This window comes from Cryptomeria japonica, chromosome 11 (assembly GCF_030272615.1).
Source record: "Cryptomeria japonica chromosome 11, Sugi_1.0, whole genome shotgun sequence".
NCBI lineage: Eukaryota > Viridiplantae > Streptophyta > Pinopsida > Cupressales > Cupressaceae > Cryptomeria > Cryptomeria japonica.
Genome location: NC_081415.1, coordinates 12,706,890 through 12,778,978, shown reverse-complemented (window position 1 = coordinate 12,778,978; position 72,089 = coordinate 12,706,890).

Here is a 72,089-nt window from a genome sequence, read left to right as displayed (position 1 = left end):
AAAATACACACAAACTCAAAACACACTCCCACACCTGGGCTACACTGCACCACACATTGGTGATGTCTTTTCAAGGGTGGTAGTGGACCAAGTACCCTGAGGAGACTGCAAGTATGGTAAAACAAATAGCCACCTCATGGCAAACCAAATACATCAAGTATAACATAATCAACCCCTTATTACTTATGCCCCCCAAGGCATTCATGCCTTATTTCCCTCCTTATGACCCCCAATGCATAAACAAGCCATGCAACAAGGGTCACATAAATTCCCTTGTGATCGCTCTCATAATGAGAGTCTCTCACTTGAGGGCTATCACATCTACCACCCACAAGATCCTCCTCTCTCCCAAGAGTAAGAGGTCTTGATGACTCTCAAAAATACATATAATGCATAAACACAAAATGCCAAATAAATTTCCAAGAGAACATGCACGGAAACTAGTCTCTTACACAACCATTACTTTCAAAAACACAATGCAATAAGAAATTCATTATAAGAAAGATACAACTAACTGTAATCTACCCAAAGGTATTCTAGTTTTTTTGTTGAGGATGAGTAGCCCAATTCCATGGTTCTACTCTTTGTACCATTAGCCAAAATTCTCAAACCAAATTCTATCTATTTATTTACAAAATTCTTTTGTCTCCAAAAATGGAGAGTGGGTGATAACTCCCAAAATCTCTCTTTCTTGCTTAAGAAGACACTAGTGTGAGTTCTCACAAGTTTCTAAAACTGAAAATGAAAGTAAAGTAAAATGGGAAAAGGGAACCTTCATTCAAAAAGGAAAGTTAACCACTTAGCTCAAGCCTTCTAATTTCCATTTTCCCACAACTTAGAAAACCTACTTTTTAGGGTGTCTAAAAGGTCACATGGGAGTAGAAACTTGCCTAAAATTACCCCTAACCCTTAGGTATACCTTATGGGCTTCAGGAAACCCTATTAAACTACCCCTAGGTGTCCATTTAACCCCTTTAAAACCCCTCTAAAGTTAATTTTCGGCTCAAACTTAAGTTGACCATCCCAAAGATTCTTTACCCAAGGCATTTATGGAAATCATGTCAAATTAATTGAAAAGCTATAATTAAACAATTCCCACCAAGAGACAATTTTAAAAATTCAAACATAAATCCACATGTGTCAAGTGACACAAAGAAAATACTTTTACAAATTTATACATGAAATCATGTCTCTTGTGGATTTTACATAAATCAATTAAATAACACTTAACACACATGCATCATTTACTATTACAAATAAAATACAACACAAATGGGGTGTTGTCTCTCCAAATAGACAAACCCTGGTTTTATGAACATACATAGGTGTAGGTTTGGTTCTCTGTAATATGTCCATGGTCACATGAATATCTTTTCCTGCGCCACTCCAATACACATTAGTAATTTTCAATAACCTCGTATAATATTAAACACATGAATCAGAATACACATCAAACACTTCGCATACAATTTACATTTGAACAATTCAACATATCTCATATCCAATTAAATCCACATAAGCAATTATTACAATTCTCATAATTTTGGTCCACACATAAAACATACCTCTTAATTCTATCATCATAATAAAGTCCTGCAAATCCAATAATGACATACATCCTCTCCAATTTATCCTATTCTAGAATCATATAGAGTTTTTTATCATAAAGCATATAAATGAAGCATCAACATTCATCAATGTTATCAAATCACGAAATCATATATGTTCTACATCCAGACATAGCTGACATACGTTAAATCAAGATTATCCAATCAATAGATCTTTTAGGATTTCAAATTCATATTATATCAAAATGTACACCACAAGGTGCAATAACTCTATAACTTGGTTCAATTACCTTTCTCACCAATCTATATGTCTAACATATTCCATTCTATTGAATTATAAAGCATTTATTAATAGGTCAAACATGGTCAACTAAGTTAATCAAAGCTTGGTTTGGGGAAGGCCTTAAATCCTCCTCCCCTAGAGTTCAACTTACTCCTGGAAGTCGCATGAGTAGAATTTTGAAGTAGGGACATAACATTTCCCTCCATTTCCATTAAGTTACTCAAACTCTTACCTTGCCTACTAGAAGGATGAAATACCAAAATCAACTTATTATTGTGATTAACTTACTATCTTCACAAGGTTAAGTTCTTAGTATTTTTATTACATTTCCCTTTGATCTTAGGTAGGTGTTTGCAAAGTTCTATCTTTCAACAACTTACATTATTTCACCATCTAAATCATATCAATAACACACATCAACTCCCACAATCAAGGTTACACATATTGAATTTTCTAGGAGTTCTACTTTGTTTAGGATTTGTTTAAAAGCATGTTTATCCTACTGTATTTTCATCCATGCATGTTACTTAAGAAAATTGACATCACACTTAACCACAATGAATCTACTTATTCTACATTTGAGGCACCTCATTAGGGTGTTAATACACTATTTAAATCGTCCTAGGTGCATAATTTCTTCTAACTTTCTTAGGTGGCAAGGCAAAATCAAATTTAGGTTCTTCAATTCCACCCTTATATAGGGTAGTTTTCTACCACTAGGGATTAAAATGTTTTTATTTCTAGGCACCAAGATTTAAGTTTTATAGGGTACATTATTCGCAATTCCCAAACATTAAGGTACATAACAATCCCATTCTAAGGGAGTGACAAAATTTATTATTACTTATTTTAGACATTATCCACGCAATCATCTCCATTCACATGCTAAATTTACCCATCAACAATCATCATTTTTGCAATTCATTAGGTCTAGGTCACACTATTGTTATACATCTTTCTCTTCCAAATTACTCGCAATTTATCTTACTTAGGAGGATATTCCTTCCATTTTCTTAATTTGATAAAATATATTCTTTGTTAATTCCTTGCGGTATTGTCCCTTGACATGCTATCAGTGGTTCGACGAACATGATAGATATTACACATTTCACATCACTAGGGCTAGTTATATCAACCATCAAAATGACCACTTGACACTTTACAAGATCAAAATACAAGCTACTTCTGCTGACTCCAATAAAAAGAAGAAAAATGCCAGCAATTGAAAAAAATATTAAAACTAGAAACACGGCAAGCGCCATAGTTCATATAAAAGAAACATAAATTTAGTGGTCCTCTCTTCATAAAAAATAAAAAATAAAAAGAAAGTTCTAGCCCTAGTGTCACAATATACTTTTCCAAGAAAAAAAAAAAAAATAATGCTGAATCAAACTTGAAACAAGTTGACCATTCTAACCATGCTATAGGCAGTAACCACATCACATCACCCAAGATCACACGTCCCGAGTATGTTAGGAAGTGATTATTAAACTCTTGAGATTTTAGATTCTTTAAAATCCTTTATCAATTTATGAAATACATTGTTATATGCAAGAGATCACATTCATTTTTTATAAATCATGTTCCATTTTAACCTTCACGTGCTAACTATTTCAAGCAACACTTTTTGATATAATCCACTATCTATTTAGGGTTGTTAACATCCTTAATTATATCTAACAGGTGATTGCACTAACTCTACCATTCTCTGTCCATTCCTCTTGGACTTCCATTAATTATCGTAATATGTTAAGCCCTAACTCAATGTTATGTGGTAGCTTCAAGCATCGGTACTTTCATGTCTTACACGCACGGTTAATAGTTTGGTACAAAATTGACACTTGTTTACTTGGAATCTCTTAGGATTTGTATAATGTAATTATATAATTTTACTAGGGACATCATTTGTTTTCTTAGCACCTTATGTTAGCTCCTTGTATTTTCACCTTTAACATTCACTTGCCTTCATTAAGTAGGAAATTTTGCCAAAGTACTAACACTTAAGGTTAAGAGCCATTTGGGGTGGATTTATTATGAACTAAGGTCAATAATGGTTGACAACAATTTCTACCCACACATTTCAGGACATAATTCAAACAACTCTGAGAGTGAACTTATCCTCTCCTATTTCACTTATGCAATTATAAAATCAAGGGGGTGTGCACTAGAAAGTGACCAACACCCATCCTTTTAATTAAAATTTAGTAAAAGGAAAGTTATCTCGTTCCATATTACTTATTTATATTTACTTACTAGCCAACTTCGGCATATCACAACCTTTGATCTCTTCAATCTAAATCAACCATCTTACCATCCTAATATCCAGTTACCCAATTACGGTATAACATAAGGATGTCAAATCATTACCAATGTCTCAAGACTTCCAAAATTTCCAAGTTCTCCCATAGCTAGCCACCTAGTTCGGCTCCTTATCATTGTTCCCATAAAAGATTATATATTGCCAACTGATCTTTCATTAAAACTTTGGTATTAAAATACTGCTATACTATCTCTCCATAAGCCATTTCCATCCGCATGTTGCTTCATCCATACTTAATGGTTTTCGCATGCTTTCACACTTGAGTGCCAAAATTTGCAAATCTTCTTTGATTGTGCCTAGTAGTTAAATTGTGTTACATACTATCTTGTACCTAGTGACTAACCATGATTGCGTTGCACTTTCCTTCTTAGTTTCTGAATGACATCTAGTTACACATTCCTAGATTATAGGATCCTAATAATTTTACACTTCTTGCACTTCAATGGGGATTTTTTTGTATGATTCCTAAGTCAACTCTACTCTATCTTCCATCATTTACTTTCTTCAAGATTATCTCTTCATAAAGGAACTAGTTGAGGTTTTACTTGCTTATTCCCCAATTATATAACCCCAAATGAACTTAGGGTTTATTGTAAATATGTGTTTTTACCCAAGAAGTTCATGCCTCCTCTCTTCTTATTTAACTCAACTATAGTATTACTAGGGTTTGCTGATCAAGGGGATTGTCATACATCAATTTAGTTCTTACCTGTAGGATAATCCAACTCTATCTCCACTATATTGCTACAATCATTATCTAACAAATGCTCTTAATAAAATTTTTTTATCATGACCACTTTCTTAAGGTACCTAGTCATTTGGATAGGTTAATGCTTCTTTCGAATATTCACAAGAGTACTTCTTAACTCTCCTTCCTTGTTGTCTCCAATGGTGGCCTTGATCTTTTTAACCACCATAATTTCATATAGCTTAAAATTTTATTTTGATCTGCCTTGATTCTTATTTATCTTGTTTATTGTGCCTTTATCTTAGGTCTAACTATCTTGCTTGTCTTGCCATGTCAAGAACATATCTCGATGGATGGCATTCTTTTAGTTTTCATCAAGAGTATTTTATTGAAGAATTAACTCCTCATACTTGATTTGATTAGGGCAATTATTGCACTTAGGTTCCAATTGAATGGTAACCTCATAAGCACAAAAGTACTAACTTTCATTATTAAACACCGAAACTACTTCATATAATAATTGAAATCTTTGTAGCCCTTGGGATTTTATTATGCTATAATCCTTATGACTAATAAGTTCAAATTTTAGGGCTTTTAGTGACCCTTGGAACCCCTTGAATTGATATATGTTGATCTATTGATTTACCAGAATTTTCACTTATGTTTCACTTTGTTATTTCGCAAGTTTTCACCTAGGTGTTATACTTCAAGCCATAGTTTGGTTTCAACTAAGTTATGAATGTAGCCCATGTTCACCAGTGTTTGAACCTAGGGCTCTGATACCAAAATGTCATGCCCAAACTTTTTGGGCAAAACACAGCCAATTTTTTTTTTTTTTTTAAACACTTATTAACATGCAACCATTGTTTAAATAGTTGTGACAACTTAACATGTTGTTTCCTAACAAATTCTTAATTGATATTAAGTACTAATATAACCATTATGATAATTCCTATTATCAAGTGAAACGAATAAATTTTACAAGGGTGATATTAAATTCACTCAAAATCCCTTTCATTTCAGTTGCACTTATTAGCACTTGATTTGATCCATTTTTACCAAATAGACATTAATCAATTTACTTGGTTCATTATCATTTGCTTAATAAATATCAAGTTTCCTCCATCCTATTAATACAACCCTGCTTAATAATTTTATTTAGTCTTGCATCTATAAATTGATTATTAATATGGTTTTAACATAATAATATTAATTAATCGAGCAATTAAAAAAAATTGAAGTGTCAATGTCAAAATGTTAATTGCATTATTTAGTATAGGATTCCATCCAGGTTAAATGAGTTCGCAAGATCTAGATCTTAGACTCATTTTCGAATATATATAATTCTACCATGATATCCTCTTCTAAATAAATTATTATTATCTCACCATTTAAATTGATTACTTAACTTAATCAAATCTCTAAATTAATTGACGACTATAATATTAATCTCCAATAACCGTTAATTGTTTTAAGGAACTAAGCATTTTAGTCCTAGCACTTAGGATTATAAAAGTCTATATTTTATTTTACAATAATTAAAATGTGATTAAACTATTTCGGCAAAAGGGTCAAATAAATCCATAATGAAAATTCCCTATAAAATTTAGCCTGGAATAGCCTAGATTATAGGTGGACTAAATAATCCCATATAGACAAAATAACTTATAAAGTTATTATAAACTCCTAAGGAATTAATCTCCATAAGTATTTACAATTTACAAACATCATATTTTATGTTTATATATTCGGTCATAAAATATGAATGTATAAATAAAATAATTAACCTAAAGTTAAAATTCGTACATTCATACAATCAACTATATATATATATATATATATGTGGGTGAATTCACAAAGCTGGTTCCCACTTTTGCCAATGAAAGAATTTGGTGAAAGTGGGAATTTCGGATTTGACAATGTTCGAGCGAAACAAAAATGTTCGCTCGGACTACCCTTGGGAGTCTGAGCGAACCAAACTGTTCAGTTGGGTTCGATCGAACAGCGGGCGGGTTTGGGGTTCGAGCGAACCCATTAAATATTGATATTTTAATGGGTTCGCTCGAACCCCACATTCACTCGAACCCTTGGCATTTAAGGTTTTTTTTAAAATTTTATAAATATCGAAAATGACAGTTAAAAGGTCATTGTTAAATTTGACTTTTTCTGTCTGGTGGGGGTTGGATCGAACTAGTCGTCAGCATCACGTCATCGAGCCTTGTCTACAGCAGTTAGCATCTTTCTTATTTCAGTTTTCGACCTTTGTTATATCAGGTGCACAAAATAACCCTTTGTTTGGTTTAATAATGTCTTTTTTTATTAAATTTGTAAATAATTTATTTGTTAATTTAATTTTTTAATTAAATAATTATATATAGTTATTGGTTTTGAACATTTTAGAAAAATGTTTGATAATTTATTGTTTTTCATTATTTTAGAAAAATGTTTGATAATTTAATATTTTGATTGAAATGTGTAAATTTGTTTTTAAAATTACATAATTGTATAGATGTATATTTTTTTCAACATTTTAAAAAATTGTTATGAAAAACATAGAAAACTACCCTGTAGTAAATCAGATCTTAGAAAAACATTAGCAAAAAAAGAAAAACGTTAAAAAAATTAATTTAAATAAACATTAGAAAATTTAGATACCAAATTTAAACAAATTAGACAAAATAAATTTCCTCTACAATGTGACCTATTTTCACATCCTATTACACGCACAACATGACCTCTTAAGACCACATATGACACTATACGTTCCCTTAGGAGGTCATAGAGGATCACATATAATATAATAGTGTACATGTATGACATTCCCTTTAGGATCACATCTAGTGTCCTAAGGGGTCATACGTAGTTCTAAGGGGTCACACGTGTTATAACACATGCGGGACCCCTTAGAATCACATATGACCCTTATAAAATTGTAGGGTGAATGACATACCCCTTAGTCCATCAAATAGTGTCTTAACACATGCGTGACCCATTAGAATCACATATGACCCTTTATAAAATCAATCCTAATGTGAACGACATATCCCAAAACCCATCACATAGCGTCTTAAGGGGTCGTATGTGGTCCTAAGGGGTCACGCATGCTTTAACACATGCGTGACCCCTTAGTAGGTCACATAGGACCCCTTATAACATCCTACTATACATATGACATTCCCCTTAGGATCACATAGTGTCATAAGGGGTCATATGTGGTTCTGAGGGGTCATGCATTTGTTATAACATATGCATGACCCCTTAGAATTGCATATGACCCCTTATAAAATCCTAGTGTGAACGACATACCCCTTAGTCCATCACATAGTGTCTTAAGGGGTCCTATGTTGTCCTAAGGGGTCACGCATGCATTAACACATGTGTGACCCCTTAGTAGGTCACATATGACCCCTTATAACATCCTACTGTACATATGACATTCCCCTTAGGATCATATAGTGTCCTAAGGGGTCATATGAGGTTAGACCCACATATGACCCCTTATAAAATCTTATAACCACATATGACCCCTTATAAAATCCTAGTGTGAACGACATACCCTTTAGTTCATCACATAGCGTCTTAAGGGTTGTATGTGGTCCTAGGGGCCATGCATGCATTGACACATACGTGACCCCTTAGTAGGTCACATATGACCCGTAATAACATCCTACTGTACATATGACATTTCCTATGTGTCCTAAGGGGTTGAATATGTGGTCCTAAGGGCTCACGCATGCATTAACACATGCGTGACCCCTTATAGAATCCTAGTGTGAACTACATACCACTTAGTCCATCACATACTATCTTAAGGGGTCGTATGTGGTCCTAAGGGGTCAACATGCATTAACACATGCGTGACCCCTTATAACATCCTACTATACATATGACATTCCCCTTAGGATCATATAGTGTCCTAAGGGGTCATATGTGGTTAGACCCACATATGACCCCTTATAAAATCCTATAACCACATATGACCCCTTATAAAATCCTAGTGTGAACGACATACCCTTTAGTTCATCACATAGCGTCTTAAGGGGTCATATGTGGTCCTAAGGGGCCACGCATGCATTGACACATACGTGACCCCTTAGTAGGTCACATATGACCCCTAATAACATCCTACTGTACATATGACATTCCCCTTAGGATCACATAGTGTCATAAGGGGTCATATGTGGTTCTGAGGGGTCATGCATTTGTTATAACATATGCATGACCCCTTAGAACTGCATATGACCCCTTATAAAATCCTAGTAGTGTGAGCGACATACCCCTTAGTCCATCACATAGTGTCTTAAGGGGTCCTATGTTGTCCTAAGGGGTCACGCATGCATTAACACATGTGTGACCCCTTAGTAGGTCACATATGACCCCTTATAACATCCTACTGTACATATGACATTCCCCTTAGGATCATATAGTGTCCTAAGGGGAATGTCATATGTACAGTAGGATGTTATAAGGGGTCACACATGTGTTAATGCATGCGTGACCCCTTAGGACAACATAGGACCCCTTAAGACACTATGTGATGGACTAAGGGGTATGTCCCTTATAAAATCCTATAACCACATATGACCCCTTATAAAATCCTAGTGTGAATGACATACCCTTTAGTTCATCACATAGCGTCTTAAGGGTCGTATGTGGTCCTAGGGGCCACGCATGCATTGACACATACGTGACCCCTTAGTAGGTCACATATGACCCCTAATAATATCCTACTGTACATATGACATTTCCTATGTGTCCTAAGGGGTTGAATATGTGGGCCTAAGGGCTCATGCATGCATTAACACATGCGTGACCCTTATAGAATCCTAGTGTGAACGACATACCCCTTAGTCCATCACATACTATCTTAAGGGGTCGTATGTGGTCCTAAGGGGTCAAAATGCATTAACACATGTGTGACCCCTTATAACATCCTACTGTACATATGACATTCCCCTTAGGATCATATAGTGTCCTAGGGGGTCATATGTGGTTAGACCCACATATGACCCCTTATAAAATCCTATAACCACATATGACCCCTTATAAAATCCTAGTGTGAATGACATACCCCTTAGTTCATCACATAGTGTCTTAAGGGGTCATATGTGGTCCTAAGGGGCCACGCATGCATTGACACATACGTGACCCCTTAGTAGGTCATATATGACCCCTAATAACATCCTACTGTACATATGACATTCCCCTTAGGATCACATAGTGTCATAAGGGGTCATATGTGGTTCTGAGGGGTCATGCATTTGTTATAACATATGCATGACCCCTTAGAACTGCATATGACCCCTTATAAAATCCTAGTAGTGTGAACGACATACCCCTTAGCCCATCACATAGTGTCGTAAGGGGTCCTATGTTGTCCTAAGGGGTCATGCATGCATTAACACATGTGTGACACCTTAGTAGGTCACATATGACCCCTTATAACATCCTACTGTACATATGACATTCCCCTTAGGATCATATAGTGTCCTAAGGGGTCATATGTGGTTAGACCCACATATGTCCCCTTATAAAATCCTATAACCACATATGACCCCTTATAAAATCCTAGTGTGAACGACATACCCTTTAGTTCATCACATAGCATCTTAAGGGTCGTATGTGGTCCTAGGGGCCACGCATGCATTGACACATACGTGACCCCTTAGTAGGTCACATATGACCCCTAATAACATCCTACTGTACATATGACATTTCCTATGTGTCCTAAGGGGTTGAATATGTGGTCCTAAGGGCTCACGCATGCATTAACACATGCGTGACCCCTTATAGAATCCTAGTGTGAACGACATACCCCTTAGTCCATCACATACTATCTTAAGGGGTCGTATGTGGTCCTAAGGGGTCAACATGCATTAACACATATGTGACCCCTTAGTAGGTCACATATGACCCCTAATAACATCCTACTGTACATATGACATTTCCTATGTGTCCTAAGGGGTTGAATATGTGGTCCTAAGGGCTCACGCATGCATTAACACATGCGTGACCCCTTATAGAATCCTAGTGTGAATGACATACCCCTTAGTCCATCACATACTATCTTAAGGGGTCGTATGTGGTCCTAAGGGGTCAACATGCATTAACACATGCGTGACCCCTTATAACATCCTATTGTACATATGACATTCCCCTTAGGATCATATAGTGTCCTAAGGGGTCATATATGGTTAGACCCACATATGACCCCTTATAAAATCCTAGTGTGAACGACATACCCCTTAGTTCATCACATAGCATCTTAAGGGGTCATATGTGGTCCTAAGGGGCCACACATGCATTGACACATATGTGACCCCTTAGTAGGTCACATATGACCCCTAATAACATCCTACTGTACATATGAAATTTCCTATGTATCCTAAGGGGTTGAATATGTGGTCCTAAGGGCTCACGCATGCATTAACACATGCGTGACCCCTTATAGAATCCTAGTGTGAACGACATACCCCTTAGTCCATCACATACTATCTTAAGGGGTCGTATGTGGTCCTAAGGGGTCAACATGCATTAACACATGTGTGACCCCTTATAACATCCTACTGTACATATGACATTCCCCTTAGGATCATATAGTGTCCTAAGGGGTCATATGTGGTTAGACCCACATATGACCCCTTATAACATCCTACTATACATATGATATTCCCCTTAGGATCATATAGTGTCCTAAGGGGTCATATGTGGTTAGACCCACATATGACCCCTTATAACATCCTACTGTACATATGACATTCCCCGTAGGATAATATAGTGTCCTAACATACATATGACATGTTAGATCTCTCTATTCTTGAGTTTTTTATGTATGTCAAAGATTTAAATATGTACATGTACATTAGATCTCTCTATCTCTCTGAAATATATGTTATCTCTAGATCTGAAATATATGAAGTCTCTCTGTCTCACTGAAATATTTGAAATTTTTACATGTATTTTTTGAAAATGAAAATGATCTCTCTCTCTCTGTCATGAAGATTTATATGTATATAATCTCTCTCTCTCTCTCTCTCTCTCTCATGAAAATGATCTCTCTCTCTCTCTCTCTCATGAAAATGATCTCTCTCTCTCTACTTACGTATTTATTTTAACTTTATGACATGTACCTAGATAGAGATCATCCCAGGATATACCTTCGCAGGCTCCTGATCAGGATCCACCTTTGCAGGCTCCTGATCAGGATCCACCTTCACAGGCTCCTAATCAGGATCCACCTGCGCAGGCTCCACATCAGGAGCCACCACAGCAAGATCCTCCACAGCAGGATCCCCCCTTGCCCGACATTGCTACTATTTTTCATTACAGTGATCGAGAGTTGCATAGGTTGAGGGCCATACTAGATGACCCTCGTACTGATGGCGTGTACAAGAGTACGTGCACATCCATTTTTGATAGTTTGCAGACATTGAGGGACCGCTTAGTATCTCATACCTCATTCTCACCTACGGTTATAGAGGATATATATAGAGAGTTGAGGAGTGAGGTGAGGTGTCCTCATTCTTTTGCTGATGTGGTGGGGGTGGTCTCGAAGGAGACCATCAAGGAGAGATGCTTCCCACAATATCAGGAGAAGAGTAAGGTGAGGGGATATCAGGTTACCAGATGTATTGACCCACAGGTTGCGTCACTGATTTACCCACGATTCTTAGCAGCCCATGGTCATTATCCTAATAACGACCAGATTCCATTATACTTTGCACAGCAGGTATTTGCTGAGGTTCATTGTCAGATGAAACCAAACTACCTTGATATTCTGGGATATTATGGACAGGGGAGGGGCAGGATTGTTGATAGAGATGCATATCGTAGGCGTGATAGAGCTCCACCTAGACACAGGGACCTTGTTGGCCAGAGATTTCCTATAGTAGTCCTAGCCATGGCACCCATAGCAGATCACGTTGTGATTGCTTCTCAGAGAGAAGCAATTGATAGGATTGGACATATTGCATCAGCAACAGCCACCATATCTTCTGACAGGGTGGGCAGATATATGATGAGTCGACCACGTTCGCGATCATCCATAGATCATGCATCTTCTAGTCATGGGGGGGCTTCAGATTCAGATGATCGGTATATTTCTGCTGGCATCCCCTCCCCAAATGAGGTAGCAGCTATAGTCGGAGGTAGTAGACATGTACAGATGTCGCAGTATTTAGTCGAGGACCTACTACATGCTTATAGTTTTATTTCATCTCGACTTGGGATACCATTGGGTGATGTTAGAGAGGAGATTCTCAGAGATGTTCAGGCTACAGCGGCATCAACGCATACCCCGAGACAGTCACAGCATTCTCATCACTCTACGCATGCTCCAGGCACTGACCCACCTACAGATCACTCTGTTGCTACAGAGGAGGAGCTACGAGCTGATGAGCTCCATATCACAGATGAGGGCCGGTTGGATTCATGTGAGGAGATACGAGCTGATTAGGTACATATCACAGATCAGGGTTTGGACTCATTTGAGGATCAGCTGAGAGATTTAAGCCATACTGGATTTATGGACATGCTACTACAGTCAGACACTTCATCCATGATGCCCACTCATCTAGTTAGCCCCTTGCACTCCTCAGTGATACGTACAGCTAGAGAGAGATATGATGGCATGAGTGATGTTATTGATATGATCATGGGACAGGATCAGACTATACAACCTACTCCAGGTGATACACAGGTATGTACATGTACATGTGCGTTTAAAATTTTAGAAGATATGTATACATACATTGCAAATTTGTACTTGATAAATCTATATATATATAGATCTCATGTTTAATTTAAATAATCTAGAGTTCTAAGTTTTAATTTGTAGATCATTTAAATTGATTGTGGACTAATCCTTAAATTGACAGTTAGCTCATGTCACTCCTTCCTTGAGCTCTGAGCATGTGCATAGGAGAGATTCTTTAGATGCTGTTAGTGTACAGGTTAGTTATGGTTTTTGGTATATATATATTTGATGTACATGAACGTCTAGAGAGATATATATATTATATTTAATATTTAAATAAATTCTACTTTTCCAGGACTCCCCCTCAGATGGTCGCTCAGTTCGTAGTCGGCATGATGATCCCTGTTGATTTGCTCCAGACTTTATAGCTCATTTACATTTATCTTTTTATATACTTTCATATTATATATATTCATGCACGTACATGGAGTTTAGACTCTATATTATACTTTATACCTGGTTTATGTTTGACTCTGGATTATACTTTATACTTTATACATGGAGTTTAGACTCTAGATTATACTTTATACCTGGTTTGTGTTTGACTCTAGATTATACTTTATACATGGAGTTTAGACTATAGATTATACATGTTATAAGTTTTATACATGTTTGACTATATTATATTTATACACATGTTTGATTATATTCTAGATTTATGTACATGATGTTTGATTAAATTAGATTTAAATACATGATTGATTAGATTGTATATTTCATGCATGTACAACGACTTGTTTAGACTCTAGATTATACTTTATACCTGGTTTGTGTTTGATCATCTATTATACATGTTTGATTATATTAGATTTATACATGTTTGATTAGATTAGATTTAAATACATGTTTGATTAGATTGTATATTTCATGCATGTACAACGACTTGTTTAGACTCTAGATTATTCTGTATACCTGGTTTGTGTTTGATCATCTATTATACATGTTTGATTATATTAGATTTATACATGTTTGATTAGATTAGATTTAAATACATGTTTGATTTTCAAACAAAAGATTATGTATTCAATTATACATGTTTGATTTTCAAACAAAAGAGTATGTATGAAATGAACAAACTAAACTTAATAGGTCATGTATTGAATAGTTCACATCCAGTACATGTATATTACATAGGTATGTATATTTGTAGGTATGTGAGCTTCTAGGTATGTATATTGTAGTTAAATAGTTCACAACATGTACATGTCCTAATTCCATATTAAATATATCAATTTTACAAATGTACATATTACATTCTAATTTAAATATGCATTTTTTAATTAAATACAAATACAATTACATACAATTAAACACGTGCACATTTAAATACATCCTAATTTGATATAATGTATAAATAAACTTAAAAAAATATTTATCCTAAATAGTTTCAAAACAAGTTACTTGAGATCTAGAATTTATCTTGAACTTGTACATTAAAATTCAATTCATGTGGATTACTAAATGTATATATAGTTCATACCACATCAAGTGGTTCACAACGCTCTTCAATAACACTTAATATTTTGTCATGATCTTCACTATCTAGTCTCCACTTTTGAGTCCGCCCTCAACGTGGAACTGTTTGAAGAATTAGGCCAACAGCAATGACCAAGTGACTATACTGATATACCCTGTTATCAATTTGGTATTCAGTGAAATGAATCCCATGTTGAACAATTTTAACTTGTTTGAAATATGTCCCTTGCACTACAACTGATCCTACATGTACATGTATATAAGAAACGTGAGAAATTAAAAAATTTCACACAAGCGATTTGTATGTATGTACATATTCAAATCAGAACTCAAACCTGTGGGAAATGACATTCCATCACTCATCTCAGATTTTGATAACTTCTTTCTCTCTTCTGTGCAACGCAATAAATAATAACTAACACCTTCTATATTTCCATCTTCTGCTATGACTACAAAAATATCTCCTGCAATTTGACACAAGTTAAATAAATTCTAAGTTATATGTCATTTTTAAGGAAATGTTTACATGTGTACGTCATGTACATACATATCTTTTTTAATCAATCCTGAAAAATGATCGTAATCACCAGAAATCAAAGGAATGTCTTCAAAGTTTTCATCCTCATTTGAATCCTCGTATGTGTCAGAAACATCTAGTGGCACCATTTTCCATTCACTAACATATCCAAGCTCTTGGTTCTTGCAATCAACATAGTTTTTGAAAATGCATTCAGAACAAAAACATGAATAATCTCTAGTGTATAATGTCCATGGGCGATTATCTGTACTCATGACACAATGCAAAGATCTTGTCCTCTCCACACTCTTGCATCCATGCATTGATTTTCTATCCACATCTGTAAAATGTACATGTGTACAAGAATGTACATGTAGATCAAGTTGTTAAATTAAAAAAAAATAGAATAAAATACTAAAAGAGAACACGTACCGGTTATCTCCCAAAACACTCTATATGGAATGGGCTTATATGTTCTTGATGATGATTCCCCAGGATAATTAGGTTGCTCAAAGTGTTTCTTACACCATTCAACAACATCATGTGCATTTTCTATACGTTCTCCTGTGTACTTTATTTGATGCTTTCTTATAGCACGTTTGATACAAGCTCCTGCACCATCATGTTCACCCTTTCCATGACCACTCTCAAAAAAACTCCAAACATGTGGTATTTTGTCATTTCGATGATATCTACATAGTGCATAAAATGGCCTCGAAGATTTGAATTGTGCCGCACATCCATCAGACCAAACAAAATGTTTAACTATTGTTATGCCTCTATCTTTCAAATATTCAAAAAACTTCTTAAAGCAATGTTGTACAAAAAGTGTGTCATGCTCCTTATCATCACTGATATAGAAGTGGTACTCTTTCTTAATGACACGATTTTCAAATGTACTATCAACACCATCTAAATTCATCTATGCATGTCGATAACACACATGCACGAAAATAGTGATTTGCTTTGAAAAATAATACTCTGATTGAATCTCTTTTTGATGCACAAAAGAGTAATTCTCTGCGAAGTCAACTACAGATAAAATAGTTCCAAGTGGGAAAGTTTCTCTTAATCTTTTAAATTGTTCTGCTTGCCACTTGGCAAAAAAACCATGGCATATGTATGGTTTTATCAGCTTACGAAAATTTTCCATAAATGTTCCAATAGGTATTTCCTCTTCTACATAATCTAGTCTTGTAGATTCCTTTCCAAATTTTGTTTCAATTTTTTTGTACTTATAACTCTTGCAATTTACCATCTTCCTCATATCAGTATCTTCATCTCTCAAAGGCAATTTAGCCAAGTCCCCGCATGTTCCACAAATTCCTCTTATGCAATTTATTTGACTGGTTGCATTATCATCTGATTTATCACATAAGATGGATGCTATGAATTGACTTGTTCGTTTAGGAGGAGCATTTTCATAACCATCATTATCTTCTCTAATCTTTCGAAACACCTGATAGTACAAGTCAAATTCGATGTGATAACGACAACAACAAGTTTCGAAAACTTTGTTTAACTTCACATAATATGGCCTTAACCGTTCAAACATGGTTTGTCCAATCTTTATATGAGGGTTTGTTTTAGTAAACAATACATACAATTCATGTTTTGTTGTGTCTATCCAATGTTTTACATGGAGATCATAACGATCAGGACCAATCCTTTGCTTGATAACATCTCTACTATTTGATGAAGGGCGAGTATTATCATTCCAAAAACTTGTCACAAAGTTCCTAACAACATCTTCAATTCTATTAGAATGAGGAGCTCTACACATAATTGCCCAATTCCCTTCTAAGGTAGTATCATCCAAAATCTTTCTCCTTTTAACATATTTAGATATTGTCCTTCTACTAAAACCAAACTCAGATGACAGTGAAGAGATTTGTCTTTTTTGAGGCAATCTTTCATTTACTAAAGATGTCAACATCACTCTTCTTGAAATGGTCTTATCTAGTTTTCGAGATTTTTTACCAATGTTCACCAAACCTTTCTTAACATTATCAACAATAGATTTTTGTAGCTGAGAATATTTCCTCTTTTGATTTGTTGTATCTATACCCAACAATTTCATTGGATCTATTAAGTCTTTATGAGTAAGTACAATTGATAACAATTGAGCTTTTTCTAGTGTAGTATCAAGATTGTTGAAATGCGACATTATTTCTTTTGCACTTTTATTCATTGACCTCCTTTTAGTATGTCTAGGTTCTTCACTGAGACGTTTCAACTCATCCACATCCATTTCAAGTAAATGATCTAAATTTTTATAAGAAATATTTCTCTTCACTTGTTTAGCTAGATCCACAATATGCTCATCCATATTAGTGGTAGGAGGTAAGGAGCCTGACCCCTCTCCTTCAAAGGTCTCCATTGGTTCAACTTGGACAATCTCCTCCCTATGTTCATCAACTATATTGTTTTCTTCAACAGGTTCATTTGCCCGTTCTGCACATAATTTAAGAGTTTGTGTAAGGTTCTTGAATTAATCAGAGATTATTCAATTAGGATTAAGAATAGGGGTGAATTTGGCTTAAAGCTTTACATGTTAAAATTAAAGCCCATTCAATTTGGTTTATTAAATTTAAATACTTTTAAGACCTTATTGTTATAACTCTAATTAAATTACCTGTTTAGGTTTAAAGTTCAATTTGTTCTCAGGTTAGGATTAAAGTTCAATCTCTAATTTTGAGCACTAATTTAACACATAAAATAAAATTTTGATAAATTAGAAATTCCAATTTTTAAAATTAAAAGTACAAATATTTTGATGCATGCATACGATAACTTAGGTGACCTCATATTAATTTGTTATGGACCATAAGGTAAGTGGACTATAATTTGTCACATGTGAGTATATTTAAGACCTATTATTGCATAATAGACCTCCTAATCTGAAATGTTTTTGCATGTACGTGAAGTTGAATATAAATAGTTCACCTAAATTATTCAACATATTTAATAGGAGAAAAATGCAATTACACAACAAGCAAGTTGATGGAAATTGAAATTTGCAAATACACATGTATTATCTCAAATTAATTATGTTTTCCAATTAAAACAAAATTATTTTTAATCCTATTAAAAATATTAGATAAAAAATATTGAATTCTAATTAATTGATACGTAATACATATTAAATTAAATATCTTCTTTGTTATAAATTTATGTCACATTTAAGAACTATAATCAATGTAATAGTCCTAATAGGCCTTATTATTAAAACCAATATGACCACATTTGAAAAAACATTTCACAAAATTAATATACTTAACTACCCTTAAGACAAATATATTATGTGATATTAAAGGACCTATCACATGAAATTACTTGTACATGTAGATTAAATATTCAATATATATAATTTAGAACCTAAAATTTATGACATAATAGGTCTTATTAATTTTATGACTTAATAGGTCTTATCTATTATAAATGAACTTAATTATATAGGAGAAAAATGCAATTACACAACAAGCAAGTTGATGGAAATTGAAATTTGCAAATACACATGTATTATCTCAAATTAATTATGTTTTCCAATTAAAACAAAATTATTTTTAATCCTATTAAAAATATTAGATAAAAAATATTGAATTCTAATTAATTGATACGTAATACATATTAAATTAAATATCTTCTTTGTTATAAATTTATGTCACATTTAAGAACTATAATCAATGTAATAGTCCTAATCGGCCTTATTATTAAAATCAATATGACCACATTTGAAAAAACATTTCACAAAATTAATATACTTAACTACCCTTAAGACAAATATATTATGTGATATTAAAGGACCTATCACATGAAATTACTTGTACATGTAGATTAAATATTCAATATATATAATTTAGAACCTAAAAATTATGACATAATAGGTCTTATTAATTTTATGACTTAATAGGTCTTATCTATTATAAATGAACTTAATTATATAGAAGAAAAATGCAATTACACAACAAGCAAGTTGATGGAAATTGAAATTTGCAAATACACATGTATTATCTCAAATTAATTATGTTTTCCAATTAAAACAAAATTATTTTTAATCCTATTAAAAATATTAGATAAAAAATATTGAATTCTAATTAATTGATACGTAATACATATTAAATTAAATAGAAATAAAATTAAAAATACATACTTGCATCATGATATCTTTGTCTTCTTTGTTCTTGATATCTTTCTTCCATTTCGGGAGAATAATTCCTTGAAGTCTTATTTTGCCTTCTCTTCTTGTTCCCCATGCTTTTAAAAAAAACCTTCAAATTATTCGCCTTCAAAATAATTTTCAAATATCTTCTCTCATCCAAAAGTGCGAATTATTTTAATCATTTGAGTGATAAAAAGCGAAAAAAAATTATGGATATTTATACGATTCCAGAAATGAAAAAAAAAAAAAAAAATGCGTCGGCCCAAGTTCGAACGAAAGCCGACAGTTAAAAATTGTTGGGTTCGCTCGAACATGGCAGTTACAAAAATATGCGTGCCAAAATCTAGCTCACCGGTTCGAGCGAATGGGGGTTCACTCGAACCCAATCCGATCGAACACGTGTTCGATCGAAACCCCAAAATTAGAAGTTTCTCCCAAAAAATTTCAGAGTTCTGAAGAATTAAATAATCTTGTTAACCCAAAAATATTAGATGGTAGTACTCGAAACAATCTTTCCAACGAATATAATTTTGTTATATTTTGAATTTATTATGTTCTTGATTTTTTAATTTTATTAAAAATTGGTTTTTCACCGAAAATGAACTTCTCTGTTCAACGCATTGGGAAAAATAAGAAACTAATTCAAAAAAATTCTGAAAAATATCTATGCCCTTGATATTGATGTCTTCTTTCTAACAAAAAAAAAAAAATTCAATTTCGATTTATATAGAACAAGTTATGTGTTCAAACGTAAACCTATGTTTGAATTATGACTAGTCGGACTTTAAAACTTTATAAAATGAAAAATATTGAACATATCACTATAAAACCAAATGCAAGCCCTGGATATTGATGTTACAAACCAAAATTCGAAAGAATTGAGTTTTTATCATTTATAGAAAAAAAGTTATGCGTTTCGGGAGGCACATCACTCTTAAAAAATGTAGTTTGTTGTAAAAAACTACTTTTCGAGGGAGATGGAAAATCTTTTAAAAAATCTTTCAAAAAAATTTGAAAAAAATGTATATAGAATCTACAAACAAAATGCTAGAAATCACTAATTTACATCATCTTCAAATTTTTAAACTTTTTAATAGTTTAAAAGTTATAGTTCTTGGAAGTTGAAGATTATTTTAAAAATGTACATCTCAGTGTCAAAAGTGGCAAAAAAGTGGGAACCATTATTGTGAGTGCACCCATGTTTATTTATTATTTATTCTAAACATAAATATTTTAAAACATGGAAATACTTATTTTCTAAATAACATTAATAAAAAACAATACCCATTTAACCTAATTTCCTTATTATAAACATGCCATTTCAAATCATTTTCTTTTATTTTATTTTTCTTTATACTTTTTGGAATACCCTAACCCCTCCGAGTTAGGGTTTCATATTTTTTTTTTGATGATGTAAGGGGGGCCGAACGGAAGAGGGATGACAGAGCAGTTTTGGAGGGCGACAATGTTAATGGAAGGTGGAGGTTAGGGGGGGGTCTCCTCGCAGGACGGCCACTGTCGGTCCTGCAAGCCATGGCCCACAAAGGTGGCCTTGGCCGCCACTGTGGGTCGCGGCCCGCAGTCGATAGCGTCGCCGCTGCGGGGTTGCTGCCTACTGCAGGGAGGGGAGACCACCCTATGGAAATATCCGCAGGGGCTGAGCCCCCTTCCCAAAGTTTCATTTAAATTTTTTTTCTTTTATAAAACAAATTTTTCTTTTATAATATATATATATATATATATATATATATATATATATATATTAATCTCCCTTTTTTTTATAGATTAAATCATTCTTTTTTTTTTTGTTTAAAAATGTAAAAAACAATACATTCGTTTCAATAAAGGTATATAAATATATATGTATAATAATCTTTCCATGGTTAATATCCAGAGTAGATTAATTTGGATTTTTTTTTTTTATTATAGATGATTAACGTCACCAATATATTCTTTTTTTCTTTAAAGAAACTTGTAGGAACTTAATGCATGATAGATTAGCTCTAGGCAAATATACTTATTCCTTCTCTTAAATCTAGGCATAAAACTTTAGTGTAAATACTAGATTTTAATTCTGCAATATGATAAGGAGAAACATAACAGAATGGATTTAATTTAAACAACAATTATATTAGACTAGAATTTATTGAATAAACCCTAGGGATAGACCAATAAATTTTAGATTTGTTTTCTGTGAATATATAAATAAAGTAGTGACAGAGTTTAATGAAATATATTCTCTGACTTCCTTAAATCTGGAGTATGTTAAATTAAATTTAGAGATATGTATGAGACATTTAAGTTAAACTTTTATTATCAGAATTACATGCAAAGTATACTTTCATTTACAAAATACCATGCATACAACCAACATTACTTCAAGAAACAATACATAACTTAAACTCAACACAAGTGTTTCATTTTGCAACAAAGTATTACTTAATAAAAACAATGCATTTCCTTAGAGTATATTTAAATACAATTTAGTCAACCATACAAATGGATCTCTCGTTCCTATAAAATGAGGACCTTAATACAATAGATACATTTCCTTTCAAAATAGATGCAACACACAGTCTCCCTTTACATTGCTGCAATATAAAATATTCCATTTCCAAATCTTTTCCTGCAAACAAATAAATCCAGCAACTCCTACTTGTCCTTTTCTTTTCTTCCAAACAACCTGCAAATAAATCATAGGCTATGATGATGGAGTGCTCACCTCCCAGCCTAGGCTAATTGGTAGCCACCCCCGAGCTCGGAGAACCAAGCCCTAGACAGGTAACAAACATGCAACACAAAAGATAGAATACACACAAACTCAAAGCACACTCCCACACCTGAGCTACACTGAACCACACATTGGTGATGTCTTTTCAAGGGTGGTAGTGGACCAAGTACCTTGAGGAGACTGCAAGTATGGTAAAACAAATAGCCACCTCATGGCAAATAAAAACATATAGCCACCTCATGGGAAACCAAATACATCAAGTATAACATAATCAAACCCTTATTCCTTATGCCTCCCAAGGCATTCATGCCTTATTTCCCTCCTTATGACCCCCAATGCATAAACAAGCCATGTAGCAAGGGTCACATAAATTCCCTTGTGATCGCTCTCATAACGAGAGTCTCTCACTCAAGGGCTGTCACTTCTACCACTCACAAGATCCTCCTCTCTCCCAAGAGTAAGAGGTCTCTATGACTCCCAAAAACACATACAATGTATAAACACAAAATACCAAATAAATTTCCAAGAGAACATGCACGGAAACTAGTCTCTTACTCAACCATTACTTTCAAAAATAGAATGCAATAAGAAATCCATTATAAGAAAGATACAACCAACCTTAATCTACCCAAAGGTATTCTAGTTTTTTTGTTGAGGATGAGTAGCCCAATTCCATGGTTCTTCTCTTTCTACCCTTAGCCAAAATTCTCAAACCAAATTCTATCTGTTTCCTTACAAAGTTCTTTTGTCTCCAAAAATGGAGAGTGGGTGATTATCCCCAAAATCTCTCTTTCTTGCTTAAGAAGACACTAGTGTGAGTTCTCTCAAGTTTCTAAAACTGAAAAGGAAAGTAAAGTAAAATGAGAAAAGGGAACTTTCATTCAAAAAGGAAAGTTAACCACTTAGCTCAAGCCTTCTAATTTCAATTTTCGCACAACTTAGAAAACCTACTTTTTAGGGTGTCTAAAAGGTCACATGGGAGTAGAAACTTGCCTAAAATTACCCCTAACCCATAGGTATACCTTATGGGCTTTAGGAAACCCTATTAAACTACCCCTAGGTGTCCATTTAACCCCTTTTAAACCCCTCTGAAGTTAATTTTCGGGTCAAACTTAAGTTGACCATCCCAAAGATTCTTTACCCAAGGCATTTATGGAAATCACATCACATTAATTGAAAAACTATAGTTAAACAATTCCCACCAAGAGACAATTTTAAAAATTCAAACATAAATCCACATGTGTCAAGTGACACAAAGAAAATACTATTACAAATTTATACCTAAAATCGTGTCTCTTGTGGATTTTACATAAATCAATTAAATAACACTTAACACACATGCATCATTTACTGTTACGAATAAAATACAACACAAATGGGGTGTTGTCTCTCCAAATAGACAAACCCTAGTTTTACGAACATACATAGGTCTAGGTTTGGTTCTCCGTAATATTTCCATGGTCACATGAATATCTTTTCCTGTGCCACTCCAATACACATTAGTAATTTCCAATAACCTCGTATAATATTAAACACATAAATCAGAATACACATCAAACACTTCGCATACAATTTACATTTGAACAATTCAACATATCTCATATCCAATTAAATCCACGTAAGCAATTATCATAATTCTTATAATTTTGGTCCACACATAAAACATACCTCTTAATTCTATAATCATAATAAAGTCCTGCAAATCCAATAATGACATACATCCTCTCCAATTTATCCTATTCTAGAATCATATAGAGTTCTTTATCATAAAGCATATAAATGAAGCATCAACATTTATCAATGTTATCAAATCACGAAATCATATACATTCTACATCCAGACATAGCTGACATATGTTAAATCAAGATTATCCAATCAATAGATCTTTTAGGATTTCAAATTCATAACATATCAAAATGTACACCACAAGGTGCAATAACTCTATAACTTGGTTCAATTACCTTTTTCACCAATCTATCTGTCTAACACAGTCCATTCTATTGAATTATAAAGCATTTATTAATAGGTCAAACATAGTCAACTAAGTTAATCAAAGCTTGGTTTGGGGAAGTCCTTACACCTTCATCATGTCTAGTTTAAGTATCATGGCCAGGGTTCTTTGGATGTAAATAGAATGTAGCACCTCATGTGCTACAATTTCACCCTCTGTTATCTCCCTTCCAAGAACAAAACCACCTTGCTCCAGTGAAATGATCCTAGGTACAGTTTTTGCCAACCTAAGGGAAATTGCCTTTGTAAATATTTTATACAAAGTGTTACATAAAGTAATGGGGCAGAAGTCAGCAAAAGTTTTAGTATCCTCTTTTTTAGGAATAATTGCAATCATTGTAGTATTAACTTCTTTTAAAATAGACCTATTTCTCCTAGCTTCCTCGAGAGCCAATAAAGTATCATTTTCCACAAAATCCCAACATTTCTGAAAAAATAAAAGAATAAAACCATCTGGTCCTGGAGCTTTAGCCAGATTCATGATAAAGACATCACTCTTAACTTCTTCTAAGGAAAAGGGAGACATCAACATCTTATTATATTCCAAAGATACCAAAGGAGGAATATTAGATATAATATCGTTGCTGAGATTTCCATTTTCCGAAGATAATAATGACTTAAAAAACCTAACTACCTCTAAAGAAATGTCCTCCGGCTCTGTCAATAAATTCTCATTCTGAGACTGAATACAAGATATCCTATTCTTAGATCTTTTAATCTTAGTTGAAGAATGAAAAAATTTTGTGTTCCTGTCACCATCTGAAAGCCATAACTCTCTAGATTTGTATCTCCAATAGATTTCCTCTCTAGCTAACTCCTCCTCAAGCTATAATTTTAGTGACTTCAATTCATCAAAAACTTGTGGCACCACACCATGTTGAAGCACGAGTATTAAAACACTCAATCATATCTTGAATCCTTTGTTTCTCCTGAAAAATGTTCTTAAAATGTGAGATATTCCATTCCCTAATATTCAATTTCAAATAAATTAACCTCTTAGCAATCTGAAAATTTTAGTATTTTTTTAATACGAATTTCATATTATATATTTATTAAAAAATTTAAAAATTTGGTGCATGTTTTTTAAGTTGTAAATCAAGAACACATTTTATTATTGCATAGTGAAAATCCAAAATTCTATTGTAAAAGAAATAATTAGATTATCTATTCAATGAGATCAACAACTTTTCAATCATCATAGAAAATAGATATATTCACAAATATTAGATATATTTTTCTCATTTCTTAAAAAAATATTCTCAAATAAATTTGTGATTTTCTTGTTCCGTCAAAACTTTGATAAAATTTCTTACATATTTATTATCATCCCAAATTTAGGTCTAAAAGTACTTTGTAGAATACAACAACTAATTCATTGGCAGAGTTCAATGGTATTTTTTCAGCCAGCATGGTAAAATAAGTCTCTGTTCACTTTAAGATCAAATCTGAATAATTTATTACTTGAGATCAATGGTATTTTTCCACTTCTTCTACAATCAGCCTCCTCTATCAATGAAGGGAATAACCTCTATCAATGAAAGAGAATAATTTGATCAATGATAATCGTAGACGTATAAAAATGACCATATTCCTAAATGAATATTTTATGTTCATTCCTCTATTTAGTTAAATCTAATTTAATTAAATTACCTACATTCTTCTATTTTATTATGTAAATTATTCAATTTACTTAGTTAAATTCACTTATGTCATTTAATTGAATAAATCATTTTATTCAATTAAACCCCTTCTCTCTATTTTTAATTAAATTTATATTTAATTAATAGTTTACCCCAAATTGAATAAATCTAATTTATTCAAATTCCCAAATTACAACTAAATTGAAATAAAACATTTTATTTTGATTAAATCCTTTTATTCCTCATCCACTTGCAAAATCTTACATCTCCCACTTGCCTCCTAAACCCCCTTCTAGACTGTTCTAGTCACTTCTAAATTATCCTAACCCATCTCCTAAATATTGTCACATCCCTAAGCAAGGGGAAGTCACTTCTCAAACCCTCAAAGTCTTTGAAAACCATTAAAGGCTTCAACAACTTAACTTTGAAAGTCTTCCAAACCATTAATGGTTAACTAAACCCTCCAGCATGATTAGAGACTTTCTCTAAACTCAACCCACATCTAACCCAGGGGTCTCATCAAGCATTCATTGCTTTGACCATGGTTATCCTTTTAACCCTTGCACAAGAGTTTATCCTTTTGGTAAAAGCTTTATCTAATGGATAATCTTAACCTAACCTTAAACCTTACCCCCTAGGATAACCATGAAGTCTTCTCAAGAATTTAATGCTTCCTACCTCTCCTCTCAACTGGTCTTATGTTGTTAATTGTCACCATTTTATTGGTGAAAATTATAAACATGGATTGCCAACTTTCAAACTTGACCCTTGATTAACTCTTTCAATCCTGGCCATCCATTGCCCTATTTTCACTATAAATAGAGCTCTCCTTCCTCCATTTTAAGGATCCATGCAAGCTTTGGTATCTCATTTATGCTCAATTTTATCAGCACATTTAGCCTCATTTGTATTGGGAAATAGTCGAAATAAGCATTTTTAGAGTATTTTCTTTATCATTATCTTAGAACATCAACTAGTATATCATGTTAGGATAGTGTTTCTACTAATCTTGTCATCTTATAATCTAGTTTGTTGCATTTGTAGAATCATACATAGCTTAGGATACATTTTCATAACTAAATTAATCTAAAGCATCCCTTGTTCTTGCATTAGCCATCCCTAAGTCACTTTGCTCAGTGATCTAAGAGAAAAGGCATTGGCTTGAGGGACCTTGTGAGATAGAGAACCATGGAACCAACCTTGGGAAGTTGAGTCATTCTTCATAACTCCATAACTTGCACCAAAAAGTCATGTGGGTGTGTGAGAAAGCCTCTTTAAGATCACTTTTTCACATTTTGAGTTTCATAGACCCGTTTTTCCCGCACACAATAATTTTTCAACTATATTAATAAAAAAAATCCCTACAAAGTAGCAGTTACACATTTAGAAATGTTAATTTTGTAATTATTGTTCTCCTCTCTTAAAAAGTTAATATAGAAGGAAAAAAAGTTTACTGATTTGTTGAGAACATAAGAAACCCAGACTGAAAGCTTGCGCTAATGAATCCCCATTAATGAAATAGGAAATAAACTTGAAATGCTATCAAATGCTGCAATTGTCTTGAAGGAAAGAGATCTCTAGTGAGGAGAAGAGATCTGTGTGTGCTATAAAAAATTATGAACTTTGGTGCTGCTCTTCGCTGAATCTTCTGCTCTATTTCCTCTTATTCTTGTTCTGACATGAATGGTCACAATTATGAGTTAGTGCAACGGTTTTCTTGTCAGATACAAAAATATGTTAAATAATGCATCCATAATCAAACTGTTAAGCAGCCACTCTGGGTTCGAAAACTGGCCTACAACTCAACTCCTTCTTTGTCAGAGATTCGATTATTGCAGCCTGCAAGTGTGAGATTTTCTTGTATTCAATTATATAGCGGAGTCTGTACTTAGAGGTTCATATATATGGAAAGTCTGGGTGTGCCAAAAATTTCAGTGCTCAAAATTTTAAAATACCATTAGACAAGAAATTTAGTTTCTGATGAGGAAGATAACCGTGAGTCTGAAAATAAAAGAACAAAAAGAAAATCTTCATTTTCTGATAAGAAAAATTTTTGTCCAAAAATATAGATTTCATAACTAGCTAGCTTATGGAATTGTATTTTTCCTGAAAAAATACAGTTCAAATGCAACTCCGTAAGCTAGTTATGAAACTTACAAATTTAGAAAACTCTATATTTTTGGAGAAAACTTTTGCTTTATCAAAAATGAGGATTCCCTCCTTGTTCTTTTATTTGTTATCTTCCTCATAAGAAATTAAATCAATTGACTACTGAATGATTTAAACTATATATTTTGTTAGAAAGGAATCTTTTATTCTAAAGAATATCTGCTTTTTCAAAATTATTAGCACTGAAAATTTTCTCACCCCCAAATCTTCCATATATATGAATATCTGGTAAAACTTCGCTATATAACTGAACACTCTTAAATCTCCGACTTGCAGCCTATGATAATTGACAAATTCTTGCCAACCATGTCCAAATTCTAGTTTATTGTTTATACTTACTAACTCCACCTTCCATTGTTGCCCAGTTGGACCTTGCCACACCATATATTTGACTTTTTCATTTATAAGCTGTGAAACAATCAAAGGAAGAATATCATGCATAGTGTACATAAAAGCTCCTTCAAACTCAGATGCAAAGCTTATATGAAGAGGTTGAGACAGACCTGAGCATTGAAGCCACAAGAATGTTGAGTGGGACTAGAACCACTATCACATTCTTATGTGCATGAATATAGGAGAAGGAACTTTTGCACAAATTAAGTACAAAATCTAAAAGCAAATGTCCTTCTGAATGACTGACATGCACCTGAATTAATACTTGGAGAATGTCAAGTTGAATTACAAAGTTGTATAAAGAAAAGATGGTGCAGCCAACAATGATGTATTTTATAATATTAAGGGCCTGAGTTGTGTCACTAATGATACCTTAATGTGCTTTATCATAATTGAGAAATATGCCCTAATATTTTGTTTGCAAAGGCATGACATAGAAGAGCTCATTGGTGCAAAGAAACATGACGTAGAAGAGCTCATTGGTGCAAATAAAATATGGAGAGAAAACCTTCACATTTTGGATCACAGCAATATGATGATAAACCCCTTTTATCAAGATGTAAAGAAAATAATGAATTTTACAATAAAATGATTTTTATCAAAAAAAAAAAAAAAAAAAAAAATTATATTAAAAATAAAAGAAATATAATATTTATTTCTATTGGTTTCTATCATGTGGACATATTTTTTTAATTTGTGCTCTCCATACTGTACTTAGGAACAAACACATAAATATAGAGGGAAAAAAATAAAAAAATCATTGTAATGGGAAAAAGTGTAAAAAAATTAATACCTAAGTGAAAAGTTTATTCATATTTTCCTCCATCTACTGAAAGATTGTCATTGTCTTAGCCCTAGCTAGCACCTCCAAGGCCATTCAAACAAGTGAAAGTCATGAGAAAGAGGAAGACATATAGGTGAAGGTTGATCATGAAGCAAAATAAATAGTTGAATGGCTAACTAGAAATTTTGTCAAATAGATAGTGGGTAGGTAGAGAAAATAAATGGTTTGAAATAAGCATTCCAATAGTTAAGATGGGTAGGTAGAGAAAACAAATGGTTTGAAATAAGCATTCCAATAGTTAAGAGGGGTAGGGAAGAGAAATATCATTTTATTTTTATTGTCAATCAATAATTCCAATTTTCTATGAGTTGCTTATCTGGTGATCCAATGGTTACATAGGGTAGTTAATATTTTCAAGGAGTTCTTTCTATAATTTTCCACTAAACTTATGCCTCATGGCAAATAAGTGATGCAATAGTTAATAAGGGTAGGTACCAGAAATATTATTTTATTTTTAAGGCAAATCAATAGATTCAATTTCCAAAGAGTTACTTATATTATGATCCAATGGTTACATAAGGTAATTAAAATATCCAAGGAGTTGTTTCTATAATTTCCCACTAAACTTATGCCTTGTGGGATATAAGGTGATTGAATAGTTATAGTTAAAGAAAAAATATTTATTTAATTATTTATTTAGAGGAGAAAGAATTTCCTGTCTAGTGATCCAATGATTACATAGAGTAGTTATAATTTCTGGAAGGAGTTGTTTCTACAATTTTTCACTATGCTAGTAAGTGACCCAATAGTTAAGAAGGGTAGGTAATAAAAATATTGTTTATTTAAGATGAATCAATAGTTTTAATTTTCAAAGAGATGTCTATCACTTGATCCAATGGTTACAAAGGGTAGTTCAGATTTTTCAAGGAGATGTTTCTATATTTTTCACTAAGTTATGACTTTTGAAAAAGAAATGATCAACCAATTATGTTGCTGCCCCTTAGAATAGTAGGGTGAAGGTGAGGGAAGGGATCTATCATTGTCCTCCCATCCAATTGTCCCATCTGAGGGTGGCGAGGATTTGGGATACCTCCTCTATATCCGGCAGTTGAATGAATCCATTCTGATTGCTCTCTGTTCAGGGACAGTGGGAGAGTGAGAACCGATACTCGACCCTACTAGATATATATATACATCTAGACGGGTCTGTGAGAAAGCGAATAGCCCTTAGACCCCCTACCCTGGATAACTCTAGTTCTATGAGCTAGCAGAGAGAAAGGAGAGGAGAGCTGAGTGGAGCTGTATATTTTTCACTAAGTTATGACTTTTGAAAAACAAATGATCAACCAATTATGTTGGGTAGATAATGAAATATTATTATCTTTTTAAATATTTTTAAAGAAGAATGAAGAAATTTTGATTTAGAAAGGGCTATTTCTATAATTTTACACTAAAATTATGCCCCGGGGAAAATAAGTTATCCATTAGTAATGTAGGGTAGGTAGGTAAGAATTTTTTAATTATTTATTTTAATTTAGAGAAACTTCTATAATTTATTTTTTCAAAGAGCTGCTTCAATAATTTTCTTATGAGCTTATGTTGCTGCAAATAAATGGACGGATGATTATATAGAATAGGGAAGAGAAATAGTATTTTATTCTTAATTTTATTTAAATATAACAAAACAACCATTAATCAATATTATTCAATTTTGTTTTAAATAAATTGTTAGACCAAATTATTATTATATATAGATGCTATCAATTAAATATAATTAAATAATATTTAACTAATATTATTAAATTTTATTTTAAATTATTTGTTCAACCCAATTATATAGAGAGCGGGATACTTCTTGTTGGGTATATGAAGCCCAACGGTCACATGATTATTTTCCTTCCTTAGGCTCTTCGTTTCATGTCTGACTTAATGTATAAACAGATGTGTATAGCCATGTACTGGATATCGGTTAATAGATAAGATTCTCAACTTTGGTGGATGTAGCCATTTATCAGTGAAACATGTTAAACTATCATGTTATGCATTGTTGTGTGCTTATGTTTATTTTTGGTTTCATTCAATTATCTTTTCTCAGCTTGTTTATATCTAACAATTGGTATCAGAGCCTAGGTTGGCTTGAGTAGAGATGGAGGAAGAAGGAGAAGGTAAAATTCATAACTTCTATGGTAGTTTTACATTCCATGTAAAACTACGATTCAAGTGTCATGTACATTGGTGGGATGGCTGGAACAAAGAGGGGAACTCAGTTGAAGAGAGAAATACAACAAAAGAGAAGGATGTTGGGATTCTTATTTGCTCCTCTCTTGAGCCAGCTTTGGTAGTTATTGGCTAAACTGTTAATGGTCAGGAAGTTGTTGGCATTTGTGTGGTGAAGGTTGAACACCATGATGCCTCAATTGGAGTTGAAGATAGTCCCTATATAGACACTAGAATTTTTTAGCAAAAAGATGCTAGAAAAGAGGTTGTGGTTTAAGAGGGAGAAGACCTTTTCTTAGAGGAATATGTGCCTATGGACTTGGATAATGAAGTGCAAGATGTTGTGCTTGATGCAATGGGAGATGCTTTTGTAAGAAAAAAGCTTCCTAGAATTCTATGTGCTCCAGATACACATTATGATGATCATTGCAGGTCAAAATGAAGACAACTTGTTGAGCCTCTTGATTTGGTGGGAGAGTTTCCCTGAACTAGGTCTAGCTTGGGCCTTGTTTTGGATTATTTTTAAGATGTGCCAGAAATGGAAGTTGACCTAAGTGAAGAGAGCTTCACCAAGGAGATGGAGTATGAAGAAAACGGTGGCAACAAAATGGTTTCCGAGGTATTTTGGCATCCTAGGGAATTTGCTATGGAGGTTGTCTCCCAAAATGAGCAGAATCCTACTTTGCACCAAGTGCCAGTCAAAATGGGTGTAGAGAAGAGGCATGGTGCGAAGGAACCCATACGAGGTTGGAGAATATAGGTTGATGGGGTTTTGGAAGCCACAAGGCCTGCTGGTATTGTCTCTTTTGTGCCAGAGACAGATGAAGGATGTGAGGAAAGAGTCTTATATATTTTTGCACCGGTAGTGGGAGATCAACACTCTGGTTTGTATGGGGCCGTTGTGTTGGTTAACAGATTTGTCCCTTTCTTGTAATTGCAATATTTATTTTCTCTAAATAATAATACAAATTCTGTACACCCCTTAATGAAATGACACAAATAAACCAACAGTTGGATGAACTAATCAAAATCCATCCTTCACATTAGAGGGAAGCTCCTCATATGATTTGCAATGATTCTACACAAAAAAAATTGAAATGAAGACTCTTTTATCCATAAAGAATAAAAAGGCTTTAGCATTAATCTATCAACACAAAGGAATGCCATAATATAAAAACAAAGAGAAATTCTGAAGATTAAATAAGAGCTCACATACTCTATTTCTGAGCATAAGTTCATTCCATAGATTTAGTACAAAGCAAGTTCAATGTAGTACTAATTCTGATCGATACTCTCTCATGCCTCACAAGGCAAGGGGGATCATCGTAACTCAATCCACAACGAATATTCTAACAAATATATATATAACAATGAATTCAAGAAAACATATAATTGACTGATAAGAATAATGATATCATGCACATAACAAACTTTTAAAAGAAAGATCACCAATCTTTAAATGCACAGATTCAAAGATTGCACACCATAATCATTTTCATTCATAAATCAGTCAATCCAGTTGCAAGGAATTCAAAACATAAACATATATTGTTTGATGCTCGAAAAAGAATAGTTTTTAGGACCTTTCTAGAGTTTCAAAAATATTGTTATATAGCCACAACCCGACCAATAATTATAACGAGAGACATGGAAAGCCAACAATTCCGCCCAACAAAGTCAATGAAACCAGTATAAAAATAAAATTGTTTATGCAACTAACAAGTGAAAAAGGATTTATCATCAACAAAAAATGTCACTATGCAGTTTTGATAACTGCTTCTTTCTTCCAATCCGCATGAGTAGTGGCGAAGTACTGAATGATTGTATTATGAGGTAATGCCACGTGTGCCATACATTGCTTCCAGACCTCTTTTTCCTTGTTAACTTGTGCGACTTTGTTGGAGTGACTATCCAAATGTCTGATGCATAAAAATAGGAGTGATTTGATCTTAGAAATCAAACTTAAGTCATCCGGAACCAAACCCTTAGCCTCTTTCACATAATCAATTTTTCTCTTAAATGATCCTATTACAACCTCAATCATTTCAAGGGTTCTTCCATCATCTTTCAGACATTAAATCCCAATGCACACAAGCTCATTTCTCATGGAAGTAACTAATTCTGCGAGCTAGTTTACCAACTTCGCAAATTCCTCATAAGCATGTTGTATCAGAGAATTTCTCCATTCATTGTTCCTCTGGCACACATACAAAATGATGTCATCCAAGCCTGCTATAGGTCTTTTTGCAAGAAACTTCATTACCCCATAATTCTGCGCTTCTCGCATCTGCACAACTTTTGATGCCCATTTAGCTTCCTCTTACTTCCAATTGATGATTTAAACTTCCATCTCCTTCATTACTTGCATCGCCCCATCATATACCTTTCTTAGATTAACAAAGCACTCTACACCAGACTTCTAAATCTTTTCTAGCCACTCCACCATAATTTTTGTGATCAACCTACATTTTTGTATTTGCTCCAAAGTCTTCTGATTTGTAGGGGACTTAGGATCAAAGGACATTGGAGTCTGTGACATAGGTTGAGGGTTAGAATCATTGATTGCCTTAATGTATTCTTCCATCCTTCGTAACATCTCTTTCATATGATGCTTATCTTTTTTTTCTTTCCAGGTCTTGGTTATGATCTTCTTTGTTGAAGGCTCAAGGTGGAGAACATCTTTGTCTTGAGAAGAAGTTCCAATATTTATCTTTTCAACAGTGAAGTCCTGAGCTGTAGAGTTCTTTGTCTTTTCATCTATTAATGGGCGTGCAATCTCTGCAATCGAGTTCCCACTATCTGCATCAAAGTCAATTTTTGACATAGTTTTGGACTTTTTTGTTTTTTGAGTCTTTCCAAAGAATTTACTCACCATGTCTTCTACTAGAATCAAGGCTGGAACAATGTTTCTCTTCTTGCTCCTTAACATATTTTCTAACCATACTAGTCCTGAAGGAACTTGAGGCTTATCTGAATCAGTTCTAGTCTCCTTTCCATCCCTTACTACCATAGTAGTAACTTCTGTAGACACCTAAAATTGTCATGTCTAATTAAATAAATATTTTATTTATTTAATTATCTAAGCCTAATTCTTCTATTAATTAAATAAATCTTTATTTATTTAATTAATTCATTTATCCTCTTCTAGCATTATTTCTTATTTAAATAAATACATTTATTTATTTAAATTATCCTTTTCCTAATTAAATAAATAATTTATTTATTTAATTATCCCATTCTTCTATTAATTAAATAAATCTTTATTTATTTAATTAATTCATTAACCTTTTCTACACATGACACATGTCATTCATCTCTTAATTCCTACACTACCTACCTCTCTCATTATTTTATTATTTCTTCTACCTACCCTCGAATCCTAGCCGACCTCCTTTTTACACCTCTCAATCTTATCCCTCCATTTCATATTGTGTCTTCTATTTAAGGAGATACTTCCTTCATTATCAAACCCTAATGACCTAATCACTGATCTTAAGGACTTGACTACACTACGATCCTACTTGTAACCACATTCTGTTATTTGTTGAGCTCTTGTGCATATAAAATCTAAGAGCAAATATATCAAGCAAGATCAATGGAGATAGGAAGAATGGAGATCAAAACCCTATTGGACATGTGATGGTATAATCTTTGTGATTTCATTTGATTTGCATTGTCTTAGGTAATCTTCATATGTTATGGTGGATCGTTGTTGTTGTTAGGCTAGGGTTTGGTGGTTGAATTCATTTAGCCTTTCAATCTTGTTATTATTGTTATCCATTTTCACCATACACAACTTCATTTAAGGCTTCATGTTCCTACCGATTATTACCCTCATCATCCAACCCTTTTTGTTCTTTGATTGGATCAATTGAGGTGGTATCCATCTCAAGGTCAACCACCACAGTATCAATAGGCAAGGATTGTCTTTTGCCCCTTGTTCTAGAGTGAGTGACTCTGACAGAAGTTGTCTCCTCTTTGAATTGTACTATCTTTGCTCTCTGTCCTCCTTTTCCCTATTTCAATGAACTTGCAGCATAAGATGGGACAAGAGAATTAGATACCAAGACCTTAGTGGATGAGGTTGAACCCTTCCTTGAGATTCTACTCAGTTTCTGCTTTCTAAGCCACTTCTCTATTCTTCAATTGACCAAGATTGTCCTGGTTTGAATTTGTTCTTCCTCGTCTTTTTTCTAGTCAATTTCTGGTATTACTCCTGGCTGCCTATCATTGACAAATTGGGGGCCAAGAAAATCATTTTCATCATCCACAATATTTGCAGTGTTTATCTTCAGAACATAATCCTTAATTTGTTACACAATGAGTCTCAGGTGCACTCTTTTTCGGACTTCATACTCATCCACACAATCCACCCAAAACTCTTCTAGATCAGGTACATGTCAAAAATTCTCCCTGAATGTAAAGTGTGTCATTGCAAATCCTTTTGTATCAAACTCAGTGCGGGGAAAATACAACTGATATTTACACTTGTTGAACTCTAACTCCAAATTCAAAGCATCTGAGACACTGTTACAAATGTAACATGTCAGTTCAATGGGAAAGGAAACCCCAGTTTGGTGTTCCTCCCCATATTTCTTATCTATATGAGAGAGTTGCCTGCAAAATTCAATTAACACTTGCCTGTCAAAGACATATCTTGGCAATTTGTAGGGTTCTCCTTCAAAACCCCCAACCCTCAAATAAGTGAACCTAGAGAGCTAAGTATAAAAGCTACCATATATATTTATAAACTGCATAGCTTCCTTAGTTAATCTCTTATGAATATCTCCTTTCAACTCAAATACCAACCTGCCAAGGAAAATATTATGAACCTTGTAATAATTGTCAGTGATCCTATGTTGTTGTAAATGTGGGTGATATTCATATATTCTCATATCATTCTACCAGGTTTCATGGTGCAGACCTACCCATTGATGGGTGCAAGCTAAACAGTATATAAGGTAAGATGACATATGGAATTTTTTGTTCCCAAAACAACTTAAACCCTCATGCATTCTTTTTGCAATTAACTCTGTCCAATCTATGTATCTCCTTTCACCAAAGATGACCTAGATAAAGAAATGCATCGAATCTTCCCAGTAAAAGGCTATCTGATTTCCCTGCATTCTATGTAATAAAATGACTATGTCCCTTACTTCTTGAATCAAATGCTCTCGGGTTAATGGCCTTGGCAATCTTGAACCCCCCTTTTGAAATTTCAATTAAACAATTTCTTGTAATGACACTCCTATAACATGACTTCTTCTTAGAGAAAAGACCTTGTGACTTCCATACCGTCCAATCCTCATATTGATCCTTCTCTGGTATTTTTATTATGGTGGAAATGACCTCTCGACTAATTGCAAGTAACAATTTGCTGTCTGCATTTCTTGTACACCTCTCTATAGGATCATATCTGCTCATACATTCTAAAACTAGTTCTAGACATGACACAATCAGAGGAAATGTTGCATCTTCTACCAACCCACTATCTGAAATTTTCTGCATCAAAGGGGAACTAGCATAATTTCACACTCTTTCATGAAATTCCTCTAAGTCTACTGATGATAGAAAAGTATCTCCTATGTCAGGCAAGGAACTAACTAACCCAGACTTTTGGTCTATTTGAGGTATTTTTGGTCTCATTTTTTATTTACAATCAGAAAATACACAACAGGAAGAATTGACTGAATCAACAAAAGTATCAAATAACATTTTCAATTTATGAAAACCAACAAGAAAAGAGGAAGAACTTGCGCTCACCTTTCATGCAGAACTAAGAATTCATAGAGCCGAGAATAAGAAATGTCGCCTGCGCTAATCTTCTACTTACCAAATTGGGCAAATAATAAAGGAAAGTAACTTATTTAAAATAAAATAGATCTTACAGACTAGCCTAAAATATTGGTCACACTATTTGTCATGATTTGAAAACTGCATACTCATCCATGCCAAATCGTGCCAAAAAGATTAATTTCTGATAGTTTATTAATAACAAGTATATTCTCCTCCATATCCTTTACTTGAAATGATTGCTTGGAATGATTATTCCCAAGTACGGATTTCTGTCACAATTCATTTTCTCGAGGTTCATCTTTTAAATCCAAAATATTCCCTATATGCCAACACTTGTTCACTTTATCTCCAAAGTCATCAATTCTCGAACTTTGAACCATTGAACCTTGAACCCTTCCAAAAAGAGGTTCAAAGGTTCAAGTTCAAAACAACATTAGTGCAAAACACACGAACATGCCAAAGCTTACTCACTATAAAAAATGACTTATATAAGACTTGCTTTAACATGTTGAACATTGAACCTTGAACCACTATAAAGGTTCACGATTCAAGTTCAATGAACTATGACCACTAACACCTTTTAATGCTTTACTTAAAACAAAGTTGCTATACTACATACCACACTTGAACTTGAACCTTGAACTCTAGAACGGTTCAAGCGAGAGGTTTAGTTCAATAAAAATGCAAAGGAGAAACAATTTAAAGGAAACAAAATAGACATAATGCAAGTGCGGACTAACACGTTACATGTTGCAAAATAGAGGTTTGATTGTGCAACTGCAGGTTACACCTTCCTATGTTTGCAAGTGGTTCAAGGTGGATATCTTTGACCTCTTCTACCTTTAGTTCCTACCAATCAATCACATGTGTGGGGTCAACAATATATTTATTAAGTAATGATACATAAAATACATTATGAATGCAAGAGAGAGATGTTGGAAGAGCCAATCGATAAGTCATATGACTAATCTTCTCAAGTATCTCAAAAGGACCTATGAAACATAGAGCTATTTTGGTAGCCTTGCCAATTTTTTAATTTTTAATTTTTATGAGGCTTGACATGAATAAACACCTAGCCACCTACTAAGAATTCCCTTAGTTTGTTTAGCATCTACATATAACTCTTTTGATGGTGTTAAGCTTCCTTTAGTCTTCCCCTTATGATTTTCACTTGATTGTCATATTCTTGGAGTAGCTTTAGCCCAATGGTTACACAATTTTCCAAACCATCCCATCCTCTAGATGTTTTGCACTTCCTACCGTACAATGCTTCGAATGGTGTTATCTAAATGGAAGAATGGAATGAGTTGTTATAAGGAAACTCAACCAAAGGAAAATGCTCCTCCCAATTAGTGGGCTGAGCCATTGGATACATCCATAGCATATCTTCCATGATTCGATTCTCTTTCTATTTGAACGTCCATTTTAGAATGGTAAGTCACTCTAAAATTAAGTTTGGTACCCAAGGTGGTAATAAGAGAGGTCCAAAACCTTGAGGTAAATAACTTATCTCTATAAAAAATAATCACCTCAAGCATTCCAGGCCATAAAATGAGTTTATGAATCTTTTAGTGAAAAATGGGGCATCATCCTTCACATTACCTGGTATAAAGTGTGTTACGTTGGTTAGTTTATCAACCACTACCAATATACTATCATGTCAATTAAAAATTTAGGGAAACATTATAACAAAATCCATGGAAATTACTAACCATTTGTACCAAGGCAAATTATGAGGATAGAGAGTACCTGTAGGATGATAATGTTCTGCTTTAACTCACCAACATTCATGACATTTGGCAACATAACTAGCTATTTCCTTCTTCATTTTTGGCCAAAAATAATGTTTTTTTTCAGTTTTGCATACATTTTAGTCACCACAAGATGTGCTTGATAGGGCACATTATCACATGTGATAATATTTAGTATTAAAACTCCTTCTTCAAGTGCATAAATTTAGTGTAGATAACAAAGGATATCATCATTCCCTTCATGGTACTTGACAAGGATTAATTCCTTATTGCATTTCCAATATTATTTGTTGACAAAAGGGATCCTCAGCTTGTATTTTCTTCATCTTTTCTATCAATTCAATCATTAATTGCATGATTGCAAATAATTTGGCCCTTCAACTTAAGGCATTAGCAAATTAATTTTCTTCTTCCTTAACATAAGAAATATCCATTTCATAGTTGCCTAAGAATTCCAACCACCTTCTCTGTCATGCATTTAGATCAGGTTGTATGAATAGATTTGGAATCCTTTATGGTCAGTGTTTAACTTAATGGGTATGCCTACTAAATAGTGTTTCCATAGCTTGAAGGCATGCACAATTGTAGATATCTTGAAGTCATGGGTAGAGTAGTTAAGTCTGTGATTCTTCAATTTCATAGACTCAAAGGCAATAATACGCCCATTTTGCATCAATTTTCCTCTTGATCCATCCAAAGAAGAATCCATCCAAACTAAAAATTCTTTTTTTCATTCCATAATTTGCAAGATGGGTGCTGAGGCAAAAGCTTCCTTCAACTATTGGAAGACAATGTTGCATTTATCCATCCATTCAAGCTTTTCCCCTTTTTGTTGAAGAGAGGTTATGGGTTGACTACCTTGGAGAAGTTCTCTTCAGATCTTCAATAATACCAAGGCAATCCTATAATGCTTCTTACTTCAGCCACATTCTTAAGATCATGCCAATCCATGATTCCACTACAATTCCTTGGGTTGATATAATATGCCTACGATAATGTACCTTGGGTTGGAAAAAAAAACACTCAGATAATTTACCATATAATTTATGGTCTCCGAATCTTTGCAAAATAATTCTCAAATGCTCATCGTGCTCCTTCATATTTTTAGAGTAGATTAGGATATCATCTAGAAATACTAACACAAATTTGTCAAACTATTCATGGAGTACATGGTTTATGAGACTCATAAAAGTAGAGGGGGCATTTTTTTGGCCAAAAGGTACCACTAGGAACTCATAGTGGCTATACCTAGTTCAAAATATGTTTTGGAAATATCCTTTTCCTTGATCCTTAACTAGCGATAACCCAACCTTAGATCTATTTTGGAAAAGATAGCAGCTCCCTTTATTTGATCAAACAAGTCATCAATTCTAGGTAGGGGATTCCTATTTCTAATGGTCACCTTGTTCAACATTCAATAATCTATGTACAACCTCAAAGTTTTATCCTCCTTCTTAATGAATAGAATTGGATCTCCATAAGGGGACATACTAGGTCAAATCAATCCCTTCTCCATTAGATCTTGCAATTGTGTCTTAAGCTCTTGTAACTCAATAACATTCATTTTATATGGGGTTTTTGAGATAGGCTTAACCCCTAGAACTAGGTCTATGGTGAAATCCATCCACCGCTTAGGAGGCAATCATGACAACTCTTCAGGAAAGACATCTTGGTATTCTTGGATAATTGGATGATATTTGATGCTAGGAGTTGGAACCTTGTTGCCCTGCTCTAACTTTACAAGACAATTTTTTCTCCATTTTTTTGCTGCCCTCTTAACTTGCATGGCTGAAGTTATCCTCACCACTAGAGGTCTTTAGATTCCTTGGAGAACAATTGATCTTCCTTGCTCATCCATACAAGGTAAAAGCACAATGTCGTGTCACACTTTTATAAAGGCATCTGCCAACATAACTAAAACTGTTTAACTTCGACAACATAAAAGTGACATTTCTAAATTAAATTTTGCAATGATGTAAACTGATCAAATGTAGAAATATTAATAAAATTTATGTTTGTTATCTTTCAATTTTTTTTAGGAAAAAAATTAATGTTTTTTTTATATTTATTCAAAGACATATTTTTCATTGCTGAAAAATGTTGAAAATCAGGGGTTCTAGTCGGCGTCAACCAACAAAAATGAAAATGAACTTATTTTTTTTCAGATTTTTTTTCCCAAATAGAGAACATATATATGTAGTGTTAATTTTTTTTAAAATTTTATGTATATTTTATTTGTTATAATATTTTGAAGTCCAACATAGCTAAATTTGATAGTTTTTGTTCGACGTCACCTTTTGACTACTAAATTTATCATTAACTAAAAAAGAAACCCTTTTCAAGAAGATTCTCTCATCTAGTGAAAAATATTTTTTATTTTTATTTATTTAATTTAATTTAATATTTATTTTTTAATTTCTAATTAGCCCTTTTTTTAACATTAAAAAGATACTCACAATGTTTAATTAATAAAAAATATTTAAAAAGATTAAAATAGTAAAAAAATTATATGACTGGATTTGTGACTTCGACCTCTGCAAAAGGGTATTTTTTCATTTTTTGTAAAAAAAGGTTGTGTGACGAAAAATTTGCCAGAAGTTCAATTTGGTGAAAACGAAGAGCAAATGACCATTTTGGTGCCACATGGCAGGTCACATCGGCTTGTCCAACTGGACTTCTACCCACCAAACTTGGTCCCCCATCCGACCAAGGGACAAAAATAGATTTTTTTGTTTGTTTTATTTGCGAAGTCAACTAGCTAGATTATCAGGGTCAATTTGACGACCATTTAGACGTATTGTTGACAACTTTTACAAGGTATTTCTTATTCAATTTAATATTTTTGATGTTAATTTAAATTTATTAATATTTTAATATTTAAATTATGTGTATAATTTGAGGTTTTACCCATTTTTCATTTAAATACTATTAGAAAGTTTGTCTACATGTTTGTTTGTTTTTCCTTTCTAGTTTAATTAGGCTTACATCTTTATTCCATTTTTCGGTTAATTAACTTGTTTGAGGTGTTTTATGCCTTTGACATGCTTTGTGTTTAGATAGAACCCTAAAGATGATAACAAAAAGATTTGAACTCCCCTCATCTTCCATTGGGCGTTGGGTGTAAGAGAAATTATTATCATCTTCTTTTTAGGTAGAAGGGTCCGCCCTCCCGAGAAGCCCATAAGGTTAGTGAGAGGGGAATGACCGAAGAGGTACTTTTTTCTGCTCGCTATATAAATTAATACGTTAGGAAAAAGCCGCAACGCCTTGGTGACATGTATCTACACTGATGGTACTCCCTAGTATCTGCACTATGTGTATGCACTTGTGTGGAGAATGAGGAGTGGGTTCTTGAATGAGTTTCCGCCACATGGGTAGACACCAAGTTCTGTAGAAGTTCCCCCACTAAACACCTTAGAGTAGTGGCCCACCCTTTTTTTGTCCGAACATCATGATAGCTTCAGTGTAAGGGGATAAATGGTTTTCCCCCCAAGACACTCACCATAAGCCTCCCATGGGATGAGACAAAAATCCTTAGCTTAACATAAGCTACTTGTAGCTTTCTAGGGAGAGGGTGATAGGGTCATCCTTCCAGTCCTTGAGGCCCCTAGCTGTTTGCTCATGAAAAAGGCAAAATTAGTGAGTACACCCCTCAAGGTGTCCCTACACTTGAGCTGATAGAGATTCTTGGTTGTGGGCTGAAGTTACCACCATGAGAACATTGACCTTAGGATAAGAAAGTATTTGATGTGTTTTCAATTATGTTTAGACTTGTGGAACTTGGGTTGAATTTGGCCTATGAACATGCACATTGGTCATGTTAATTTTTATACTATCACTAGTTGTAACGATCATTGTGTCTTCTTGTTTGCGATGTTTGATCTAAATGGATACACAAAATTTATGTATATATGTTTCTATATATTTATATATATGTACATGTATATGTTTATGTGTGTGTATGCATGCATGTGTGTATGACTATATGTGTGTATGTGTATGTCTATGTATGTTTGTACATATGTATGTGCCTGCATGTGTGTGTATATGTGTGTGTGTGTGTGTATGTGTGTATATGTACATGTGTGTATGTATGTGTGTATGTATGAGTATGTGTAGATATATATGTGTGTGTGTGTGTATGTGTGAGCATATATGTGCATGAGTATATCTGTATGTGTGTATGTGTATGTACATGCATATGTGTGTGTGTGTATGTGTGAGCATATATGTGCATGAGTATATGTGTATGTGTGTATGTGTATGTGCATACATATGTGTGTCTGAATGTGTGAGTATGTGTGTATGTATGTATGCATGCATGTACGTGTATGTGTATGTGTATGTGTATGTGTATGTGTGTGAGTATGTGTGTATGTGTATGTATGTCTACATGTGTGAGTATGTGTGTATGTATGTGTGTATGTGTGTGTATATATGTGTGTATGTATGTATGTGTATGTGTGTGTATGTATGTGAGTGTATGTGTATGTATGAGTATATGTGTATGTGTGTGTGTGTATGTGTGAATGTGTGCATCTATGGGTGTGTATGTGTGTATGTACGCATGTGTGTGTATGTGTGTGTACATGTTTGTATGCATGTGTGTGTATGTGTGCATGTATGTGTGTATGTATGTATGTGTACATGTGTGTATGTGTGTATGTGTGTATGTATGTATGTGTGCATGTGTGAGTATATATGTGCATGTACATGTGTGTGTGAATGTGTGAGTAAGTGTGTATGTATGTGTGTGAGTATGTGTGTATGTGTATGAATGTCTACATGTGTAAGTATGTGTGTATGTATGTGTTTATGTGTGTATATGTGTGTATATGTGTGTGTATCTATGTGTGTATGTATGTATGTGTATGTCTGTGAGTATGTGTGCATGTATATGTATGTGTATGTGTGAGTATGTATGTGTACATGTGTATATGTGTATGTGTGTATGAGTGTATGTGTGTGTATGCAAGTGTATGAGTGTATGTGTATGTGAGTGTATGAGTGTATGTGTATGTATGAGTATGTGTGTATGAGTGTATGCGTGTGTGTTTGTATGTGTGAATGTGTGCATGTATGGGTGTATATGTGTGTGTATGTATGTGTGTGTGCATGTGTGTGTGTATGTGTGTATGTATGTGTGTATGTGTGTGTGTATGTATGTATGTATGTATGTATGTGTGCATGTGTGATTATATATGTGCACAAGTATATATGGGTATGTGTGTAAGTGCATGTACATGTGTGTGTGAATGTGTGAGTATGTGTGTATGTGTGTGTATGTATGCATGTATGTACATGTATGTGTGTCTATGTGTGTGAGTACATGTGTATGTGTATGTATGTGTATGTGTGAGTGTGTATGTGTATGTGTGTATTTGTATGTGTGTATGAGTGTGTGTATGTATGTGTATATGAGTTTAGGTGTATGCATGAGTATGTGTGTATGCATGTGTATGTATGTGTGAATGTGTGCATGTATGTGTGTATGTGTGTGTATGTACACGGGCGCGTGCACCTATGTGTGTGTGTGTGTGTGTGTGTGTGTGTGTGTGTGTGTGTGTGTGTGTGTGTGTGTGTGTGTGTGTGTGTGTGTGTGTGTGAATGTGTGTGTGTATGTATGTATGTGTGTATGTGTGTGTGTGTGTGCATGTGTATCTATGTATGTATGTGTATGTGTGTATGTGTGTATGAGTGTATGTGTGTGTGTATGTATGTGTGAATGTGTGTAGGTATGGGTATGTATGTATGCATGCATGTGTATGTGTGTGTATGTATGTGTGTGTATGTGTATGTATATGTGTGTGCATGTATGTATGTGTGTATGTGTAGGTATGTGTATATGTGTATGTATGTGTATGTGTATGTTTTTGTATATACTATGTATATGTATGTGTGTGTGTGTGTGTTTGCATCTATGTATCTACATGTATGTTTCTATGTCTGCATGTATGTGTGTATATATTGTGTATATGTGTATATTTATATTTAAAGCTAGGCCCAATTGACTTGACATATATGTGCATGTGGGCATGTGTATTTAGGGGTCTACAGATTTGGATTGCTTCTCAATTGGGATTCATCCAATGGACAATAAAATGACTAGATTATAGAAGTATGATCGAATAAAAGAGACAAAAAAATGGATACAACACCTACTTAAGAACAAGTTCCCATTGACGATGAAGTGGTCCTGATTCAAGAAAGAGAAGAAATTGGTTCTAGTCAATCTAGAAATTTTTTCTTTGGTATGTCCAATTTGATGGAGATGGATGAAGATGCTCTTTTCAATGAGATTTCGGTTGGGGATATGGTACTAGAAAGCACAATATAGCTACACAACAAAAAAATTGGGATGAATATTTTCAAGATAAATCTTTAATTGGAAGAACACAATTGTTTGCAAAGTTATTTAGGAGAAAAGAAATGACCCCTATTTTGGAGTTGCTGGGTGTTGATAACAAGAAGAAATCATCAAAGGTATCAGTAAATTAGATAGTGGTTGAAAATTTTGCAAGAAGCTCTGAAATGTATTGAGAGCACCAGTCGAATTGTTGATTTAAATGCTACACGAAGAACATTAATGACTATGATTTCTAGTAAGAAATTATCACAAAGAAGACAAACACAAATAATTGCCCAGTTATTGGATGTCTCTAGAAGAACTGTGCAGAGATATATTAGGAAAAGAAATAGGTTGGATGAGAATATTGAAAAGAATTGGGTCAATATTTGCAGGGTTCCTTGAAAAGAAAGAATTGCTGAAGATGTAAAAAGACTAGTTATTGTGTCTCATTTCTAGCATCTTTAGACATAAAAGTATATGCAGTTGTAGGTTGTAAGTTGAGTTAAGTTGTAGGTGTTTTGATTTGTAAAAGTTTATTTCCTTCAAAATTCACATGCATAGTAGCCTTCTTGCAAATATTAATGCAAATACACATGTTTATTGAGTTGTGTATATTAACTAGTTGTTGATTGCCTTGTAAAATATATTTAACTAGTATAGCTATATTTAAAAAATATATGTAAAATATGCCGAAAGATATCTTATAATAGAAAAGAATCATATGTAAAATAAATGTTCTTCTCAAATACTAAACACCAAAAACAAGTCCACCAAAGTCCTACATGCTAAAAGTTGTGAATCTAGTTGGAGACAAGTGGCAAGAGTTCTATTTTATTTGGAGTAATAAAATAACATCTCCACAAAAGATGAAACATGACATATTTCATGCATTTACCTGTCATTTTTATGTCAAATTGTTTCAAAAATGGATTTTTGTTTATAGACATTTTGATGTCATTGTAGATGCATCTCGGCATTATTACTTTTAATAAAATAGAATCATTGTCACTTGTCTCTAAGTATATGAAACTGCGACTTCTTTAATGAGAGTGAAAGAGTGTAGCATTATTGAGCTCCATGTCCTTCTTGACAACTAATAAACATGCAAGACAATTATTTAATATCTCTCGGCATTATTTTACATATATTTTTTTTAATAATATAAATATACGAGTTATGTCAAGAGGCATCTACAATGAAATAGAAATATCCGTAAAAAAAAAATTAATTTTGAATAAATTTGATGTGTAGATGATAGGTAAATGCATGCAGGTTTCATTGCCATTTGTCTCTAAGTATATGAAACTATCGAGTGGAAGATCAAGCTAGCCCTCGAGTGGAAGATCGTGGAATTACACATCTATTGAGATTCTCAACTCATTATCAACCATATTAATGACCTATATCAGGCGAAAGATGAGAAACTAATTCCTTACAAGAGGATGGTGGATGATCTCAAGAAATATTTTACCTCTGTATCATTTCAGCAAATCCCTAGAACAACAAATAGAGCAGCGGATGCAATGGCCACTTTGGCATCTATACCACAGCAATAGGAGTCTAATTTTCGCTTTGAATTCCTGGTGGAAGAGTTAAATTACCCTACCTATGATTCTCCTAAGTCCCAAGTAGCCTGTTCTATTATTGCACATGACTCATCTCATTATAGCCACATTTTCTCTTACCTACGTGACCAAGTCATCCCTGCTAATCTTTCCCAAAATGAAAAAAGGAACCTAATCTGAAATGCGTCATGGTACGTCATCTTTGCTAACGACCTATTTAGGTGAGGTTTAGATAATACTTTGCTTAGATGTCTAGAAACTAAGGAGTCTCAACGCGCATTATCCAAAGTTCATGAAGGTGTTTGCGGATCTCATTCAAACGGTCTAACTTTAGCATGAAAACTACTAAGGGCTGGCTACTACTGGCCAGACATGGAGAAAAAAGCTCTAAAATTTGCTAAAAACTGTGAAAAGTGTCAGTTGCATGGGCACCTTATACACGCTTCGGCAAGGGATCTCATACCTTTTGTGACACACTGGCCCTTCCAATAGTGGGTGTTCGATGTGATAGGCCAAATATATACTGCATCATCTAATGGACATAAATTTATTATCACTACCATTGAGTACTTCACTAAGTGGGTAGAAGCAGTTCCACTCATCAAGGCAACTGGAAAACAAGTAGCTCTGTTTATTCTTAACTATATCATCTGCAGATATGGTATACCTTCATCAATTATAATAGACAATGGAGGACAGTTTAATAACAAAGATCTAAATGAACTCTGTGAGAAATTTAAAATCAAACAACACTGGTCTTCAGTATATTACCCTCAAGGTAATAGACAAGCAAAGGCATCTAACAAAAACCTACTGACTATCTTGCATAGAATAGTGAACAAATCTGGGAAGGATTGGCATTTGCAGCTCAATCCTGCACTATGGACTTATAGAACAAGTATCAGAACACCTACTAGGGCTACACCTTTTTCTTTGGTGTATGGGTCCAAAGCAGTATTACCTATTGAAGTAGAAATACCATCTCTAAGAGTTTCCTTGCAAGGTCTTGTTATTGATGAAGACTACAGAATATCTAGATTGCAAGAGCTTGAATTACTGGATGAGCATCAACAAGTGGCATTTGATCATCTTAGAGTGTATCAAAAGAGAATGTCTAGAGGATATAACAAGAAAGTTTGACACCAAGAATTTCAGGTTGGTGACTTAGTTCTCAGAGAGAATCCAAAAAATCAATAGTGTCGAGATAACAAAAGGAAGTTTGAACCCAACTGGCTGGGTCCCTATATCATTACTGCAACTTTTGGCTCTGGTGACTATCAACTCTCAACATCAAAAGGAGAAAATCTCTGTGAACTGATCAACACCATCTATCTGAAGAAATTCTTCACTAAAATATTCTATGCACCAACAACTTTTACAGCAGAAAAGGTCCTAAAGAAATCATAAACATCAGAAAATGTCTTGAAGACATCATAAAAATAAAAAAATGTGCTGAAGAAATCATAAAAAGTGGAAAAAGTCCTGAAGAAATTCCAAAAACGAGAAAAAGAAAAACAAAAGAAAAAAAAAGGAAAAAGAAGAGAAAATGCCCTGGTGAAAACCTGGTAAACAGGCACCTTGGTAAAAAAAAAAATGAATCTCTCCAAGAAGGTGAAAACTTGGTAAATAGGCACCTTTTGTACTCAAGCACTCCATCTATCAATGCAACATTGGCATTTCTGCTTTCCTGCATAGTTCTCTTTCACTTGTACATATTTTAGTTACTTTTGTGACATCCTAGTTCACTGGAACCCTCATGGCTTGAAATCGATCATTGTCCTAGTCTTAGGCTAATTGACAAGAGCACATTACATGTCCTAAGCATTATCAACCAAGTCAAACTTACGTCAGTGAAACCTGGTCGTCCACTCTGAGTCAGTTACCTATCTCCTGACTACTAAAGAGTTTTATTTTTGAGTTAACAAGCAAAACAACATAATGGAAAACAATCACTAAGAAGTTTGACCTATGAATAAAAATTTTCTTTGTGTGCTATCTTTTATATTGGTTTTTGATTATTATCTCTCTGAGTAACTCGAGGAAGTCTATCTTGACTAAGAGGAGCAAGGATTGGGGGCATAATATCTTCTTTGTTTTCTGCTTGAAGGAATGATCCCAATGATCTGGAAACATCTAAATTAGCTGGGTGTCTATGATAAGAGCCTTCACATCAAGTTGAAATCACCTCACATACCTCGACTTCGCTTATTTGAATGCTACAGGGAGGTTCCATGTCATTTCTTTGTCTGTTTTGAGGGAATTTCTTCATTGTGCAATCCACGTCCATGCGTAATCTATCCAAGGATATGAACAAAAAAGGGTCATTGCGGAAAAGATAATTAATATTGCAAATGAACAACAAGGAACTTTAATTTGCCTGCTATAATTGTAAAACGCTCAATGATGAAAATTAAGTTGTTCAAATCCAGTGACTAGGTTGCATCTCATTTTGCATTTCATTCTGCATCTTGTAAATTTAGAGTGATTTCGGTAAAGTAAAAATGCTTTCTCTTTATCCTTTGAATGAGAGTTGGAGCATCATCATTTCTTCACTAATTGGTCTCTTTTCATCATTTCTCCAATTGAGTACTTGTGTTTTGAGATGTTTAGCTGCATACATGAGCATTTAATACAAATTCATACATTCATTATCATTTATTTACATTCATCTTGTTGCACAAAAAAACAAATTTTTTTTTTTGCACTCATTACTCATTCGCATTATCATTTATTTGCATATGAAAAGAAACAAAAATAAGCATTCATATTCCATTTGCATTCATACATTCATGCTGAAAAGAAATGCATACATATAGAATAAAGCATATAGAGGACATCTCATAAGTGGATCAACACAAGTATGATGAAGTCAAATCAGATCTCTTATATATATCATGTCAAATATAAGAGTACAAAATGATGTTGAAAGACATGTACAAACTCCCATCGGAGCAAGAATTGTATAGGCTACAAAAAATGGGCGTGTCTACAAAAAATATCCGAGCTACAAAAAGAAATCATCTAGCTCGCTCCCTCTCCCTCATCGCCTGGTGGTGGAGGAGAAGCCTAATGTCTAGGAACCTGATGAGGCACCCGTGTTCCCTCTAATCAGGCCATATGTTGTGAATAGGGTTGCACCTACTGTGCAACAAGAACTACAACACTATACGCTACTACGTAATACACTGGCCTACTGCTCTGGAGAAGGACCTCCTATCGAAGAGACTCTATCTCTGCTCTTGACTCTACTCTCAATGCTGTGATCTGGTGATCACACTCGGCCCTCACCTCGACCAGTTGTCAGTCTCGCTCTGCCAGCTAAGTCTACGCCACTGTCAACTGTGACTGTAACTCTGCAAGATGTGCCCTCATTGATCGTCCAGTATCTATCCCCTACTCTCTCGCAAGCCCCCCATCTCCACCCCCATCTCCACCTCCACCGCTACCTCCACCCTGCTCCTCTCTCTACTGTCACACCTGCCTAGGAGCTGCTCGCTCCTCCTCCATCCCACCCACTCGCCCTAGGGATCCTCCCTCACCCATCTACTGCCCACTCTTAGATGGCACCCTGCTACTGCTAGCACTTGGATCACCACTACCTCGTCGTGGAGCCTCAACTCTCTATGCCCGACCCTACCTCTGGCCCTATCTCTGGCCCTATCCCTATGCTGGTATGGGGGCATCCTCCTCAACATCCTCAATATGAGGAGCCTGCTTGCCCGAGTCTATAAAACATGGGAACAGATGCTGTTAAAAATGATCTCTATATTGGGGCAATACCCCCACATCTACTACATCATCTAGGTAATCCCACCTCAGATGGTGTAACCCTGTCAACTCCTGCATCGTCAACGCATATGATAACCATAGAGACCATCCCTGTCTCTCCTTATCTGCATATCGAGCATACGCTATATACTCCTGCGAGATCCCCTAAGGTCGGCCATACTCCCTCATCACTCACGACATGATGAATTGCTCCACAACAGTCTATGACCTCCCAATCAGTGGGCATGTAACAAACAGGTCCTTGTAAAGTAGCCGCCAGTCATCCCATAGCCAACCCCCTATATGGTCTCCATACAACTGTTATTAGGTCATCGAGCTACCATCTCCAGAAGTCTGTCTTACCCAAATGGGGCTATGTGATATATCTGGCATACCTGTAAATGATCGACTACCCAAGCTCTCTGTTGTCTACTACTATGGGCTGGCACATAGGAGGGTGCTCCCAAGCCCACACCTGTAAAATGTACACACCCATGGCTATGCTCCACCGATCTCTATATATGATCTCATGCATCTCCTGATACATGTGGGCCAATAAACAGGAGCCCTAGCCAAGTCTTTGAGGGGTCTCTATCAACCTCTCTAGCATCTGGCACCATCCACTCTAGAAACCCTGCTGCCCCCTGTCCAGTATCAAAAAGCACCTGATGAACCCTGTTAGAACACATGCCAGGGGATACTCCTCATTGTATCTACTCATAATAATATACCAACTCATGGAACAAGTCAAAATGTCTGGATCCCTGAAGACATGCCTAACTACTTGTGGTCCTGGTAACAATGCGGTATCATAATCCACCTTAGCAAAATGGATACGAAGGATCCTATACACATCATCAAGAGTGATAGTCAACTCCCCAACTGGAAAATGAAATGTATTATGCTCTGAATGAAATCACTCTACCAACGCCATGAGCATCTCGTGGTTCACATGGATATCAGGTAATCCCAACAAATGAGTCAAGCTGCACAAATTAACATGAGCCTGCTCCACCTCAGATAAATGTCGCACTAATGCCATGGTAGGAGGATACACACGTCTAAATAACACAAGAGGTAATCGAACTTGCAAACAACAAAACCCAACAATGAAGCATCAAGAAAACATTCCAAATCAGCCTACAAGAGAAGCAAAACATCACGCAAATCCAACTTAGTCAAATGCAAACTCCAAAATTCACATTTACACCTTCAAAAATGCTCACTATCTTTCGTAAAACAAAACATAGAAAAGTAGCATTTCATACGAGTCAAGAATAGGTGTCGTACGACAAAACAAACCCAAACAACAAAATTTTAGACCCTACACGACAAAATGGTCTTTTTACAGACCTATCATACGACACATGGGTGGCCCTAGAACAACAAAACTAATGGGCTCAAATACCAAAAGAATTTTTACCAGTTTCTCGTATGAGATAGAATCCTATCATGCATGATAAAGTGGGATACTCGACTCAAAACACATGAAAAAACTTGAAAAATGCATTAAAAATTTCAAAATTGAAAACACAAATAGGCTTAAGATCGATCAATTACCACTGGCTTATAGTTTCGAGGTCGATTATGTCTTCTCTAGTGCTCGAATCGATCCTGATGAGTAGGGGCCACTATTTCTTCGTAGAAGGCTTTTTGAATTTTCAAACTTGGAGGGTTAAAATGAATTGAAAATGACACTTTTGTCCCATATATAGCCAAAAACCTAATTTTTCAAGTTGCTTCGATGGACACGAAAATTGTACCCTTAGCTAATTTGACCGTCTTGATTCCATTTTCAAGATTGAAATCAAAATTCAAGATCATTTTGCTAATCAATTTTAGAATTTGGACCACTTAGCACTCTTTTCATCAGCTGCTCATTCTTTCTTCTAATTTGTGCTCAATTTCTCACCGAATCTCAATTTAATTTTTGCAAGTCAACTTTGCACTCAATTTCTTGCAAAATTTTCAAAAATTCCTCTGAATCAATTTTTGCTCAAATCATTATCATCGCTAAAAATTTCCTATCATCATGTACCCTTGCTATTTTTCGATTTCACTCCTAAGGGGGCATACTTGTGACCTTATGACCTCACATCTTCAAATGTGAAGAAAATTTTTGAATCTTCATCGAAAGTCGAGCAAAATATTTTTCAACTAAAATCAATCAAATAAGATCTCATCGCTAGGGGCATCTCAACTTCATCGCTTTATATCAAGTTGAGATTTCTGAATCGAATCAATCTCTAGGGGCATATCAATTTCATCGCTTCATATAAAACTGATATTTGTCTTTTATCTAAACCAATCTCTTAACGTTAAGGATTTTCTTTGATCATGCTAAATCTAAGCAGGTGTTCAGTATTCATTTCTTGATCAAGCTAAATAGTTTATCTTTATCGTATCTTGATCAATCAAGTTCAAGATCAATTTTTATCATCACTCGCTATATCTAAGTTCAATCAAGTTCTAGATCAGTAAGATCCGCTTCTTCATCAATCAAGTTCAAGTTCAGTATCTTTTGTTTTCTATCATTCCTAGTTCAATCAAGTTCAGGATCGGTATCGTTTTAATCAGACTTCATTCAGCTTTGTCGCTTCAAATCAAGATTAACACCTCACTTTTAATCTAGTTCGTGATCAATCAAATTTAGAACTAGAGTCTCCTAGACATCAAATTTTCTTTGAACTAACGTGCTACTCGCACATTAATTCAAAGAGGGGCAAATGTAATACCCTAAAAATGGTCATCTAAACCATAAGCCCCTAATCTTGACAACGTCACCAAGGTCCTAACCAAAGACAATTAAATAAATCTTGAGCACACAATTAATTTCTAAAATCATCAAATGTCACATGGCAAAATTAATCACTCAATATTAATTAAATATTTATATTTAATTAATTAAATCATTCCAAGTAAATCATTTTAAACAATTATCTTATTTATTTTATTAAATATCTTTTGCATATTTAATTAAATAAATTAGTTTGCCATTAAATGATTTTGAGGAATTAATTTTAATAAAAAAAATCAATTGAGCACAAATCTTCAAAAATGGAAATAAATTAGAAAAAGGAATTAATTGACCAAGAAAAAATTAAAAATTTGAGAAAAGAAATCAATTAGAGATAATCTTGAAAAAAAATTTAAAAATTGATAAATAATCTCAAAGAAAGCAATTAAAATAATTAAATCTCAAAATTGAATGAAATAGAGAATAAATAAGTTTTTTCTGATTTTAATCTTAATTTTAGTTCAATTTCCTTTAAAACTAAGAAAAGCATCCAATCACATCAATTCACTTGGATTGTGCTTCCTCTTGGGAAATCTTGACCGCTCGTCATCATTTGATATTAGCCGTTGGTTTCTTTTTGAATTTTCTATAAATCCAGGCTCATCTCTCATTCAAAGGATCCTGGAGAATTTATTGTTATTATGTTAGTTTTGCTCTAGGTACATTGCATATTAGTTATTTCACATATTGCATACATATTTAGATCATTTATCTCATTTATTGCTTAAATCTTGTTAGATTAATATTGCATCCATCTAGCATTCATCATATTCATATAGATAAAATCCTTTGTCTTGATGTTGTCTAGTCACTGGTATTGCTAAATAACCTAAGAGCAATCTTATACTCACATCTTTTAGAAGGTAATAGGTAGATTTGTTATGGTTTATTATTCATTGATTATATCTGATTAACCATGCATGTAATGACTTGAGTGAAGTGTTGTGTATTGCAGATATAGATACAGGTCCACTTTTCACACACACAATATGCTTTAACATGCCATTTTTTAAGGTTAAGTCTAGTTTCTTGTGTTATTGTTGTTTGCAACATTTGGACAAGGTGCTTGCATGTAAAACAATCACATCCTTGATTTGAATGTCTCTATATTTGGCAAGAAATTTTAAGGGGCAATATTATATAGATTTGTGAGGTTGTGGCTATATATTTATTAATTGACTATCATATCAATCCTATGTTTTTCTCAGAACCTTTTGAACTCTTTCAAATAATAGCATTAGAGATACCCTTGATCAATTATGGATTATTAAATCAAATTTTGTCATGTGAGATTATTAATAGTTTGTGAGGTGAATTTAGATGAAATTGCAGCTATATTAATGAGATACTAAAATATATACATGGATATAAATATCTTAAATATTTATGCCGAGAGGCATCTACAATGACATACAAATATCTGTAAACAAAAAAATGATTTTAAATAAATTTGACTTGTAGATGACGAGTAAATGCATGACTTGTAGATGACGAGTAAATGCATGAATGTTTCAGTTTCTCTATAAGTATTATTTAACTATTATACATATATTTAAAAAATATATGTAAAATATGCCAAAAGATATCTTATAATAGAAAAGAATCATCTATAAAATAAATGTTCTTCTCAAATACTAAACACCTAAAATAAGTCCACTAAAGTCCTACATGCAAAATGTTGCGAATCTAGCTGGAGACAAGTGGCGAGAGTTCTATTTTATTTTTCTCTAAGTATATGAAACTATTAAATCTTTAATGAGAGTGAAAGAGTACAACATTATTCAGCTTCATGTCCTTCTTGACAACTAATAAACATGCAAGAAAATTATGTGACATCTCTAAGAATTATTTTACATATATTTTTAAAAAATATAAGTATACTAGTTTAATTATGATGAGAGGCATCTACAATGACATCAAAATGTCCATAAACAAAAATTCAATTTTGAAACAATTTGACATGCAAATGATGGGTAAATGCATGAAATATGCCATCTTGATTTTTGTGGAGATTTCATTTTATTACTCCAAGTAAAATAGAACCCTCACCACATGTCTCCTATTATATGAAACCGTTACATTCAAATGATAGTGGAAGAGTGCCATACTATTTAAAAGGGAACAAAATCAAGTCGCATTGAGAGGTTAGTGGAGGAGTGGGCTTGGCATTGTTAGATTCCCTTCTATTATAAGATATCTCTCGGAATAATTTACCTATGTTTTTTAAATATAGATATACTAGTGATATCTACAAATAAAACTATTTCAAAATATTATATAAATATAAACTATTGGTCACACTTTACAAACAATTTAAAAATTTGTAAAATTCTTCAAATACTTGATTATTATTGCCAACTTTATTTATAGTGTGAGCTACTTCCTTTAGACCATGGCTTTTGTAACACCTCATTTATTTTTTGATTGATTTCTTGCTACAACTAATGGCAAATAAAGACCCTAGTGCCAACACAACATGCTTCTACAACCATATATCCTAGCGCCAACGATGGCCCCTGCCTTTCCCATCGCATCACAATGATTCTATTAAGTGTAAATAGAATCAAATTAAACCTTGTGATTCAATCTAAAAAGTCAAAACCTGTTCAAGGGGTTGTGTTCTATTGGTTAAAGCATTGAGATCTCATTGTGGAGATCAAAGTTCAAACCCTGAAGGGACATTTAATATGAAATTAATAGTTGATGCTGGTATGAGCAAAATATTTGTAAACAATCTGATCTATAAAAAAAGTCAAAAATATTTGTAAATGATCTGATATATATAAAAAAGTCAAAACCGCTATTAATAGCAAGAATCGTGAGTCTCATTTGAAGAGTTTACCAAAGTTTTATAAATAAAAACAACGTTTAGCACTATTCTCCGATAACATAATATGTATCTTCTATATTATCAAATAAGCTTCGTTACTTATTCTATTTCCATCTCCTTTAAAACAGCTGGCGCAAACAACCAAACACCGAGCTGAAGGAGGAGATTTTTATTCCATATATTTGTCCTAACCTTTCTTGAACTCATCGTCCCAATGTCCCAAAACACTTATTGAAGTACAGCATACACATTCAATCACTCGCCAAACAAAAATGGTTGCAAAGAAAAAGTTTTTAATACTCTTATTGTTGCTTGTGATATTTGAAGGGGTGAGAATGGTTTCAGCGCACTGCGACCCTGACAACGAGTGTTATAGCCAGAATGACTGTCCTCCTGGCGACTTTTGCTGCCCTTGGGAGATTGCACGCTGCCCTAATGGTGCAGGCGCTTGCGCAAAAAACTGTGCCTGACCACCACCATACCATATTTCCAGTAAAAATAAAAGCTAGTACAGATCTCTATATTCGCAGATGTAATAAACAAGTAAGAGGTAAGTAGTATGTATTAGCCTCTAGCTAAACATAGAAGAGCCATGTAATAGTCTCGGGCTTCAAGACTCTTGAATATTGCAGAAGTATGTATTCATTCGTTGCACGTTGAGCTGAATATCGTTTGAATGCTTGGGATTTATTAACGCAAACTTCTTAGTTAGTTAGATTCGAACTAGTATAAATGAGCTGAATTTAATATAAATGAGATGGACGTGATGTGTTGGTCGTTGTATTGTATTTGTTTGAAATAATCAAATTAATGTGTGAGTGAACTACACAAATGAAGAATCAAGAAGAATCGTTATTGTGATTTTGTCTATCAACAATTGCATCTACTTATCATTTTATGATTATATTTAATTTTATTATTCACCTCAAATTTACTTCGGTATGCTTTTGAGCAAGTAGTAATATTAAGGCAATGTTACAAACACATTTCATCGATCTGTTACGTTTTGGGGAGGAAGTAACTAAATCCTGTTGTGACATCTCATTCAATTTTATTAGAAAATATAAATGACTATTTTGAAAATGTAACCATATAAAGAATTTATAACAAAATAAAATATTAACTCTACATCATTAAATCTAAAAGAAGAATCTGGATAAGAATCCATGGGAAATACAGGTATCTATACGACCGTCTTCTAGAACCACGAACAGGAACCAAGAGATAAGTGACACAAGGAGCATCTTGGAGGAGCTAGAAGAAATTAGCAAAAAACATCATTGAGAAAAACTATCATTTCTTAGCTGGGCTCTATGGGGTTTTTTACTTGATTTTGTCTTTGTTGGGCCACTCGCTTCCATAATGTTCTTTTACAGCCAAGAGTTGATTAAAAGATATAGTTAGTTTTGGGCATTATTTTAGGAGCAATGTATCTAACTTTGGATATAATTTAAGCTTTAGCCCTTATGAATAAATTTTTAATGGGTTTGTAAAGGCTCTAAGTGTTAATATTATTATTTTTTTGATAAAAGTGGATAAAACCATTGAAATGTATTAATTTTAAATATTTTTTTATAGTGTCTAGTTCAAAGAGCACTGAAGGGAAAGAACCAGTAAGAAAACCCTTCAGTATTGCTCAAATAACACAAGCCTATCTACCCATTACAAAAAGACCATTGGCATAATTCATCCAAAAACCCATCCCAATTACATAAGCCTCATTAGATATAAATGTAGCTGCCTGAGGAAGCATACATAAAGAAAATATTAAGGTGAGATCTCAAGAAGAAGTATATCCATCCAATACACCAGAAGAGCAGCCAAAAACTCCAATTTGAACCACCCCTGTCTATGAAACACAATTCTCCAAGCCACTAGTTAGAATGATACCACAGAGAAGAAGTGAAACCATAATAAGAGACCCTATCAATATAAACAATGTAAGCAAACATATAATAACCCAAATGAGGAGAAGGAGAGGATGTTGAAGACCTCGAGGAGCCAAAGTAAAAGAAAACCACAAAAATGCCCACAAAAGCAACCAAGAAAAGAGAAACAAGAGGAGAAGCCATCTCATATACCAAACAATCTATAGATTCCAAGTTCTCAAAGACAACCACCAACCTCCAAACCTAGCCAAAATCTTCTGGATAAAATAGAGAATCTTATTAGATAATAAATGATGCATACAAGTTCACCCCGCAGCGTGATGGTTAAGTCACGAGCCCCCATTTGGGGTGGTCAAATGTTCGAATTGTAGTGGAACGATAAGGATCGATATGCTGCATGAGACCCTATTGGTTCATCATGCCTGAAATTGTAATACATGTTACACATCAAAAAAAAAAATGATAGCATAGAAGAAAGAGACATAAGAATGCCAACCGCAGAGCCCCAATATATATCACTCCCACAAAGGAAGTATTATGAAAATACCCAATCCACACACGAGACCTCCTCAAATGTGCAAATCTCAACACTAAAATATGATGACTAAGGATCATTCCTTATAATCATAAAAAAGAAAACTAGGCTGGAAATAACCCAAGCATAATGAAGCACAAACATGAGACAAAACCATGACTCCCATGATTACCCAGACATAAATCAATCTATCAACTCAAAGTACCCATCAATAAATAGCCGAGCAAGGGAAAGTACACAGGAAGCATATTCAAGCAATGATACCCAAGACAACCTTCCCAACATGTCCTAGCATGATTAACGCATGAAGCCGCCAACAAGACATGATAAAAGGAATACTCCCTTGCAGTACAACATCTAATGAGTACATCCTAGAGAATTCACTAAGCAAACCCAAGTACTCAAGTTACTTTCATAGTCAGGAAAATAGAGCATTAACAAAGAAATAGACCACAGCAAACCTATATAGAGCAAAATCAGCTCATGCCAAGCCAACACTACAGGGCACATAGTTGCAATCCCCACACCCTCCTTGTTCTATGCATAGATACTTATCGAATATTCCATTAACAAGGGAGTTATTATAAGGCCAACAACACCCTCCTCAATGTCACATGCGGAAGAAAAACGACACCCAACAAGGAGTATAATGAAGGCTATAATTATGCCCAAACTATATTACTACTACAGGGCACACGATTGCAGCCTCCACACCCACCTTGCTCCATACAGAGATACATACTGAATATGCCATTAAACAGGGGAGTTATGATAAGGCATACAACACCCTCCTCCATGTCATATACGAAAGAAAAACCACACCCAACAAGGAGATTAATACAGGCTACAAGCATGACCAATCTATTTAAAAAGAATACTAATACAAGAGGTAGGGATATCTCGAGGGAAAACTTCCAAATACTCAACCCCTTCAACAACAACCCTATTAGCCATGTAATCTGTAATAACATTTATCTCCCTATAACAATGAGATATAGCAAAGGTAGAAAAACACTTCAACTATGTAAGGATGTGGTCTAACAAGTACTGCAGATGCCAAGAGACACATTTCTTAGTAGAAATTGGCTGAAAGACCAACATTGAATCTCCTTCAATGATAATGTCCTTAATTCCTAGGGATATGGCAAGATCCAGACCAAAAGATAATGCTCGAAATTCAACAACATTATTGGTGCTAACACCAATATATTTGCCAACAGCTTTAACAATCTTAGAATCATGATAAAAAATGACTACCCCAACCCCAACCTCAACCTTCCTCGGATTACCCTTAGCGGCCCCATCAAAATTTAACTTGAAGGAGAATTGGGGGGGGGGCGTGGCATCCATTTAGCCATCCTACGTTTGGTGAATGAGGATAATCTAGATGTTACCGCCCCATGAGAAGGGATGACTCAAAGTGAGCTCCATTTCTATGTAATCCAATTATCCCAATGAGATAAGGACCTAAGATGCTCCAAATTTTTATAGATATAAGAAAGAACCAACTTAGAAATAGAGGATTGGATCTTGTCAATAACCTCCTTTAGTGAAGGAGACTTATGATTAAAAATTCTAGAATTTCTCTCCAAATAGATGCTCCAAATAACAATAGAAGGTGCCACAATCTAGATAGAAGAGTAAAAAGAGGATGAATACAACAAAGGCCAAGCCTGAAAATGTGATAATAAACTAGGGCTAATAGTTGAGGACCAACCAAGCATTCCAAATAACCAATACCAACATTCCATAGTGAACGGACAATGCAAGAACACATGATTCATGGTTTCCATAAAAAAACCTCAAAACACACAAGGGAAAACTGCAGTAATCCCTAGCCTATCCAATCTCATCCCGGTGAGGATCGTATCTTGAACTGCCAACTAAGCAAAAGAGACAGCTTTAGGAAGACATGTCTAATGCTTAAAAAGCTAAGAAGGCCAATGGAAAGAAGGAGAGGACTTAGACAAGGATTTATACCCATCCTTTACCGAATAGGAACCTGAAGCACTTTTAATCCAAACCAAAATATCCTCTTTATTTTGGAACACAAGAGATCTATTTCGATGCTTTGCTTCAAAAGAAACTCTAAGCTTATTCTCAATGGGTAGAAAAGCAATATAATTCCATCGAGATACTGGATATGGACCTAAAGAATTAATGGCAAAATAATCAGCAACAAAACCCCCATAGAGATCAAAAAAAATATCAAACAATGGAGACCAATCTCGAATGGAAGGCAATGCAAGATGACCATTCGAGACTTCATCCCAAAACTGATCCTTCCCATTATGGACAACCCAAGAAAGGTGCAGAAGGATGACCGATCGATAACTAACTAGAAAATTCCAAAAAGATGAACCTTTTGGAAGAGATGAGGCTGTGAAAATTCTCTCTAGGGGCTCCCCTTAAATACTTAGTTAACATAATGGATGCCCATTTACTTGATGGATCCTTCTATAATTTCCAAACAAGTTTAGCCCCCAAAGCTTTGTTCTAGGACACTAAATCTTGAATGTTGCATCTCGCAACTCTTTAGGAAGGAAAACTTTGTCCCAAGCCAAAAGGGGAAGCTTCTTTTTGCCCCCAACGTTATCATTCCAAAGAAAGGATCTTAGAGACAGCTTGATATCTTGAATAACTTTGGAGGGAGTTTTCAAAGTAGACATCAGGTATACAAGAATGACATTAAGTATTGACTTAATTAGAAGAATATTACTTGCCATTATGAGCCATTTGTGATTCCAAGAAGCAATTCTGGATGATATCGCATGCACCAGTTTATCCCCAAAAATAGCTTTATCAGAGGCAACGAAAAAAGGAATACCTAAGTATTTGAAAGAAAAAACACACCCTTGGAAGCCCCAAAATTGAGTGAGCCTCTGCTTGACCAAGGGGGAGACATTCAAAAAGAAAACCTTGGATTTTAAGGTATTCACTTTCTAACCAGAAAAAGAAGAGTATATGGGTAATAATCTTCTTGATTACTTTAGCCTCTGTCAAAGAAGCAGAACCAAATAGAAGAGTATCATCCGTGAAAAGACAGTAGGATTGCGACATAGGATAACCCTCCATTCTAATAGCCTTCCATAAACCAGATGTTGTAGCATTAGAAATGACCCTACTTAAAGCCTTTGCCAAAAGTATAAACAGAAAAGGGGACAAAGGATCTCCTTGCCTAACCCCCCGAGAGGAAGAGAAAAACCCAGAAGGTGATCCATTAATCAAATCCAAAAACTGAGCAGAAGAAATGCAAGCGAAGACCCATTTAATCCAACTATGGGCAAATCCAAAGCGCTTCAATACAACAACAAGAGACTGCCAGTTAACCCGGTCATAAGCTTTAAGCATGTCAAGTTTTAGAATCATAGCTGGAAGTTTCTACCTCGCAATGGAGTGCAGAATCTCATGAGTGACAATTGCACCCTTCAGAGTTTCCCTACCAGGTACAAAGCCACCTTCATCAATAGAAATAATCTTTGGAAGTAGTGTGGCCAATCTAACTGAAATTGCCTTAGTAAAATTTTTGTATAGAGTATTACAAAGAGCAATAGGATAAAAATTAGAAAAGGAGCTAGGGTGATCGACTTTGGGAATAACAGCAATAAGTGTATTGTTAAGCTCCTTCAAAATAGTTCAGTTCCACCTAGACTCTTCCAAGGCTAATAAAACATCATTCCCCACAAAGTCCCAACACTTTTGAAAAATAAAGCCGTAAACCCATCCAGACTTGGGGTCTTTTCCAGATGCATGGAAAAAACCACCCCTCTTAACTCTTCCAAAGAGAAGGGAGCCATAAGCATCATATTATCCCCATGACTAACTAAAGGGGCGACCGAAGTTACAAAGCTATTATCTAAATAAATAGGCTCAGCCGATAGCAAAGACTTAAAGAAATTTACTGCTTTAGAAGCAATATCACTCTCATCTAATAAACTATTCCCATGAGAATCAATAATACAGGAGATTCTATTGAATTGATGCCTTAACTTAGTGGAAGAGAATCAATTTCCGCCTCCAATAAGATTTCTCCCTAGCTAAAACTTCCTGCAACTAAATTTTCAAATACTTAAGCCTATCAAAAGACAAAGAAGTCATACTCGAACTCAAGATGGTTTTATTAATCTTTTCTATTTCCTCATGTATCCTATCTTTTTCCCCAAAGATGTTCTTGAAATAAAAAGTATTCCAAACTTTGATTTTATTTTTTCAGAAAAACTAATTTCTTAGCTATCTGAAACATCCTTGATCCATGAACATATGGAGCAGACCACCAACATTGCCTTAAAAGAGGCAAAAAAGATTGATCCCTAAACCACATCGACTCAAATTTAAAAGGAAGCTTCCTAGGAGCCCTATCATCAAGGATAGAAAGCACTATAGGAAAGTGATCATGCCTAAGAAAGGGTAAAACTTAGGAAAAGAAGTCCTAACTAGAATTATACTAGTTATCAGATACCAAAAATGATCCAATCTTTCAGAAATTTGATAGAAATCTTTTCGCATATTCGTCCAGGTGAAAGGACCATTTTGAGGTTTACAATCAACTAAATTCAATTTGCCGATAAAGAGGCAAAAGTCAGCAATCATGTGTTTATTAGGGATGATCCCCCCAGCTTTCTCTTCAAGACAAGAAAATGCATTTAAAAAAAACCCCAAAGATCAAGAAGGTAGTCATTAAAGGAGAAGCAACCAAAGCTAGACTTTCCCAAAGCTTCCTTTTTTCCACCACCCCAATAGGGCCATAAACATTAAAAAGCCAAAATTTAATATTTGACAGTTTACTTTTTACTAAACCAAGCATCCAATTTGATGAAGAGGCGACCAAAGAGAGATCCACAATAGAATCTTTCCAAATAAAATCGAGGCCTCTAGATGCTGCTAAAGAAGGAGAGGCACAAAACTTCCAACATATCCAAGAGGTAAATAACATATCTGCTGAAGCTAAATCCAATTTGGTTTCTTGCAATATCACAATATCACACTTCATTAAGTCCAATTGAGACTTAATCAAGCATCTCTTGTTAGGGGCATTTAAGCCCCTAACATTCCAATATATTATCTTCATTGGACCAAAGGGGAGGCATCGACTCGCCTCTTTTTACAATTCAGAGTGTGAGAAACATTTCCCACATCAAAATCCTTATGAAGTCTCTTCTTAGAAGCCAAGGTTCTTATAACTGGTGGACTAAATGGTTTTTTGGACCTCTTCTTCTTGGAAGAATCAAAAGAAGCAAGAAGGGTTGATTGCAATTGAGTTTTAGTATGCTTAGGATTTCGAACCCTCTTTGTAGGAGTACAAGAAGGAGAAACAAGTGACAGTGGGGATTGAATCAAAGGTAAACCATCTTGAGGAGTAGTTCCTACAAGGACCTTATCCTTACCTTGATCCATACCCTCCTCCCTAATAGCATGCAATGAATCTCGAAGAATAGAGGGAACCAAAGCCCGTTCTGGATTAAGCAAATCAAAAGGATTGCTAATAGGGAAAGCAGATAAATCATTGTCCAACCTACCTAAGTCAGCTTTAATCGAGGTTATTACTTTATCAGCCAGATTAGAATTCAAAATAATATCATTATTATTAACAAGATTTTGCACTTGAGCAATAAGATCATGATCCAGAATGATAAGAGGACTATTAGTAACCAAAGGATGACCATTAAAAAGCTACTTAGCAGGGCTAACAAGAAACAAAGAATCCTTACCAGCTGAGTTATCTTTTTCTAGACCCACATATTTCCCAGTAGCCATATTGAAGGGATTAACACTACCCACACAAGTATCCTTATCCTGACCCAAGGCTTGAACAAAATCTTTATTAATGCCAACTGAAACATCCAAAGGAGAAATGCCAGGAGAAATGTGTGAATCTTTTAAAACAAAAGGTACAAAATTCCAAGAAAAACATTTAGGGTTTCTATCAATAGAATAATCTACAAATTTGGAACCAAATCTAGTCTTTTTCATCTCAAAAAATAGAGCCAAGTCCATTACAACTGAAGAACGAGAAAAATCCAATGAATCCTTGACAAGGTTTTGACACCAAATACCAATAGGGGATTGAATGTTGCAAGTTCAGGGAGGGGACACATTTGCAACAAGAAGAACACAAATTTTAACCAAGAAATAGCCATCCTGTAAAACAGAATGGGACATTAAAAACTTGCCAAGAGAATCCCCAATTTTCTTTAAAATATCCAACTCAAAAAATTCAGAAGGCAACTATGGAAGTTTAAACCATACGGGAATCTATTTCGAAGGAACCCAAGAGGGATCGAAGAAGGGCTTCCATATTTCAACAAAAAACAAATTCTTACCCAACCAAAAAATTAGGTCCTCTAAAGCCTTATCCCTAGCTTCAGGAGAATCAAACACAACAATAAAAGCACTTGTAGATAAAACTTGAAAGTACAAAGTTCCATACTAGTGTGAGTGGATCTTACATTGAAGCTTTGAAAGAGGAATAGAGTCTCCCCAAACCTGAATAATGACTACAAGAGTCTAAAGATAATGATCCTTTTTTGCCAAAGAAACATCAGAAGCATCAATCGAAGGTACCGGGAGCCACACAAAGTTTGTTTTCAGAGACATCTAAGGATTCGGCATAACAACTTCCTCTGATTTTTTCTTCCTCAAAGAAGCATCCAATGTATATTTTACAAGAGCAACCCTAGGTTCCAAATTCGCCCCCCAATACCGTGCCTTATTAACAGCTTGGGAAGCCCTAAAATTGCCACCCCCGAGCCATACCGTTGAACACCAAGAGCCTTTGACCCTCTCTTATGGCCCATGGCATTTAGATGATAATCTAGAAACTTATTATTAATCTATAGCTTGCATAATTCTCTAGGTCTACCCAATATCTAACGTTCCTATGATTTTCTAGAATCATCATCACACATTAATAATTTTGAGGCTTCCATGATACTTTACATCAATAAAAATATCTTATTAGTGATATGATCTATTAGGATCCATGATGGTTTCTTAATAAATGTTTTTGATTAAGGGTAAACATGTTTTGAGGGGACCGAAAACCTTGTGCAACAGGTTTTGAGGGGACCCGAAACCCCATAGGTTTTGAAGGGACCCGAAACCCTCAGATTTTACTAAGATTTGGAACCCAAAGTACAACGTTGCTAAAAGAAAAGAGCATCACCATACCAACAACCACTCCAAAAAAAGGACATAAAATCATCCCTAACACATACACAAGGGTTTTACAAGGCTCCCTAAAGCTACAAATATGTCCATGGGTGTATGGAGGAACCCATCACCTTCAATAGCACCAAATTACAATAATTTAACATATTCTCACAGTCTAGACAAATGGGATTTTTGAAGGACTCATGAGTTTTGGTAAATGCACCTCGCAGACTTATAGCAAGTTGGCCAAACCATAGAAGAGGGTTATAAAATCTATCTAAAATAGTTACAGAAAGGTGAACACCAAGAAAATTAATTGTGGATCGTTGCATTATATCTTTAAAAGCAAATAGAATGGATGAAAAGGTCCACTTATAGCATTTTTGTAAAACAATTCTTGCATTTCTCTAAAAAAAATTCTCATTGGCATTGTTAAGAGCAGGCAGGTCACCACTATGTCATGTATACTGATTCTTGTCATAGTATTTTCCCTCACAATAAATTTTGAAGTGTCCAAAGCAGTTCAACATATTTGCTTTATGTATATCCCTACGTCCATGTGAGAGTGAGAGAGTTTCTTTTAGGCGCTTCATTGAACACAATATGCACATTGATTATCACTCTATCTTTGATAATAGTTGTTTCTTTTTAATATGGTTTTATATTTTGCATGCATGTTTGTGCATTTCCCATTGTTGGAGTATAGAAATTCAATTTTGCAAGTAGCGAGGATGTTGGTAAATGTTGTGGAAATGGGCTTTGAACCTACCAAGTGTGTTTGCTTGGAATTTCACTGAGTCTTTTTAATGATTTGATCTTGTGCATTCTCTACAAATATTTTAACCATAGTGTTCCATTCAATGACATCTCTTTGTGATATTATATCGAAAGGTTTACAATATTCACCTTTGTGTGCTATTGATCTCTGCATAAACTACCAATCACTTTGAGATTTCATTTGTGTGAGACATAGAGAACAACCACCAAAAAGAAAGGTAACTACTTCATCAAGCTTCTATCTTTTAGTAGGGATATGGCTATCTAACGTCTTGCCAGAGCACATAAGCATCTAAACAACTAAACACAATGGTCGCTATTGTTTGAAAATTGTTTGATGAAAATTGTAACTAAAAGGTGTCTCAGAAAATATGTTAGAAATTTTTTATGTAAGTGTGATGCTAAAAATGTGGTATATAGAAGGCATACACATATAATGAGACAATATAATGTAATTGAAAAACTTAATTTCAAAACTAAATCAAAGATGCAAACCATGAGCCTTCCTTGAAATGTCCCATTTTCCTCTATTCTTGAGGACCTTGAAGGTGTTGGATTGATGGGCTCTCAGTGGAGCAATGACCTCCAAAGTGACAACTCAAGAGTTGAGTAGCTATTTGATCATGATTGACTATGTAGATGATATGAAATGCATGATTTAAGAAACTAGATTAACATGCTATGATAAATCCAAAGCTAATTACTAGATAATTGAAATGCAAATTGCCTATAGTAACAATGCCTAAATTGATATGACATCAGATCCTTATTGCTCCAAAATGAGGTGTATTTATAGGATTTCCAAGGCCAAAGTTGAGGTGGCATGAATCGACGGTCTAGATTTGATCAGAAGATATCAAGGGCCAAGCTTGAGGAAGTTGGAGAAGAGGTTGGAGGAAGGGACACTTGTCATCTCTATGGTGACAAGTGTCAAGGAGCCTTGCTCATGAGAGGGAAAGTGTCCGAGGGAGGAGACATGTGGCAAAAGTGCCATGTGTCTCAAGAAGAGAATATCCACACCATGGGAGGTTAGGATGTGCAAGATAGGATAGGGTTAGTTAGACCCAAGATTAGATTGAATGGGTTAAGTTAGGAGATGGTTAGGTTAGGTGGTTAAAGTTAGGAGCCATGCGCTCATTTGAATTTAGAAATTCAAATAATTGGAAAATGGTAATTAATCTCAACAAACTTGAGTTTGTTAATCTTAATTAGGGATTAGAAGAATTGATTAGTATGGGAAGACATTAATTAATTTAGAATTAATTAATCAAAGGGGTATATGAGATGAACTATATAAATAAATCATTTAGATTTATTTACTAGTAGATGAATAGAGAAATTAATTAAATTGCTTGTGAATTCAATTAATTGGGAAGGGCAATTAATCAAATAACTGCATATTTAATTAACTATCTTCAGACCATTTTTAGGTGTATACATTTTGCCCCTCTTTGAAGCGATGTGTGATGACACGTTGGTTCAAAGAAAACTTGATTGATGATGTTGTTGATTCAATAGAATGTAGATTTGATCTTGATTTGATGCAAATTTGGTTTTGATATGATACCGATTTGATTTGGAGATGATAAATCTTGATATGATGTTGATTCAATTTTTGGAGATGATAAATCTCGATATGATGTTGATTCAATTTTTGGAGATGATAAATCTTGATATGATGTTGATTCAATTTTTGGAGATGATAAATCTCGATATGATGTGGATTCAATGTTTGAGATGATATGATGTCGATTCAATGCTTGAGATGATATGATGCTGATATGATGTGGATTCGATGTTTGAGATGATATGATGCCAATATGATGTGGATTCAATGTTTGAGATGGTAAACCTCGATATGATAGCCCAGACGCTGATTGATAGATATTTATGTGAGGATGCCCCCTTGGGAGATCAATTGAGATAATTGACCTTTGGAGTTTTTTGGATCTTTGGGAAATTGATTTCCCGATAGACTATTGGATGATTCCTACAACTATGGTTGATGAAAGTGCGAGTTCTTCGATCACTTTGATGTGGTTCTTGATGTGATTATTGATAGAGTTTGATTAAATTGATAGGATTGATGAGATCGAGATCAAATCTAGTTTCAGAAATGACACCTCCTGTATAAGACAAAGATGATCAAAGTGTCTGGTTTCAAGAATGATATATCCTGTATAAGACTTGATCAAAACATCTAGTTCTAGGAAGGATTCATCCTGTATAAGACATGATAGAAAGGATCAGATGAGATGGATTGATAGAATTGATAAGATTGATTGGATAAAGAACTGACAGTTTGTTGATATCATGTTGTAGGAAGATTCATATATACTGATGTGGGTTCTTTTGAGGGGATAACATAAGATTCGCGTTGGGTTTTTCCAGATTTAAAAAAAAATATATCCATTTGCGTCCCAAAATTTTTATTTATGCATGCATGTATTTTCCAAAAAAATACATCAAAATTTATTTTATTTTTTTATTTAATTTTAACTTTAATTTTTTAAGGATTTTTTTTTTCAATTTTGACGATTTTGATGATTTTTTTTTTTTTTCGATTTTGATGATTTTGATGATGTTTTGATTTTTTTTTTCAATTTTTTTTTTATTTTTTTTAATTTTTTTTTTAAGATTTTTTTTTTAATTTTCTTTTTTTTTTTTGATGATTTTTTTGATTTTTTTGCTCTGCATCTTAGTGGTCACACTGATATGAGACGGTGATGTATTCATGTACACACCTTTTTGTGATCAGATATTGATGATTCTCGCGATGTATATTTTGTGATATCATTGTACATTGGACATTTGATCTTGTTTTGATGATATGATATGTAGTCGATCCTATTCTTTCTATATGACCTATGAGATGATGCATGCATTTTATTTGGTATATGATTATGATGTGCAGTTACTTTCATGATGTATGCTTTGATTTCCATATGCTTATGAATTCTAGATGATGGATATATGATGATGCAATATTTACATGATGTATGCAAATGCAAATATGTATGGTGATGCTTATAATTCTATGTGATGTTTGCGCAATGCAATGGTTTCTATGTTTATGATATTTTTATGATTTTCTCATGCATGTTAATATGAGATGGATGCAATGCAATGCAATGGTGTTATTCTATATGCTTTGAGACTTGATGAAGGCCATGCAATGATCTTACTAAATGAATGAATGAGCTGATGATTTATATGAATGATGTCTTGGTATGCAATGGTTACATGAGATGAACTAACTTATCATGCCGGATGAATGAATTGATTATTTTTGCTATTATCCAATGTACTCAATCACGTAATAAAAGAGATAACACCATGTTAGCTTTGGCCTTGGAAAAGATGAGCATTGTGATCCCATGCATAATGAAATGCAGGTCTATCTTAAAATGCAAATGCAAAACATGAAATGCAATGTGATGATCGGACCGGTCATGGAGTCATTGCTTTGTTTCATCATTGAGCCTCTAAAATGTGGAAAGTGAGTGAAAACATCAATGGTATATTTGAACCATGATGTCCTGAGCAATACTTTCCTGGGTTTTGATATTGCAAGTTAGCACAAGCATCGAGGTATAATTGAACCAAGATGACCAGAGTACTACTTTTCTAGGTTTTGATATTGCAAGTTAGCACAAACATCAAGGTATAATCGAACCAAGATGATCAGAGTGTTGCTTGCATAAGACAGGAAGTATTAACCATTTATATATGCAAGTCCGAAATGTCTTCCATGATACTCTTATGATCAAGTCCTTAGACAACCTTGCACATATTAATGATTAATTTATAGACAGTAGACAAGAAAAATATCATGTTCCTTCCTCATTCCTCTAGTCAAAGACATCTTGGAGTTACTCAGAAATCATGATAGCCAAAATCAAAATAAAATAGTTGAACCATTATTGCCAAAGTGTTAAAATCATGAGTCAAGATATATCATCCATTGATATGTGTTTTGTCATGTTTAGATTGATATGTGACAGTTAATGGTTGACAATGCGATATTATGTTCAATGTTAGATGTGTCTTAGTTTTTCGCTTGACAAGTGTTGTCTAACTGTTGTTCTACCTGCTTTGATTACGCTCAAAATGATTGTAACTTTTTGCCCCTAGCCTAGAAACAAGCCTTATTATGATATAGTCAATGATCCAAACCATGACGAGAAATCACCTGGGATGTCTACGTATGTACAAAGACTTTATGATGAATATGAATAGCATCGATGGAAAAGAATGTAAGTGGAAGAAAGCGCGAACCAATAGATGGCAGAGCTAGCCGATAGATAATGCCTGTTTTCCAGGTTTTCACCATCTGTTTTTATTGCACTTTTTCTCATATTTGATTTTTTTTTTATTATTTTTTTTCACTGTTTTTGGATTTTCTGCTTTTTTCATTATTTTTGGATTTTTCTACTTTTTCACTGTTTTTGGATTTTTCTGCTTTTTCACTATTTTTGGATTTTTCTGTTTTTTCACTGTTTTTGGATTTTTCTATTTTTTCACTATTTTTGAAATTTGCAGACATAAAACTTCTTCAGATGCATGCTATTGATGGGTTCCTTGAGCTGATCCCCATCTTGTGTTGATAGCTGATATGCTCCTAACCCAAATATTGTTGTGACCACAAATGGACCTAACCAATTTGGTTCAAATTTTCCCTTCTTTTCTCGTTCCGACTGATTTTGTGGATTTTCCTTTAATACTAGTTCTCCAACTTGAAAGATTCATGATTTGACCTTGTGATTATAACTTCGGCACATTCTTTGCTGATATACCTTTAAATGATCAAAGGCATTTTGTCTTCGTTCATGGATCAGTTCTAACTCTTGTAGTCTAGACACTTTTTGTTCTTCATCTCGGATAAGTCCTTTTAGTGATACATGTAGAGAGGGTATCTCTACTTTGATTGGCAATATGGTTTCTAGTCCATATACAAAAGAGAAAGGTGTGGCACTCGTTGGTGTGCGGATACTGGTGTGGTAGGCCTAGAGAGCAGGGTTTAGTTGAATATGCCAATCTTTCCCAGCATCATTCACTGTCTTTTTGAGAATTTTTAGAATAGTTTTGTTAGATGCTTCTGCCTGCTCATTCCCCTGTGGATAATAGGGAATGGAGAATTTGTGCTAGATCTTAAACTTATCACATAGCT